The sequence below is a fragment of the Diceros bicornis genome, chromosome 13, assembly GCF_020826845.1.
Source record: "Diceros bicornis minor isolate mBicDic1 chromosome 13, mDicBic1.mat.cur, whole genome shotgun sequence".
NCBI classification, from domain to species: Eukaryota; Metazoa; Chordata; class Mammalia; order Perissodactyla; family Rhinocerotidae; genus Diceros; species Diceros bicornis.
The window spans coordinates 50,749,840-50,821,534 of NC_080752.1; the positions used below are offsets into that span (position 1 = coordinate 50,749,840).

The 71,695-nt window shown below is 50.2% G+C and overlaps 1 pseudogene; it reads left to right on the forward strand.

Moving 5' to 3' along the window:
* The first annotated feature begins 22,018 nt into the window (after positions 1-22,018).
* On the forward strand, positions 22,019-51,970 carry LOC131412360 (ferritin light chain-like; annotated as a pseudogene).
* The last annotated feature ends 19,725 nt before the right edge of the window (positions 51,971-71,695 follow it).

Consider the following 71,695-nt stretch of genomic DNA (forward strand, 5'->3'; position numbering starts at 1 on the left):
TCCAATAGAAGCATCTTATGTTGTCACAGAAGTGACATCCTGTCACCTGTGCCGTATCGTATTGGTTAGAAGCAACACTTGTTTTGTCAAAGCCAGCAAGGGAGAGAGAGCCTCAGAGCCGGATGGGAAGGATTCGAAGGAGGGGCAGGATGAAGGAGAGAAGGTGAGGTGTGGGGTCAGTGTGGGCCTTTCCACGGCTGCCAGTGGCTGCCATGATAGCCCCGTTGCTCCTCTGCCCCCAAGCGTGGCCCAGGCATGAATGTTTTGTGTTCTCCCCAACCCCACCACATTCCACCTGAGACTCTCCAGAGGCCACGTCACCCAGAAACGAGGCCTCTGGGTGACCCCCAGGGCAAGCCTCAGTGCTCATGCACAGAAACAGCACCTTGGGGGGGCCAGTGTCAGGCTTAGGGTGACTCTGTAAATCAGAGCATTTTGATGCATAAAATCTGGAAACACGAGTCTATGAATTGTAATCGAGCATGACGAAATCTCATCAACAGAAGTAAAGATGAAATTCAAGATGACAGGGTGATGCACAGATGTGTTCCTGCGTTCCCGACCCCCGCACCCCCGGCTCTAGCTCGACGTTCCACCCCCAGATTTATTCTCTGCACGCAACAAATTAACCCTAAGTGCCTCTGATGGCTCAGCTCAGCCACTGCATCCCTTCCCTCCCCTTTCTGTCCCACCAGGAGCCGGCATGTCCTCCTGCCCTACGCCTTCATGGCAGGAGCTGCCTCACCTTTGCTGTTCATTTGGGCATGGACTCTTGGTTGGAAGAGTCTGGAGAAGCCAACTTCTCTAACACCTGCAGACCTGGAGCTAGTAATAGCGGGCACTTATTTACTAAATGGGTCTGTGTGAATGTCATTCCTGCCCTACCTGGAGCCAAACCACCTGAGTATGAATCCCAGCTCTGCCACTTGCTAGCTTTGTAACCTTGGACAAGTGACCTAACCTCTTTGTGCCTCAGTTTCTTCGTCTGTAGAATGGGGATAATCACAGTATCAACTTATGGAGTTGTCGCTAGGATTAAATGAGTTAGCACAGATAAACGCTTGGGCCAGCGCCCAGCACATAGAAAACGCAATAAGTTATTACTGTCTTTTTAAACCTCATGACATGTGAGCCAGCCATCCCTTTGAAGATGGAAGGACTGAAGCTCAGGAAGGTCAAACAGTTTGCCTACAATCACACGGCTCATAAGCAGTAGATCTGAGAATCAAAGTCAGTTGCTTTGATAAAGTTTGTCCTGACCACTAAACTATATTTTTTAGGGTGCTCCCCAGTCCTACGATCTCAGACTGTGGCCTCCAGTTTTCGTCCTGGGTTTGGAGGGACAAGCCTCCCTTGTGAGCCTCTGCTTTCCTCTGAATCCAGGGTGTCTGTGGGATCCAGGAGTCCCCGTGTCCACTGCCCCATTGCCTCTGGACTGAGCACCCACCTCCACCTGCAGCGGAATCGTCTCCAGAGGCTCCTTGCTTCTCCTTCCAGAAGGCCCATTCCACACCAGGTCAGGCTGGCTGCACAGCAGCACCTCCTAATCCTTACCATCACCCCCAAAGGCCTGCATGAGGCTTCCAGGAGCCGAAGAAGAGCTTACAACCACGTTGCCCAAAGTGTGTTCTGCTGAACGTATTTAGAGAAAAATAGGTGTGTGGACAAATCCATTGGGCAGTGCTTGTTAAACCAAGGCAGACAGGTTTCCTCCTTGCAGGCCTTCTCAGAGCCTTTGCTGTGCTAATGAGTAACACAAAATTCCAAGAGGGAGTGGGAGCAGGCAGAGTTTCACACACTTACTTGGCCACAGGCAACTTTCTAGCCACAGCTCACCCTGGTTCCAGCATCTCCTGGCTCCATATCACTCCCATGATTAGGTTATGTTTTATGTAAAAGTGAAGGGATTTTTCAGATGTAATTAAGGTCCCTAATCAGCTGACTGTGAGTGAATCAAAAGGGAGATTATCCTGGGTGGGGCTGACCTAATCAGGTGAGCTCTCAAAAGAAGTTCTAGAGGTCAGAGAGAGAGAGATTCTCCTGCTGACCTTGAATAAGCAGGCTGCCATGAATTACAAGGAACCACATCCTGCCAACAAGAGAACCCCGAAACCCAGATGAGAGCACAGCCCTGGTCAACACCTTCATTGCAGCCTTGTGAGGCCTTATGCAGAGGACCAGCTAGGCTGTGCCTGAATTTCTGACCCACGGAAATTGTGAGATAATAACTGGGTGTTGTTTAAGCTGTCAAGTTTGTGGTAATTTGTAGTATTGCTATGCAGCAATAGAAAACGAATACACAGGCACTCCACTCAATGAAGGTGCAAATATACCTAAACACAACCATATGTACATAGACACACATATATGCAGACATATAAACACACATACTCCTCATTTACAGGTACACCATGCTCACAGACATAAAAACATATTTATATCCACAAACACATATACATGCATAAGCAAATACACATTCTTAGGTGCACACATATACACATCCTTGCATCCATGAACAAAGATATAGGCATGTAAACAATCTACACATCCACATTTACGTGAACACTCAGACACAGTATATGCACATGCACGCACATAATAATAATGATAACAAACATTTATTAAATGCCAGGCACTGGTCTAAGTTCTTCATACATACTAACCCACTTAATCAATAACTTCATAGACATACAGAAACACATACACGATATACGCACACAGACCCACCTACCACCGATTTCTATAAAGGACCACACATACTGCTGTATACTACAGGGGCACAGAGTGAAGACGCGCTCAGCTGGAGCTGTTTCTCAGAGAGGGTTCTGGCGGAGTGTTTTCTCCCCGCTCCCAGTGCCTGGCAAGTGGATAAGTTAAAAGCACCTTTGCTCCTTTTCCGTCCCCAAGGAGGGCCCAGAAGCCACCCTCACGCTGGCTTCAGTCTTTCCACTAGGTGGTGCTAGACTAGCATCTTTGGGTTTGATGGGCAGACTCCTGGCCAGCTCTGGCGAGCAGAGCTTACATCTTGGGTAAGGAGAGACAGACACGAGAAAGAAAAAACTTCTCTTGGCCACGCGTCCCACCTCCATCTGCTCCCTTTTTGTCCAGCATAGCCCAGTATGTTCTTGGAGCCCCAGGACCATTGGTGCCCTCCTCCGATGGGAGCCACGGCTCAGGTGACCATGCTGGCTGGGCCCTGGCCTTGTCTGATGCCCCTCTGAGGACATCCAGACACCTAAGCCCCTGGTCATCTCTCATCTCAAGACTCTATTGATTTATTTAACAAACTCTACGCACCATTTACTATGACCTAGGCACTGTCCTGAGTTCTTACAAATATTGACTCATGGAATCCTCATAACAACCCTAGGAGGTAGGTACTATTATTGTTGTCATTTACAGATGAGGAAACTGAGGCACAGAGAGGTTAGGTAACTTGCCCAAGCTCACACAGCTAGTAAATGGTGAGAAGGAAGGAGAGAGACTAAGGAATCTTCACCCCATTTTAGAGATGGGGAAAGGGTAGCCCAGCACCAAGGCCAGAGAATCAGTGGAGGAGCCTGACCTTGAACTCAGAACTCAAGCCCAGTGCTGGCCTTTTCGTCCTGGACCCTGGGTTGCAGGATGATTAAGGCTGAGGCTGCAGCCCAGTGGGGGGTTGTGACAAGAGCGGGAGAGACCCTTCTTTGCACGCTCCAATGACCCCTCACTAGGGTTTGGAGTCCAGGAAGCAACTTCCTGGCCAAGCTGGGCTCTCTTCGGGATTTTTACGTGGATTCCGCACAAAGGCATAAAAAGTAGTGCCAGTTCCCAGCTGATGCCCAGCCGTGGGCGAGTCTATAGACTCAGACACTGGAACGGGCCTTTTACAAGATACACAACCCATTCTACACTCAATTGCGTCCCATAAATCAGGTTAACCTTTTCAACGCGGCTCGGAGAAAATTAATTACTCATATCGAAGCACATGACCTTTTTCCTGGGCAGGATGAGCAGAGCAGCTCCCAAGTGCCTGGCTCTCTGTTCTCTACACTGCGGCATCCCAGCCCTTAGGAACCCACTCGGTGGCCCACGCATTCAACCAAGAACAGCCCGTTACCTAGGTGCTTCACAGGGGTGACCATGTTGGGCTACTCAATGCCCCTCCTAGTGACCGGGTCCTCTGCTCTGGGCCATTTGGGGCTGATGATGGGGAAGGAGAACCACCCTGATCCTCCTTGCAAGTCCTGGCTTGGCTGGGCAGGAGAAAGGAAGAAAGGAAGGGAAAAGCATTTGAGGATTCGATATTCCCTCCTGGGGAGAGTTTTGCTAGCCTAAGAGAACCCCCACTGGGATCAAATGGTAAGTTTCCGGCTCAGGGAACACCTCCTGGCCTCACCCCACTCTCTGACACCATCCAAGAGCTCATCAACATCTGAATAGTTGACCATCCCACCATCCAAGCAACCAACGAACAATTCATGCTAACAAGCCATCCACCACCCACCTAACCAACCAGTAGACAACCACGCAGAAAGTTTGTGCTGAATTCTCACTTTGTGCAGCCCTGGGGAATGTGGGTGAAAATGAAAACACAGATCCTGCCCTCTAGAGGCTTCCAGTTTAGTTAGGGACACAAGACTTGGAGCAGGAACAAGACAGTGCAGAATTATTTGAGTATGTGAGGACAGACTCTGGATTAATGCTGGAACTTTTTTTTTTCTTGTAGGGATTGGTTAGCTTTCATCTTTTCAGTACCTGTAGTTGTCAGATGCTGGCAGCAGAGGGCAGGCCATTCAGTCACATGCAGTTATTCCTTGACCATTGTCCCAACCACACATGCGTGTCCTGGTACTGAGGACAGGGCAGAGATCCTGAGTTCTGGCTTTGAGGTTGGATAGACTTTCTGTCTGAATCCTGGTTCTGCCACTAATTAGCTGGTGATCCTTGGGCAAATTATCTAACCTTCGAGCCTTCATTTCCTTGCCCAAAAAATGGGTATAATAAGAACTACCTTACAGGGAGGCTGTGAGAATCCAATGAGTTGATGCCTGCAGAGTGGTTAGCACAGTGCCTGGCACACAGTAAGTGCTCAGTAAGTGTCAGCTATGATCATTATTGTCAGCTGCCAGGATGGTTCCTGGCAAACCAGTGAACCCAGTTCATATGGATCTATGAATGCAAGAAGATCTTCTTCCCATTTTTCCATGGTTTGGAGCTCTGGATCCCACTAACAGGATCACCTACCTGGGAAGGAACTGGTGCTATGTGCGTACTGCTATCTGTGGCCTCCAATCTGGGGGATTTCTTAAATGGTGATGTGCAGGAGGGTGGGGCCAGGACAGGCAGAGGTGAGAACGAAGCCAGGAAGAGGTGACATGGCACGCAGGGGCCAGCCTGCACAGTGTGGTGGGAAGGTGGGAGGTGTTCACCTAGAAGGGAGAGGCAGACAGAGGAGGGTGGTGCTGCTGGGGGCAGAGTCCAAGGCTGCCACTAAGCTGGGGCTTGGTGTCTGAGGAGAGTGTGGATCCAATCAGAAACTAAAGGTGTTATTGGGGACTAGGCTCATAATGTGGGCTACCCCCAGGTCCCATCCTCAGCCTCACATGATCTTATGGGCTCCTGTAGCTTCAACATCCCTTACATTTTGATGACTCCTATATGGACGAACCCTCTATGGTAGTCAGCTCAGGCTGCCATGACAAAATACCACAGACTACGTGGCTTAAGCAACAGAAATTTATTTTCTCACAGTTCAGGAGGCTAGAAGGCCAAGATCAAGGTTCTTGCCAATTTGGTTTCTGGTGAAGACTCTCTTCCTGGTTTGCAGACAGCTGCTTGCCAGCTGTATCCTTACATGGCCATTCCTCGGTGCATGCACACAGAGAAAGCCAGCACAGGAGCTCCGTGGTGTCACTTTTTATAATCCTATCAGAGGAGGATTATGACTTCATTTAACCTTAATTACTTCCTTAAAGGTTCATCTTCAAATACAGCCACACTGGGGGTTAGGGCTTCAACATATGAGTTTGGGGCAAGCACAGTTCAGTCCATAACACTCACTGGCATCTGCACTCTTGAGTTCCAGGCCTGCACACCCAGATGCCAACAGGATTCCTTACCTGGCAGACCCTGGACACCTCCCTTACGTGGCCTGGCCCTGAACTTCTTGCCTTAGACCTTTTGTCTGAGAACTGCTGGGCATGCCCAAGGGGTGAGTCTTGGCAGCCATGTTTCTGCATGACTCTGCCCCCAGCCATTGTTGATTGGAGCAGAGGTGGACAACTGACCCAAGCTTGGCCACTCAGATTTTCTCTCTCAAAGTCCTGAAACTGATTCGTGCTGGTCAGTCTGGGCTGGTCTTTGGGCCTGAGGCACTTTAACTCAGGAGTGGCTGGGCAGCCATCTGTGGCTAGTCGTGTGCATGGAGAAGCTGAAAGAGAAGGAAGAGGGGACAGAGAGAAGATGACAGAGAAGGTTCTGGGCTCCCCTCAGCTTTACAGTCCTTTTGAGGTTGGGCTCTGGTTGTGCCCTTGGGCTTCACAAGACACCCCTATATCCTTATAACAGCCTGCTTTTAAAAAATTCCGTGCTCGTCTACTGGGCTCTGTTACTAGCACTCCAAAAACCTTTACCACAGCTGTTAGGATAAGACCTTGCCCTTGTCAACCCCGGGAGGGGAAGGAGGATGAGGGCATGGGGAAGAAAGAGGATAATGGAGACTCAACCAAATGCATGTGCCAGAGTACTTCACAAGGATTATGAGTAGGACAGAGCCCAATGGTCTGTGGGTTGTGTGTCTGTGTGTGTGAGATATGGACACACACACTGCCAGGGAAAGAATGAATGAGAGAGAGGCATAAAGTTGATGGATGACACACACATACGTGCAGCGAGAGAGAATGAGAGTCAAGGGGAGGAGCTGCCATGAATGAGAGGGGCCAGGAAGGAGACCCACAGAAGAGGCTAGGGAGGCCTGCAGAGAACAAAGTGTAAGTTCCCCCATTGCCCATTGGCCTGCTGGGGGTGAGAGGCCTCAGAGACACAGACCTATGCCCATGCTTTTCCGCCTCTGTGGCCACACTGCATGGTTAGGGAGAGGCCCACTTCTGGTCCAGGAAGCTCCCTTCTCTCTGGCTGTCCCCATCTCCCCAACCTGATGCCTGGGCCTGGATGGAGCTGGAGCTGGAGTTGGAGAGAAACCAGAGATCAGGCCCCGACACTGCCTCCTGCCTTGGCCCTGGCCTCCAGCACATGTGCACACATGCACACACACACACACACTGACATACACACAGCCATGCTCTCTCTCGCACACACACACACACACATAGACACACTGACACACACAGACACAGACACACTTATATATGTACAAAAGCACAGAGACACACATATGCAGACATACACCAACACACATAGCTTTGTAGATTCGTGCAAATGTCTAAGAACACTTACAGACACAAGGACACACAATGACTCAGAAACACACAGGCACAGACGTATAAACACACAGACACTCTTACAAATGCAGATAACAGGAATACATATAGACCCCCACAGACAGTCACAGAATATGCAGCTAGACATGCAGCCACTCACCGACATGCAAAGGCAGACACGGGCAGTGCAGATACAGGAACATAAGCACACACATGTACATACAGACACACAGCCCCGTAGCTCCATGCACATGTGCCCCGGGCTGTGGTGGCACTGGCTGGACCCTCAGGTGTTGTTGTCTAGTTGACCCTCTCACTTTAGAATCGAGGAAAGGATAACTCAGGGGGGACAGAGGTGACTGTTCCCCCTGCACCTGCCTCTGAGCATAGGGTCTGTGGTGAGGAGGCTCCTGGGAGCAGAGAGGGGAACTCTTCACATGAGGAATGGGCTGTGATAAGGCTCTTGAGCAGAGCCAGACAGGGGGAGGAAACAGGGCAGGGGCAGGTGGGAGGCAATGGGAAGCCGGTCTCCCGCTCCAGGCTGTAGGTCAGGCTTGGCTTTCACTAGCTTGAATCTGGGCACAGAGAGCAGGGGTCACAGGGGCCTCCTTGGGGCTGTGGCCCTCCCAAGCTTCAGCCTAGACCCGGGAGCCCTTAGCTCAGTCATGGTGTTGTGGCCATGCTTGCGTATGTGTGCAAGTGTGTGTGTCTAAGTGCGTGTGTTTGTGGGTGCATGTAGGCAGGCCCACACGATAGAGGTTCATGTGTGTATGCACGTGTATTAACACACATGTGCACATGCATACAGCCATACACACATGTATATGGTGTGTTGGTATCTGTGCATGGGCACATGCGTGTGCATACGTTTGTGCGTGTGCATGCAGACGTGCATGTGTGTGCACAGTCTGCACTTGTATGTGGATGTGTGGACGTGCGCGCCAGGAGAGTGCTGTGTTCTGGGCTGTCACCACTGCCACTGCCGCTCTGTGTGCCTCAGCCTGGGGCATCTCCAGATGTTGTTCCGACATTCCTCCTTCGCTGCAGAAAATCAAACAAACAAATGAAAAATTAATGTCATTGTTAGCCAGGGCTGGCCCGAGCTGACGAAGCCGCCCAGCTGGAGCAGATGGTGGAGGCTGCAGGGCTCACCTTGGGCCTTGGCTCTGGTGTAGACAGGATCATCAGGAGGCTGGCAGGAGGCAGGCTGCTGTGGGTTCGGGCCTTGACACGACCCCAGTAGGCTGTTGGGGTCTCGGAGCAGTGTCTGTCTCTCCTATTCACCCCCACGCCCCATCCCACGAGTCCCCTAAGTTGTGTGGCCCAGGACAGGAGAGGAGGGGAAAGAGGAGGAAATGCACATGCATTGGGCACCCAGTATATAGTAGGTGCTCATGGAACACTGTTGCCTGAACTTTACATACAAGTCCTCCCAACAACGGCCTCTGACAGATCAGGAAACTGAGGCTCAGAGGAGTTATTTAGGTTGTCCAAGGCCATGTAGCTAGTGAGTTGAGGCGCTGGGATTCAAACCTATCTTGAATGCTCTCTTAAATGCAGCTTCTTCCCACCACCCTGTAACGACTTCTGGAGTGTGATACACACAGTGGTGCATGAAAGACGGCTGCAAAATTTCTACCACTTTTCCTATTGAGAGGTGTGGAGTCTAATTCCCTTCGCCATGAGTCTGGAGAGGCTTAGAGACTTACTTGATCAATAGAATGTGATGGACATAGTGTTCTGGGACTTCCAAGACTAGGCCATAAGAAGCCTGGCAGCTTCCACCCCATAAGGAAACTCTCTGGGAGCTCAGAGCCACCATGCAAGAAGTCTGAGACCCTGTCCTGGTGGCGAGGCCACGCGTAGAGTTGTAGTTGAAAGTGCTGGTGGAGTCCAGCTTTCCTCATCTCTGCCAAGGCACCACACCTGTGAATGAAGCTGTCTTGGACCCTCCAGACCATCCCCATTCTCTGAACTGAATATCACCATTCATGTGAATATCATCAACACCATTCCTGTTCATACTCCGTGGAAAGGGAGAATTACCCAGCTGAGCCCAACCTGGATTTCTGATTCACAAAATTATGAGCGATGATAAAATGAATGTTGTTTTCAGCCGGTAAGTTTTGGGGTACTTTGTTACACAGCAATAGGGAAGCGAAATAGACACACACACTCATGGACACATATTCACATCAGCATACACACACGACACAAACGCCCATGCTTCTGGACACACACTCAGAACAGGAAATTCACACACACACGCACACACACACACTCTCACATGGATGTAGGTCCCTTCTGATCCCAGTTCTTCCAGCACCCCATAGCCATGCCAGGATCCTGTGTGTAATTCAGTTCCTGTCGTCTGGGGTGGGAAGTGCTCAGATTCTGAGAAATGACAATGGCTCCTCATTACCCAGCCAGTTTCAGTGTTTGTGGGGTTTTCTCATTTGAATTCTTCCCGAGAATCAGAGTAATTTTATATGGAAATGCATAAAAAAAGTGTGAGAGCAAATAATTGCCAGTAGTTGTGTAGTAGTTAATAGTTCTGCTGGGCGGGTCCTGTCTACCCTTGGTCATGCCTCCCACATCTGCTCCAGCCTTGAACCTACAGTCTGGGAGCCAGGACGGATGGCACCGGTGGACAGATGGCCAAGGGAGGGGGCAGACTGTGCTAGAAGGGAGTAGAAGGCTTCTGGGGGGCCCTGGGATGAGATTCACATCCAGGAGAGGAGATGGGTTGTCTCAGCCCTGGGGCTCCTCCAGACATCACTCAAAACCGGGCTGTGTGTGTACTAGTGTGCGTGGGTGGGCAGGGGAGCAACTGGGGGAGGTGTGCCCCCCTGTATGTGCCTGTGTCTATGGGTGTGAGACTATGTATGTGGCGCTGTATGCTATGTTTGGCTATGTGTGTGCCAGTGTCTCCATGTGAGTCTGTGACTATGGTTATAGGGGCATGACCACCTGCATGACAATGTATGGCAGTGTGCACATGTGACACCTGCAGTGACTTCACGTGTCTGTGTATGTGCACGTCTATGAGTGTGTGAGCACGTGGGCTGGGGGTGCTGCATTGCTTTATGTGTCTGTGTCTGACCGTGTGGCTCTGTATGCCTGTGTGTGCCTGTGAAAGGGTGTGTGTGTGTGTGTACATGTGCATGTCACCAGGCGCCTGTGTGGGACTGCTGGTGTGTGTTTTGGTGAGAAGCCACACTGGTTGAGGTGGAGTGGTGGAGGTGGAATTCACCTGTAGTTGGAGGTCATTTCTGATGTCAGGCACTGCGGTGTTCAATAACTGTCTTTTGAAACATAACTTTTGAGCATGGGTGATGCAGATACAGCGAGGATCCAGGCAGGCAAAGACTCTGCACTCATGGAGCTGGTAGTCATGTGAGAAGACAGAAAGGGGGCAAATAATTATCCTAGGAATTATATCATCATAAGTTTTGATAGTTGCTATGAAGAAAAAAACCCAAGGCTGTGTGAGACCAACATAAGGGTCCTGATTTAGCCTGGGGATCAAGGTTAAGGGGAGCTTCTTTGGGGAAGTGACAATTAGGCTGAGGTCTAAAGAATGAGTAGGAACTGGCCAGGCAAAAGGGTGTTGGGGATGGGCGTGGGGAGGGCCAGGCAGAGGGAACAGTATGTGCGAAGACTCTGAGTCACAATAGAGCAAGTTCCTCAGAGAAACTTCAAGAAAGCCAGGGGTGGGGGTGCATAAAGGAGGCTGGAAAAGTGGCAGGCATCAGATTTCTGGGGCCTTCTGGGCCATGGTAAAGGCTTTGGATTTTATCCTACAAGCAGTGGAAGGCCAGGGAAAGTTTTGACGTGATCACACCTGCTGTGTTGAGACCTGATTGTCAGGCTGCAAAGAATGGATGTCAAGAAGTTGGAGGGGAGGCTGGTGCAGCGGTCCAGGCAAAGGATGGTGTTGGCTTGGCCCGGCGGATGAGAGTGGTGAAGATGGAAAGAAGGGAAGAGACTCAAGAATTATCTCCAGGTTAGAACTGACCAGCCTTGGTGGTAGGTGGTGCATACGAGAGAGAGCAGCAGAGGGGAGGTGTCCAGGATGACGCCCAGGATTTTGCTTCAAGCTTCAGGCTTGTCGGAAGTGCCAGCGACTGAGATGGTGATGCAGGGGGAGGAGGCACATGCCTGGGGGAGGGTGGACTGAAAGTTCTAATTTGGACATGTTGGGTTTGAGATGCCTGTGAGACACCGAGGTGGAGAAGTCTGGGAGGCAGCTGTGATAAGAGCCTGGAGTTAAGGAGGGTTTAAGCCGGAGACAGGGATTTATGGAGAGTGGAAGCCAGAAGTGGGAGGGAAGCCGGCTGGGGTGAGTAGATCTGGGGAGAGGGGGTGGCTTTCTTTGCCGTGGTCACAAAGTCTACTCTTTAGGGAAAATTGAGCACAGTACTTAAGATTCCAGACTCTGTTTCTGGGTACACACCCAAAGATTTGAAAGCGAGGACTTGAACAGATATTTGTACACCCACGTTCACAGACGCATTATTCACAATAGCCAAAAGGTGGAAACAACCCACATGTCCATCAACAGATGAACGGATAAACAAAACATAGTATATCCACACAACGTAATATCATTCAGCCTCAAAAAGGAAGGAAATTCTGACACATGATACAACATAGTAAAATGTCCTCCAAGTTCATCTAAGTGAAATAAGTCAGACACAAAAGGACAAATACCGTATGATTCCACTCATATGAGGTCCTTAGAATAGTCAAATTCATAGAGATGGAAAATAGAATAGAGACTACCAGGGACTGGGGGTCGGGGGAGGGAATAGGGGTTAGTGTTTAATGGGTAAGGAGCTTCATTTGAGAAGATGAAAAAGCTCTGGTGGTGGTGATGGTTGCACAACAATGTGAATGTACTTAATGCTATTAAATTGTACATTTAAAAATGGTTAAAATGGTAAATTGTATGTTATGTATGTTTTACCACAATTGAAAAAAAGATCATAGACTCTGGAGCCAGCCAGACTACTGGGTTTGAACCCCAGCTCTCTCACTGACAAGCTGTGTGGCTTTGGGCAAGTTGCTGAACCTCTCTGTGACTCGGTCATCTCGTTTGTAAAACTGATATCAGAATAAAAGCTATCCTGAGGGTTGTTGAGGGGATTAAATGAGCTAATATGTGTGATGTGTTAAGAACATAATTTTAAAACACAATAGCTTTGTGCGGCTATTATCTTTATCAGCAGCAGACCAGAACCGGGATGTGGGGGCTCTTGGTCAGGAGCCTGTGAAGCTGGGCCAGCTTGGGGCCGGTGGGATGGACCAGACTTGCCTCTGCTTCTTGTGCCTTGCCCCCGTTGTGCGCCATCACTGGACAGTCAGTGTTGGAGACCACAGGCCACAATTGGGCGGACGTCCCTGGGGCCATGTGGTGGAGCAGAGGGAACCCAAGGGAGAAATTAGAAGGGGAAAGGGAACCTCATGGGAGACAGGAGGGCTTGGTTCAACCCCCTTGAGCTGCTGCTTGCAGAGCCCCCTGCCAGACTAGGGGTTTGGGTGAGCTTCTGTGAAGGGAACTATATTAGGGTTCTCCAAAGAAACAGAGTGTACATCTATCTATCTATCTATCTATGTATCTATCTATCTATCTATCTATCTATCTATCTATCTAATCTATAAAGATATTTATTATAAGGATTTGGCTCATGCAATTATGCAGACTGGTAAGTCTAAATCTGCAGGGCTGGCAGGCTCAAGACCTAGGAGGGCCGATGGTGCATTTTCAGTCTGAAGGCCGTCTGCTGAAGAATTCTCTCTTGCTCTAGGAGGCCGGTCTTTTTGTTCTATTCCAGTCTTCAACTGACTGGATGAGGCCCACCCACATTATGGGGGGCAATCTGCTTTACTCAAGTCCACAGATTTAAATGCTAATCTCATCCCAAAACACCTTCACAGAAATGTCCAGAATGTTTGACCAACTATCTGGGCATCCTGGGGCCCAGCCAAGTTGACACATAAAATTAACCGTCACAGGAACTGATTTCCTCGTGGTCTTGACTGGGGACATGCAGGAATGTTTAGCAGGTCTCCTTGCATCGCTGGCCACTCCTTGATCTATTTCCCACAAAGAACCATGGAGGTCTCTCCAAGTGTCAGTCTGATCATGCCACTCCCCTTTGCTCCGGGGATAAATATCACATACTTATTATTCCTTACAAGGTCCTGCTTAGCTCTCTGCCTGCTTCCCACTTCACCTGCTCACCTCCTTGTATTTCAGCCCTACTTTTTGCTCTCCAGCCATATTGGTCTCCAGTCTGTTATCAGCTCCTTCCTTCCACATGGTCTTTGAAGATGCTGGTTCTCACTTCTTGGGAAGATCTTCATCTCTTATTCAGAAATCTTGATTCCCGTATCCCACAACCTGCCCTCATCCTGCGTCTCTTCTGCATCTGGGCTGTGCCCTGGGCTGGACACTGAGGATGTGAAGGTAGGTTAGACATGGGCCAGGATGAGGCAAAAGGAAAGAGTGAGACAGGGATGAACAAGGCACTGTGGGGGCAGAGCAGAGAACTGTAGGGTAGGGATCATGTCTCATCCCCAACACCACTTCCCCCAAAGGAGGGCTGATTTGGCCAGACTGAGGATGGTGGGTCCTGTGTACTAGCAGGCGGGGTCCTTGTGAGTGAAAGGCCATGCTGTCACTCACCCAGTCCTTGTGGTGGAACTAAAAGCTGAGCCAAGCAGGGTCAGTATTAAGGGGTGGCTTTGGGGGACTTCAGCCCCCCGCAACCTCCATTAGCATTTCTGCTCCAAAATGAAACAAAATTTCATAAAATGAAATAAAAACAATGTGCTTGCTATTCAAATGAGCTTTCAAGACAAGTCCCCCAGCCACCTCTTTCTTTTGGGTTGTCAACTCTAAGCCCATGCATAAATTCTGGAACCAAGACTGGAACCAGGCATTAAGCCTCATTCTCTTTTTAAGCAATTCTTCTAGAGTCTCCACTGCTTTGGGGTTGGCCACTGTTTTAGTTATCTCTTGCTGCATAACAAATGCCCCTAAAACCTGCTGCCCTTAAAACAGCAAACAATTATTATCTCACAGTCTCTGAGGGTCATGAATTTGGGAGTGGCTTAGCTGGTGTGGCTCTGGGCCAAGGTCTCTCACGTGGCTGCAGTCAGGATGACTGGGGCAGCAGTCATCTGAAGGCTTGACTGGGGCTGGAAGATCTGCTTCCAAGATGGCGCACCACATGGCTGTGGGCAAGAGGCCAGAGTTCCTCACTGGCTATTGGTAGGGGGCCTTAGTTCCTCACCCTGTAAGCCTCTCTGTGTTCTCCTTGAGTGTCCTCACGACATGGGAGCTAACTTCTCCTAGAATGAGCCATCCAAGACAGAGAGAGCAAGGGGGAAGCCACGGTACTGTTGGCCTAGTCTCCAAGGTTGTGCAGTGTCACTTTTGCTTCATTCTGTTCATTAGGTGCAAGTCACTAAGCCCAGCCACATTCAAGGGGAGGGGAATTAGGCTCCATCTAATTCCACAGCCACCAATGGTGGTAAGGTTTGGATTTAGGGTTGTGGGCAGGAGTTATGCTCTGGGGACATCAGACACTGACCAGCTAATAGTAAGTGGCAATTTTTCTGTTATTCTTTGGGTGTGTAGCTTAAGGAGGAGGCATAATTAGCAAAACAAACACAGGCATTCCTGGGCCTCCCAGTCAAATGCCACTTACTAAATCAGAACTTCATTTAGAATTCTAATAAGAATGACTAACCCTGCCTGGGTGAGGTGGAGAGAGAGAATGAGGGAGGGCTTCACATAGGGAAGAACACTGTAACGTTGGGTTTTGAAGGATGAATAGAAGTTCTTGAGAAAGACAGTTCATGAGGAAAGTGGAACAAAGCAGAAAAAAGAGGCTTTGAAGTCAGAATGAAATAGGTTCAAATCCTGATTCAGTTACTAGCTATGTGAGCCTTAGCAAGTCACTTGTCCCCTTTGCATCTGTTTCTTTACCTATAAATTAGGGATAACACAACAAATGATGCCCCAGGGTTATCATAGAGATTGGCGATGGTGCATATGAGGTACGTGGCAGACTGTAGGTGTTCAATAAATAAGCAAAAATTCTTGTTTGTGGGCATCCATGCACTTCTGCATTTCAGAAGTCTGAGGCCCGAAAAGGTTCCATTGTGTGTGGAGTGTAGAGGGAAATTCTGCAGGCTCGGTCATGTTCACGGGGCTCTAGTGCTTTCCTGTCTCTTGCCCCAGCTCGGTCCAGTTCACTGCACTCATAGACTCGATCAGCCAATAATAATTAATTATAAATGGAAGAATCTGGGTCCCAGCCAGGCTCAGTCTGAGGCTGGGCTGAGAGAGCAGGTGAGGAGAGAAGGGCCGGGTGAGTCTCCCCGGCCTGCCGTTCCCAAGGCAGCTCCATGGGCAACTGACTTTGCCCAGAGGGAGACGCAGAACTGCAGAGATGAATTTTGTCTGAGGTGCCTTCCTGCCAGCCCCCTGTCACTGGCCCTGTTCACCTGTTCTGCTGGCCCTGGTGACATTAGCATTCTGTAGGCAGCTGTTTCAGTGTAAGAGATCAAGGAATTACATAACTCATGGGCAGGGCCAGTAAACAGAGGGGGAGGTAGGTAGTTGGAGGGGAAATTGCCTGGGTTTGCTGGGCAGGTTCCGTGCTGATTCAGCATCAGCCTCGCTCCCTGGCTTAATGTGACTCCATGGCCTGGCTGGGGGTATGGGGAGCAGACCATGGCTTGGGCTTTTCTTGACAGTCAATTATGGGTCTTAGAGGGACAAGGCAGTAAGAATTGGAAGCTCCGTTCTTTTGGCTTGTTGCTATTCCTGCAACTTTTTTTGTGCCATATTTCATCATTAAACTTACACCTCTTTGAACCCTCCACAGGACTTCATTGTATGTTGTCTTTTTCCTGTGGGACGAAGCAGGAAGTTCATTGGAAAGCGGGCTGGAGACCTGAGTTAGGATCCCAGCTCTCCTTGGGTGACCTCAGGTGCATCACTTCACCTCTCTGTGCCTTAGTTTCCTCATCTGTCAGATGGGGGTGGGGGATGCTGGGCTGCCAGGGCTGGGTGAGTGCAGAAGGGCTAACGGCTGTGGACGAGCTTCAGCCACTGCATGGGGACAGGACATCAAGGTGAGGGCGGGGTCTCGTTCTTGCTGGGATCCTGGGGGCGGGGGTTAATTCTACTTGGTGTGATGGGCCCTGCCTCGTCAAAGGCAGGATCTGGAGTCTTGGGCGTCTCCCCTGGTTCACTGAAGCTCTGTAACTGTATGAGTCCCAGCCAGGCACTTAGAGCAGAGGCTGCAATTAGATGCCTCTAAGGCAGGAGTTCTCCGAGTGCGGTCTCTGGACCAGCAGCAGCATCACCAGGGAGGGTGTTAGAAATGCAGATTCTCAGGCTCCATTCCAACTTTGTGAATCAAACTCAGGGAGTGGGGCTCAGCACCCCGGCTGACCCTGACACTGTTTGGGAATCGCTGCTCTAAGGCACTGCCCCTTCCACACGGTGGCCCCCTTCCACTGTCCCCCCCATCCCAGCTGGAGGCCCCTTGGAGTAGCGGAGGCTGCAAGACCTGCACTGAGTCTCCCTGCCATGGAGAGAACCCTGGAGGGGGCGTCTCTTCCCTCTGACTGCAGCTCAAGACATCCCTGAACCTCACCGATGCCAGGGTATTTGAATAGCTCATTAGCTCTGCTCTGGGCTTCAATCCCTCTTAATTAGTTTTGCAAAAGATATTCATTAAAAAAAAAAACCAAACTCATCACAAATCAACACACAGGGGCTTGCTAAGTTGGTGGATGTGGGTATATAAGAGTGTGTCTCTGTGCTTGTGTGTGCCTGTGAGTGAGAACACATTTGTGAGCATGTAGGTGAATGTGAGTGTGAGTGGGCATGCTTGTGCATGCAGGCTTCAGCGAATGTGCACGTGTGAGAATGTCCGTGAGCGGAGGGGGCCCGTGAGCGAGTGCTGTGTTGTTGTGTACGTGTTCACATGTTCACTTCATCTACAGGAGTCCCCGCCAAGCAGATTATTCCTCCCCTGAAATCATTATTCCTAATGGACCCACACTGCAGGGAAACACACTTTTCAACCCACATCTGTCCTGGTTGTTTTGCTTGCCCAGTGGCCCCAGCTCTGGGTCCAGCGGCAAGGATGGCCCATGAAAGCCCTGCCCTGGCCAGCTGAGCAGTCAGGGGGACAGCAGTGGCCTCACTGCTGGGCCCATCCGTTGGGTCCTGTCTGAGGATTTGAAGAGACTGCTCTGTGTCCCTTTATGCGTGTGCTGTCCCCCGATGCCTGGAGCCTCCGCCCCTCCATGTACCACTTGGTGTTGCTCTGGTCCTCCGGGCTGCTCCTGCTACAGATCCTCAGCCCTCCCTCCCAGGGAGAGTCAGCCAGCATCAGGGCTGCCTGTTGGGCTGGGAGAGAAGGCCAGTTTTGGGGTGAAGGGGCTGGGGGTGTTCCAAGTTGCTTAGGCCTAGAGTCTGGGGGCACTCCCCTTCCCCTCCCACCCGGGGCCTATTCCTCTACTGCATCCCCTGCTGCGAGCGTCCCTGTTTGGAGCCAAGTAAATTTATGGCATAATCCCGCATGGAAATGTGTGGAAATGCTGCCAGTTACCACCATCAAGCCAAGAGAGAGGCTGCGTCCCTGGTGCCCTCCGCGGTCTGCTGTCTGCCGGCTCCCAGCCTTCCAGAAACCACAGGGAGCTAGAAGCCAGCCAGGATGGCCCAGATTGGCGGAGCGGGGCCATTTGTATAAAACCGTTTATTCGTCTCACCTGGCCTTGAAGGTTTGCGGCAGGAACATCTCCTTCACGTTAAACCTGAGCAAACAGGGAAATGTCATTCCCTGAGTCTCAGCAAAGCTGACAGCTGATGTGATTTATCTAACTGAGATCAGTTCATCAAACTTGGGCAGAGCTGAGCCGCTGGAAAGACCAGAGATCTGATACGATCGCGTCCGCATAAAATGCAAAGGCTCGTTGAGATTTTGGAAACACTCTAAGGAGAGTCGCAGTGAAGCCGAGAGGAACGTTGATGGGCCCTGAGGTGGAGCTGGGGGAGCAGGCGGGTGGGGTGGGGGTTCCCGCTCTGGTGAGGCGAGGGCCCAGGAACCGGCAGGAGGAGGATGGAGCCGGGCAGTCGCGGCTCTGGGTCTTGTTGGACTGAGATCAGCACAGGAGTAATGGCGCTTACTGTGTGCAGACCTAAGACTGGCCTCCGGGGGCTTGGGCTGGAGGTGATGTGAGACACGGCCCTGCTCTTGAAAACCTCACAGTCTAATGGGGGAGGCAGACAGAGCTGCGGCAACCTGTAACATAACAGAGTCCATGAGCAGGGTCTATATCAGAGGTTCAAGGTGCTCATACGAGGACAAGGTGGGAGAACGTCATGGTGAAGCACTCAGTTGGGCCTGAGTTCAAACTCTGGTCTTGCCACCTATATACCAGCTGTGTGTCCTTGGGTGAGTCACTTAACCTCTCTGAGCCTCACTTTCCTTACTTGGGGAATGGGTGTAACAATTCCTACTTCTCAAGGAGTTGTGGGGGTTGCTGAGATACTGCATATAAAATATAGCATTGGGCTTGGCATACAGTAAGTGCTCAGTAGTGGAGCTGGCATCCAACTGGGAGGATCTGGGAAGGCTTCTGGGAGGAGGGGAGAAAACCAGTTAGGCCTTGAAGGATGGGAAGGACTTTAGTTGGTGGAAAGGGCAAGAGAATGCCACATATTTATGAAAAGAGAAATCAAGCTGGCTGTCTGCTCATCGCTGTCCCCCACTCCCGGTTCCCCTAGAGGCCAAGGGCTAGAGTGAGGGGGGCTTGTTTCAGCAGAGCAGCTCCCCTCCCCTCCCCCCATCAGGGACCCATCCAGCCCTCCCCTCACTCCATCTTGTTCCCCTCCTCATGAGGATTTATCTGTCCTCCTGAGATGAGCTCAGGAGGGGACAAATTTCCTGCCATCGGTCAGGAGTGGTGGCATTTGTAGGGCAGTGCAAGGGAGGAGGGGGAGGGGACACGTGTGCCTTCCCTCTGGGACTGGAGTGCTCTGTCCTGCCCTCCCCTGGCTGCCCTCCCTTAGTCTGCCTGCTCCTCCGTCTGGTTGGGGCTCCACCCCTCTTAGGATGGAGGAGAAATGGGATTCTGGTTCCTAGAGGGGAGGGAGGAGCCAGGGCTGGGCTGCAGGGAGGAGCTGAGCCTGGGGAGGAGGGGGCAGTACGCTGGGGCCATCAGTCAAAAGCGCACTGAGTTTTGTGTGGGTGGGCCCTCCCAAAGTAGGTCATCCACATTCTGGATTCATTCAACTGTGTGACACTAGGTGATTCAGAACAGGAATGTGGGGTTTGTGGCAGACTCCAGCCTCAATGGGAAACTGTGGCAGCAGCTCAGGGGCCCAGGAGGTGGGGTGGGTGGAGGCTATGACTCAGGCAGTACAGAGGTCCAGGCTTTCCCCAGGCTCAGGGACCCAGGCAGTGGGGTCATTTCAGACCAGGGAAGCACATTCTTGATTTAGATCTCTGGGCTGGCCTCTGGCCTGCAGCTGGCCACTGCTGACAGCCTCCTCCAGGAAGCTTACCTGGATGCAGCCAGGCCACCAAGCCCTCCCTTTGGGCCTGGAGTCACACCTGGATCTGCAGGGCCTCCTCAAGTCCCTGCTTCCTTAGCTGGACACAGAGCTACAATTTATTGAGCACGATTCCATGCCAGGCCCTGGGCCAAGGGCTTGATGTACATTAACTCATTTAATTCCTTATCAACCTAGAGAGACGGGCATGATTCAAATTACCCCAGGTTTTTAGGAAGTGGGTTCCGAGAGGCTGGATCATTGCTCAAGGTCTTGTTTCAAACGCCACGTCCTCAGAGAATCCTTCCCTGACCACCCATTTTATTCTTTTCCTCCCCCACCCCCACCCGGGGTCTTCTCCATCTTATCACTTGATTTTGTTGTCTCCTTGTTTATTGCCTGCCTCCCCCACTACAGTGTAAGCTCCAGGAGAGCAGAAGCCTTGTCTGGCTTCTTCCCCTCTGTGTCTCCAGGCCTAGCTCAGTGTCTAGAACTATGCTTTGAACAATCAATATTTGTTGAGTAAATAAAGAATGAATGAATGAATGCATGAGTGCCCCATGGCAGTAATAGCAGAGCAAGGACTCCATCCAGGAACCAGGTTCAAAAAACACTCCCTGCTGGCAGCCCCGCACCAGCACCGCCTGTCGCTGTCAAAGGGAAGCAGCCTATAGAGGGAGGGGTCGTTACATGCGGTGGGCGCCTCGAGTCTGGGGTCCCAGCAGACCCGTCTCAGCCCGATTGCAGCTCTGGAATGAACAGCATGAAGTGAAAGACACTACAATTCAGCCCAGTCCCTCTCGTGGTGAGTGGATAGAGATAGACACCAGTTTTGAGTTGCTGGGGCAGAGGCGGGAGGCTGGGGGAGGAGTGGCGACTTTCTTTGCACTGGTGAACTGGGCCCCTCACCTTTTCCAGGCCGGGAGAGCCAGATGTGGACAGATCTGCCACCTAAAGCGAGCACAGTGGGGGCGGGCTGGGGGCGCTGCAGGGCTGTGTGCTGCTCCCTGAGCTCAGATGTTTATTAGGATTTGGGGCTGGGGAGGTTGTCTATTTGTCTGGGAATGACAGGGCCGGGGAGAAGGGCTTCGGGAGATGAGTGGCAGGAGAGATAAGCCTGATGTGTGACTTTCTGACTCTTGGTTGGTTTGAAAATAAGTACTGGGCCCAGATACAGGATTGACAGGGGGATCAGAGTTTGCTTTCTGCCTTCTGACTTTGAAAAGGACCCAAGAGTCAGGAGACTGGGTCCTAGTGCTGGAGGAGGGGGTGGCCGTGCCACGGGTCACCTTGGCCAGGCTGCTGGGGAGGGTCGGGTTCCCAGGCTGGTGTGTATTGGGATCAGCCCCAGGGACTCTGAGTTTCTGGGCTTGCCTTGGTTCCTGTTCTGGGAAGAAGCCTAGTGTTTGGAGCTTGCAGACAAAGGACCGCGGACGCATTGGACGTCTTCCGTGAGCATCTGCAGATCCTCTGATCGGTGCAGACACTTCAACAGGCTCCTTTGTTCTTCGGCTGGTCGGTTGGGTCAATGGGAGGCGTTAGCAGGGAGGAGAATGGGGTCATGGCTTATCCCTCCTCTCACCCTTCCCTCTGCTCCTTCCATGTCATGTGGTTGGGGATTGCTTACGACCCTCTATGAGGCCACAGCTCCTGCCATGCAGCCCTCTTCCTACAATTACCTTCAGGTTCCCTCCCCTTACCCTTGCAGGCCTGGGGCTCCTATAACGCCCCTTGTTGATTTCCCTACATCCTGCCCACACCCTGTACATAGCCCCTTTATTAATTTCTGTTTTGTTTGAATGTGTCATCTCTTTCCTGCTGGGCTCTGGACAGACACACCAGCCTTGATCACAAGAGGGTGCTCCCAAGTGCCCCTGACGGCCCTGCGGATCTGTCTCTTGCTTCAATAGTGCTTAGAAGGAACAGGCCCGGGACTCCCCCTACTCCAGCCTCTGATCCCCCTCCAACCTTATCTCCATTTGCAACCTCTGGGATCAACTTCTCAGCCATGCCCTGCTTCTGGGACCAGCCAACACCATTTTTTGTGCTTAGCTCCTTATTGACAACAAACTGTGAACTCCCAGATTTGTCAGAATTCTTCCACAGCCTGGTCAACCAGCATATGTGGGCTTCCTACACCTACCTCTCCCTGGGCTTCTATTCTGACCGCCATGATGTGGCTGTGGCTGTGAAGGGCGTGGGCCGCTTCTTCCTCAAGTTGGCTAACGAGAAGCCTGAGGGCGTGGAGCATCTTTTGAAGATGCAAAACCAGTGTGGTGGCCGCGCCCTCTTCCAGGACGTGCAGAAGCTGCCCATGAGGAGTGGGGTAAAACCCTGGACACCATGAGAGCGTCAGTGGCCCTGGAAAAGAACCTCAACCAGGCCCTTTGGGATCAGCCCCTCATCTCCGTGACTTCCTTGAGAGCCATTCCTAGATGAGGAGGTGAAACCCATCAAGATGGGCGACCACCTGACCAACCTCCAGCAGGGCTGGGTGGGTGTCTCTTTGAAGACTCACATGACTCAAGCTGTGGACCAAATGGAAACAATAAAGCTTTTTGCAGAAACAAAACAAAAACAAAAATGGTGCTCCCGTGGATATTCCCCAAAGTGGCCGTCAGCATAGGGATCCTGGAAAGGGGCTTACTGTCTGGGTTTCCAAAGGCTGCTTTCCTGTCTCTGCAAGTTGGCCCAAGCTTGGGGCAGAAGGAGAGCCTCACCACTGGGGGTCAGAGGACATGGGTGGCAGACTCTACCTTTCCCTTCTTTCTGCTCAGGACCTCAGGTTTCTCACCTGTAAAATGGGGTAATGATAACCGTGGTGACCACTAGGTGCCAGGCACTGAATTAACGGTGTGTATGCAGGGTCTCACGAGCTTTCCCAGAAGCCCTGTGAGATGCTGTCTCTTAGAATCCCTATTTGACAGATGGGGAAACAGCCTCAGGGGTGAAGTTCACAGTCTGAATATGGTAGCCTGGGATTCAAACCCTGGTCTCTCTGTGCTCTTAATCCCTGTGCCTTCTCTGCCCACCTTCTTGGGGCGTTTGAGACCAAGTCGGGCCCAGTGGTCAGCTCTGCAGTGGGGCCTTGGAATCAGCAAAGGGTAGTTTTCATGGTGCCTGCTGCTCAGCATGGGGACAGGCCTGGGTTGGGGCTGCCTTTCTCCCCTTTCCTTCCCTGTCACTCCAAGGAGAACTAGGCAGAAGGAGATTTGAAGAACATCACAGGCCCCCACTTTCCCCTACTTCTTACCTGGGCACAGGTGCTATTTTTTCTTGCTTTGCCCTGTAAGAGATCCATTGCCTTCATGGCCCCAGTTGATGATCTACCTGTATCCACATGGGTGTCCTGCAACTTTGCAGTCCCTCCTTCTGTGGCTCTGGGCTTGGCCATGTGACTGGCTTTGGGCAATGGGACAGTAGCCAACTTGGTGTAAGCAGTTTGAGAAAGTATTCTTTTGGACCCCTCCCGCTACCGTGAGAGCGATCCAGAGCCAGCCTCCTGGGAGATGAGAGACCAGGCGGAGCGGGGCTGAGCCATCTCAGGCGAGGCCTCCCTAGACCAGCCAGTGTCCAACAGATCTGCCAAAGATACAGTCGCCAGGTGAGATCAGCCAAGCCAGACTCGTGAGAAATGATAAATGGTTTTTTTTTTTTGAGACTTTCAACTTCCGGGACTCTGGAAGTTTCTCTCTTTGAGGTGTCTCTTTCTCCACCAGTGCCAGGCCACATCTGGGCTTTCGGGTCTGGGAGGTAGGACGGGGTAGGAGGGTTTCTACTTATATCCAGTGCAGGGACAATGTTCTCTGTCTCCCTGGGACCCTCATCCCTGGGCATCTCAGCATCTTTTTCCTGAAGGCTTCCCCTGGTTCCCCAAGTCCCTGGGCTGACCGTGGATGGGGTCCTCTTTCTGGCTGAAAGAAAGAAGCACAGGAGACATGGAGCCCAAAGCAATAGGGCCCAGGGACTTCCCACTGCCACCCCCCACCCCCACCCCACTGGAAAAGAGAGAAGAGTTTTTACACCCCAGGGCACTGAGGCGCCCAATGTCCTTGGGTGTCAAACTAAGGTTGCTCCCAGCTTGTTTCCCTTCCCCTTCCAAGCAGGTCATTCTCAGCCCTGGATGTTGCAGATTGGAACCCAGCACAACCTCATTTCAAGGCTGGGAGCACCATCTCATTGTCCATGGGGGGACTTTGGGGACAAGCTACAGGCAGATCTCAGCCCTCAGAAAGCACTGGACTAGAGGTTTCTGGAAGGTGGGGACCATGTCTAATCCATCTCTGTATCCCACGCCCTGCACAGCTGGGCACATGCATTTTACTGCCACTGCCATGGGCAGCCTCAGCTGGTTCAGCAAACGGCCCTCCAACCGTTTTCTCTCTTTGCCCCTCTCTGCCCGGCATCCTTATCCAGGCCATTGCTATTCCTACAGCTCTGAGCAGCTGGCTCCTGTCTCCAGGAAAAAGCACGGGAGTCCTCTTCTGTCCCCCAGGGACCCCCTCTGTCCCTGGCTCCCTTCTTCGTGGATCCTGTTGGGCTTTGCCAGAGCTCCTGCCCATCTTGGGACCTCTCCCTGCTGCAAGTGACCATGCAGGCCCCAGGATGCTGGACAGGGCTGCCCAGGGTTTGTCTTTCTAAAGCTTTCCAAAGCCATCCATGGCAGCCCCACTTTCATTGCAATTACTTCTGGCCCACCTCTAACAGACAGAGGGGTCACTTTCATTTAAAAATTTAATTCAATTTAATATTTGAGTAGGTAATAAATTCTCATGGTTCAAGGGTGTCTACAGAAAAGATCCCCGCTCCCACCCCATCCCCAGCGCCCCCCTCCCTCCACGGAGGCAGTGTGCCCAGTTGCTCGTATGTCCTTCCTGGGACAGTTTAGGCATATACAGGCAAATATATGGATAGACATACGCATTTTTTATGAAATATACTGTCCCCCTCTTTCGTCCACAAATAGTCCCATGTGATCCTCAGGGTTCTGTGCTTCGTTTTGTCACTTTACACTGTATCTTGGAGATCATCCTGTACCGAAACAGAAAGAGCCTCTTCATTCTTGTTTTTTTTGAGATATAATTCATATACCATAAAATTCACCCTTTTAAAGTGTCGAGTCAGTGATTTTTAATATATTCACAAAGTTGTGCAACCGTCACCACTATCTAATTCTGGAACAGTTCCATGACCCCAAAAAGAAACCCCATACCCATTGGCAGTCACTCCCCAATTTCTTCTCCCCCTAGCCTCTCACAACCACATAAAGACCGCCTATTTTCTGTCTTTATGGAATTTGCCGATTCTGGACATTTATTATAAATGGAATCACATGATAGGTGGCCTTTTGTGTCTGGATTCTTTCACTTAGCATCATGTTTTCAAGGTCCGTCCATGTCATAGCATGCGTCACTTCTTCATTCCTTTTTATTGCTAAACAATATTCTGTTGTACAGATATACCATGTTTTGTTTATCTATTCATCGGTTGATGGATGTTTGGGTCGTTTCTACTTTTTCGCTATGATGAATGGTGCTTCTGTGAACACTTGTGTACACGTTGTTGTGTGGACGTAGGTCTTCAATTCTCCCAGGTACGTACTTAGGAGTGGAACTGCTGAGCCTCTCTTCATTCTTATTAATGGCCCACTAGTATCTCATTGTATGCATGTACCACACTTTATTTAAGCAATTACCTGTTGATGGATGTTTAGTCCCCCACTTTTTTCCTTACTATTTCAAGCAATGATATAAGCAATAATTTTATTCATTCACCAATTCACACATGTCCATTTAGTTCCCAGAAGTGTAATTGCTGTGCCAAAGGGCATATGCATTTGTAATTTTGATAGATGTTGCTAAATTGCCTGCCCGCCCACAGAGATTGCACCAGCAGCCATGTATGAGATGCCAATTTCCTCTCAACCTCACCCACACAGCGAGTTAGCAAGCTTTTTGATCTTCGCCAATCTGATCTGTAAAGGTATACCAGGTCGTTTTATTTTGCGTTTTTCTTATTACCCGTGAGGTTGAGTGTCTTTTCAAATGTCAAGAATTGTCTCTATTTCCTTTGCTGTGAGCTCTCTTCACATCTGTTGCCCATTTTTCTATTGTTATTGGTCTTTTTCCTACTGATTTGTAAGAGCTTTCTATACAAGTGGGAAATTAATGCTTTGTCTGTGATAAGCACCAGGTATTTCTCTAGTCTGCTGTTTGTTTTGTGACGTTGCTAATAGTGATTTCTGCCATGAAGAGGTTTTCTATTTTTACATAGCCAAATTTATCAGTGTTTTCCTTTTTGGCTTCCGGGTGTCTTGTCAAAGGCCTTTCCTACATTTAGATTATTTTTAAAAATTCCCTCATTGTTTCTTCTAGGCCACTTATTATCTCATTCAAAAATATTTAAGTCTTTGATCCATCTGGAATTTACTTTGGGATAGGTGTGAGGTATGGATTTAATTTAATATTTCCTCAATGGCTTCCCAGCTGTCCCAATAATATTGCTGAATAGTTCATCTCCTCAAAGACTTAAATGCTACCTTTATCATAGACTAAGTGCTCAGGTTTTTGGATTATTTTTGTGCTTCTATTCTGTTCCATTGATGTGGTTGTCTACTCCTAAGGCACTGCCATATTACTCTAATTACTGCAGTTCTAGAATGTATTTGACTATCTGATGGGGCTAGCCTCCCCTCTTTACTCTTCTTTTCAGAATTTTCATGGCTATTTTGCATGCTTATTTTTCCATAGGAACTTCAGAGTAGTCTCATTTCATTAAAAATTATCAGTGGCATTTTCATTGAAATAAGTAAATGTTATAGATTAACTATGGGAAAACTGAAATAGCTTTATGATGTCAATTCTTCCTATCCATGAACATGGTATGCCTTTCCATTTGTTTGAGTCATCTTTTGGGTCCGTCAGTAGCATTTTAGGGTTTTCTTTATAAATGTTTTGTGCACACTTTTAGGCATTTTATTTTTTTATTGTAATTGTAAATATCGTATGTTCTTCCATTATATGCCCCGCTGGTTCTCATTTTTAAGCATGAAGGCCATTGATATTTGCATATTAATTTTCTAACTGGACATATTATTTAATTTCTTTATTGTTGACAATAGTTTTTCAGAGAATCAATAGATTCTCTTTGTTGTACCAGGTATACATACATATCTTCTGCAAACATCACAGAGTGTACTTACTCAAACCTAGATGGTACAGCCTACTACACACCTAGGCTATATGGTACTAACCTTCTGGGACCGTTGTCGTATATGTGGTCCGTCGTTGACTGAAACGTCGTTATGTGGCTCGTGACTGTAGTGAAGATATTGGATGTCCTGGTCTTCTTCCTGACTCTAATCAGAATGCTTTTAGAATTTCCTCTTTTGTGATTAAGATGGGTATAGTTTATCATGGTAAGGAGTAGCTGTTTGTTCTTATTTCATTAAGAATTTAAAAAAATTAATAATGGTTGCTGATTTATAGAGATAATTTATGCTGAAATTCTCTAATGTGGTAAATTATGTAAATAGATGTGCTGACACTAACCACCACTTGATCATGATATATTGTTCTTTTTCTGTGTTGCCAGATTCTGTATGCTATTCTTTTATTCAGAATGGTTGTGGAGAAATTCATAAGTGAGATTGATCTGTCATTTTCTGTGTTCTTCCAGTTGGGTATTGGTATTAATACTAGTGCTCTGCTCACTTCATAAAAGTAATCGAGAAGTTTCCTTCTTTTTCTACATCCTGGAACAGTTTAAATAGCACTGGAGAGACCTATCCCTTAAAGATTTGGTAGAATTTGAGGGGGCCAACCTCAGCCTGCTGCTGGAACCTGGGAAGAGGGTCTTGGTGACGCAGATGGTTCTGTACCTCTGCAGTTGGTCCAGCAGAAGCATCTCAGTGGTGCTGAGCATAGGCCTCAGAGATGCAGACTCCCAGGTCCTCTGGGTGGGACCCTCCCTCCCACCATCCTAGATGTCCATGCTGGACACGCCTGTAAGATTTGGGAGATGCATAGATCCTGAGGAAAGTCTTAGAAGATGCCAGCACCTCTTTGACAGCCAAACTACATCTTAAGCATAGACATGCATAGTGGGTTTGCTTGAAGTGATCAGACTTTGCTGGACCTTATTGATTTAAAGTACTGTTTCTAGATAGTGTGAAAGAATGATTTTTTAAAACTGGTATATCGGGAATCAAAGTAGAAGTTTTAGGAATGCAAAAGAACTCATCTTGCAAATAGGGAGTGATTAAGTAAGTTTCATCGCCCATCTGGCACCCTTTTTCTGGTGACCTCAGTTTTGGTAAGGAGACAGTTTTGTTTAGTTATGGCAAGTCCATGCAAGCAAAACCGAGTCATAACCCATGAGAAATGCGGACAGGACTTCTATCTGGATAAGGTCCTATAGGTCCTTTTGAAATAAAGATAAACATTTCTAAGTGAACAACAAAAAAAGTCACAGCAAAGTGGGGCGGGCAGAGAGGCCCCAGGGCGAAGAGGGCTGGATTTGGAAGGATTTCTTTGGGCTGGGCTTGGAGAGGTGTTGGCTGCTGAGGTTGGGCTGGGCTCCAGGCACCCCCTCCCTCTCCTCCGTCTCTCTCAGAGCCTGCCAGACAGGAGTACACATGTCGGGGTGTGTTGTCTGTGTGTCTGGGTAGCTGGGCCTGCCCCTAACCCACCCTCCATGACACTGGTTTGCTGTTCTCTGTTTTGGGTCTCCAGTGGCCGTGGCACTTCTGCTGGCCCCTGGTCACTTCACCCTCCGCTGTAGCACCCTGTGTCCAGTGGCCAGCAGTGGACGGGCAGCCTCCAATGATTCCTGTGTGTCGGCCAAGGACGCTGCTTCCCGACATCCGATAAACACCACTTTATAAGCTGCAGGGACTTCTCCCACCCCATCCCCTCCATCCTGCTCCCAGCCCTTCAGGCGTGCTGGCACACTTTAATTTCCAGCCTGGTATTTCTCCCCGCCCGTGACAACCTCAGGTGGAAGCAATTTCACCGTCTTGTAACTCACCGGGTCATTATAATTAGTATCCGGGCACCCAGGGCGAGGGCAGGAGGAGGGAAACAGCTGATCCAGCCAGGCGGAGAGCAGCCTTGGTGGGCTGGGGCACCCCTTTCTCTTGCTTCAGCTTGTAACTCATCTTTTCTCAGGGCTCTGATTCCACTACACCTCCTCCCCTCTCTGTGTGTAGGGTGGGAGGCGGGTGGGGAGTCAGGAATTGTTAAGCCTGGCTCCTGAGTTTACACAGAGGAGTCTCTGAGTGAGACCTGAGTGAGGGGCCCGAGAGCCTGTATCAGAGGCCAGGATGGGGTGAGGGCCCTGGAGGGAGAGGAGGTACAGTACCCGCCATATCCCCCTGTCCTAAGGACCTGGGATCCTAGCACGCCGCCTCTCCCTGCCTCTGGGTCCCTGCAGCCTCAGAGTCAGAGCCCAGCAGAGCTGGTGACAGACCTGGGTACAGCCCCAGGCACAGTCAGGAGTGGGTGTGACGTCAAGAGAAGCAGCTAGGTGAGGGAAGAGGACTTATCAGGGTGCAGAATTTCTCATCATGTTAGTGGGGGCTTTTTGGTTGCAAGCAATGGAAATAGACTTAAACCAGAAAGGGAGTTTATGGTCAGGGCATTGGACCATCTCAAAGTTAACAAGAGGAGCACTAGCAGCTTTGGGAAGTCAGGACCAGGGCAGGCCCAAGGACCCTGGCAGTCGGAAGAGGTGGGTCTTCCCTCCAGGGAGCAGCTCATGTGCTCATTAGCTCATGCAGCTAACGTGACTCAGGTCCACAACTCCCAGTCTCTGTGTTTCCAAGTTAAAAATTCCTGATTCCCCATAGAGGCTCATCCATTCATCCATTTGTTGGTTGGTTCATTTGTTCAATAAATATTTATTGAACCCCTCCTGGGTGGCAGGCAGAATTCCAGGCACTGAGGAGACAGCAGCGATCAAACGCGACAAAAGTACTTCTCTTGCCTCTTGCACTGTGGTGGGCACAGGATCTGAATGTCTCTGTTTGGGTTTCGGTGTCCTCCCTAAGCCAATCAGCTGTGGCCAAGTGGAGTTTGTGAGCCAGGAGGCCACCCCAAATGGTTCTCCTGCGATGACCAAATAGCCCTTTAAGACACACATCAGCTCTTGATGACATTGCAGAAATCAGGCAGCGGGCTTAAAAGACGCAAGGCTTCATGGAACTTGTTCTTACACCCTAGGTAGCAAGCCTTTGCTCTGGGCAGACTGGGCGTTCTCAAGGAGCATTCTGTCCATGCCGCACCCCCAGGATCTCAGATCCTCCCCTTCTAGCAGGAGGGGCAGGGGGCTGCAGAAGGGCCACCGGCACCTACAGCTTTCTCTGTGCACCAGACCTGACTCAGCCGGGGGCTGTGGGTGAGGGTCCGGCCTCTCCTCTTTTCTTCTCTTCTGCCCCTGCCCTGGCCGGAAGCTTCCATGGACAGGGACCAGGCTTGCTTCTTCTGGGATCCACCATGGCAGGAGCCAGCCCGGGGCTCAGGGAAGTCTTGTGAGGGCTGTGACATGTCTGGCCCCCACACCCCATCTCTGAGCACCCCACACTCCCTAGGGACCGAGTCTGTCCTGTTCACTGCCGCTCCCTCCATTCCACACTCAGCTCAGGAAAAAAGCTCACGAGACCCCCTCACTTCCCTTCCTCTTCCAACCCCCTGGATTTTCTGGCCTGAGCCCTGGGACACCTAGCCGTGCCCGCTCTCAGCAGAAAGTGCCCGGATGCCTGTGCGGGCTCCCCAGGAAATTCCCAAATCAATCACTCAGGGCTTCCCACTTTAGACCTAATTCGTAAGGTCCTGGGTGGCCACCCCTCCTGGGTCACAGCCTTATAAGGGGACTGCTTATAATAATACCATTATTCTCCTTAGCCGGGGGCAGGCTGAGCCCTCAGTGAAGCGGGCCTGCCATTAGAACCCTGCAGAAACAAAGTAATAGCCTGCGCAGAAAGCCATTTGTAATGTTGCTATAATTCCCATGATTCATTAAACAGGAATGGAAAATGATAACATTTCCCCTGGAAAAAAAACTCCTCCTGGAGTCGCATGCTGAGTTCACTTGGCTCAACTATTTTATTGACTAAGCATCTTGTTGTGCTGATGTGAAGAGCACGTAGGCCCAGCGCCATTTAGTTTGATATCAGCTGAGGTGGAAGCGGGGGTGGGGTGGGAGGGGGTGTCCTGCCGGGGCTGGGGCTTGACCTTGGAAATGGAGCAGCTGCCCCCACTTGGGTGGTCCAGGCCAGCATCTCCTGCAGGCCTGGGGTCCTCTGGGGCTGAGGGTCCATTTGACCAAGGCCTGTCCTGCATCCCCCTTCTGGGAGGGGGGCAGTGTGGAAGGGCTTGTTCTGCCCGTGCCTGAGCCCTGAGCTGGCATCGCTCAGCCCTGTGGGGTGCCCACTTAGGGCCTTTCCCCAGCCCTCCTGACACGTGATCTGTGACCCCCAGACGCTTGCCCATCTCCCCTCTCCCTTTATATGATCTCAGACCGCTCACCTCTCAGTCCCCCAGTTAGGAACTGGGTGACACCTTCCTTCCCTCACACACCGGTCAGCTACCAGGCCACCACCAGGAGTCTCCAGCAGAGGCCTCCACCACCACTGCCCGAGTTCAGGCCTCACCATCTCCTGCCCACTCAGCCATGCCATGGTCGGCTACCCGGCTGTGTCCCTGTCTCCAGCCTCCTCCTCCCCAGTGAAGCCTCCACAGTGTGATGGTTCTAAAAAATAACTCAGACCCTCTTTACTCTCTTGCTCAGAACTTTCCAGGCTCCCCATTGCTTATGGGATTAATCCAGAATGCCATTGTGTGGCACTCGGGGCCCTTCCCAAGCTGGGCTCTGCCTGCCTTTCCAGCTCTACCTCCAGCTACCCGCGCCGTGCGGTCCAGGTTTTAGCATCCTTGCGATTATGTGGAGTCTCTGGGCCACAGCCTGTGTGTTCGTGCCTGGCCTATGCTGTCCCCTCAGCCTGAAATGCCCTTGCCTTTCTTCATTCCTCGAGGAGTCCTGACTTCCTCCTCCAGCAAGCTGCTCCTGCGTCTTCCCCAGCGTGGCTCACGGTGTCCCACCCTCCGGGCTGTTCAACCCCAAACCTTGGAGTCATCCTGGTCTCCTCCCTTTCTCTCATTCCCTACGTCCCCGTGTCTGATCTGTCACCAAATCCTGTTGCCTCTGACTTCAAAATACAGCAAGAATCTGACCATTTCCCACCACCCACTTCCCCTGGGGGCTTGCCTGCATTATTGGTTATTGTGGTAGCCTCGTTACAGGTCTCCTCGCCTCTGTCCTTCCTCGCCCCGTTCCCATTCTGTTCTCCACGAGGCTCAGCATGTTGCTCTTCTGCTGAAAAACCCTTCACTGGCTTCTCATTTCACTCAGAGAGAGAGCTGCTGCCCCCACCACAGCCTCAAAGATCTCACACAATCTGGTCCCCCGTGACCTCTCTGACCTCACCACCTACTGCTTACTCGGCTTTAGTTGTAGTGGCTTCCTTGCTATTTCTTGGCCATGCCAAGCACATTCCTGCCTCAGGGCCTTTGCACTTGCTGTTCCCTCTATTCTGCACCACCCCCCAGTTGTCTGCAATGTCACTTTCTCAGTGACGCCTTTCCTGAACTTCTTCTTTAAAGTTGCAAGCTTCCTCTTCCTCTGGCACTTCCTTGTCCCTCCTTTCCACTTTTTCTCCATAGCGTGCATCACCAACACACTGTATATTTTATTTTATTATTTTAGGTTTTTTTTAATTTTAATTTTTTAGTTTGTTTCCCTCCACCAGACTACAAGCCCCATGAGGACAGGGACTTTTTGGGGGGTCTTTTTTGTTTATTTCTATATCCCCAAAACTGTGCTTGCATGCAGTAGACAGGCAAAAAAACATCTGTTGATTGAATGAGTGATGACGACTTCCTACTGACTCAGTTTTCCCTGACCCCCTCCTGGCCCATCCAGACTGAAGAGGTCACCCACTCCTCTGAGTTCCCGTAGCACCTCGTTCTGCCCTCTGTTAGAGCTATGGGGCATTTATTGTGTTTGTTTTGAGCTTGGTTTCCCGCAAATGGAGAACTCTGTGAGGACAGGGCTGTGTCTATTTATGTCTAGGTTTGAGCCCCCAGCACGGGCTTGGCCTGTAGCAGGTTTTCTCAGTACACACTTAAGGAACTGATTTTTATCACTTTGGCCCTTCTCACCAGTCCTACCCAGCCCAGCAGAGCCAGGACTGTCCCCATGAAGACACTGAGGCCTGGAGGGGAGGAGACTTGCTCAGGGTCAGTGGCAGGGCCAGGAGCAAACCCTCGGTCTCTCAGGTGATGGGGAGCAGGACCCACAGGGACTGGTCCTGGCCCCTGCTGCCTATGGGACAGAGCTCCCACGGCCTCCAACAGAGCCTGGCACATTCCAGCCGTCAGACCACTGCGGGCCCAGCCATTGGGGCCATAGTGTTCCCAACAATGTCCTGACTCAGAAACTGCTTTGAAATTCTCACAACCCACTCTGCCGAGTGATCTTCCAGAAATGGAACTGAGCAGAAGCTCTCGAGGGATGAGTTGGCCCAGAGTTGCCTCCTCACACCTGCTCTAGTGTGAGCTGAGGCCTGCTCACCTGGCGTGGGGCGCAGGACTCAGAAGTGGGACTCCAGGCCTTGCTGCCCACAGGAGCAGCGATGGTGGACAGTCACCCCTCCTCTGTTGTCACCACTCCCAACACCCTTGTGCTGGACTCTGTGTCAGCACTGCCCGGAGAACACCCGGGACCCAGCGTCCTGACCCTTGTCTCAGCCGTGAGCCCTGGGCATGTGTGCAGGGCCCAGGTTCTCCCAGCAGAGCCAAGCATGCCCTGGCTAGGTGCTTAGAAAATGTTTGATGAATTTGCAAGAATAGAAGCTGGTCTTCTCCCAGTGTTGGAGTGAGCCCTTCTTTGTGATCCTGCAGGGAAAGTTGTTTAGCTGCTCCTTGAATACTTCCTGTGACGGGGAGGTCACTACCTAATCAAGTTCCAGATCTAACTTTGGGTTTTCTAGAAGCAGACCCTGAGACAAGGATTCAAGTGCAGCTAGCTTACTGGGGAGGTGACCTGGGAAACACTGTAGGGGAGAGGGAAAGTGAGACAGCAAAGGGGAGGAAGCCAGTACAGAATGTGACATGAACAAGCTGCCACCATGGGCAACTAGAGTGTAATTCTGCCGCAGACAGCAGATCCTGGAGTTACCCCCGTCAAGGAGGGAAGAAGCTGGGTGTTTATTCACCACCTCCCATCAGTCATTGGCTGTCACTGACTTGGGGCACTTCCAGCCTGTCCTGTGTACGCTCTGAGCGTCCTCCCGCAATCAGAAAGAGTCACAGGTGTGGGCAGTGAGCTGGGGGCTGTGGCGGGACTCTTGCAGAATAGGTGCCTTCTGACTTTTACATTTCTTCTCAGGGCACTGGTACCCCCGGAGCTGTGCATCACTCATTCCCTCATTTTCTCCTCCCCACCCCATAGCATTGATTCTTTCACCAGCGCTCCTCTCCCTTCTCTCTGGCCTGCTTCCCCACGCCGGCCCGGTTTGCGGTCACCGCTCACTCAGATCCAGCTCCCAGCAGTGCTCTTGCCTCCTGTCTCAGCTCACTCCTGTCTGTCTCTTTCCCTTCACAGCCGCCAGCCTGAGCTTCCTAAACTCCCCTGTCACTGCGCTTTCCACACTGCACATGCGTTGTTATGTGCTGACGTGACCTGCTGTCCAGTGGGTGTTCTGTGTGTGGAGACGGTGAGCTCAGGGGATGAGATCTGGGTACCCGCCCCAGACATCTAGTAGGTACTTGGTAAATGTTGGTTGAACTGAACTGATTATGAGCTCAATCACATCCCTCCCCTGCTCGACAACCCTCACTTGTCCCTCCAATGTCTTGAGGGGAGAGCCCAAGCTCCTCAGCTCAACATATAAGGCCCAGCATGAGCTGCGTCTGCTGACTTCTTCAGCTTTGGGTTCTAGAATCTTCTCTCCTACGCCTCCATCTGGTTATGCAGGAGCCTCCAAGAGCTTTGTGCATCTCTTCCTTTCCTTGACTCTAGCATGGTTACAAACTCAAAGCCAGCAGAGGCCAGACTAGAAGGCCATGAGTGAAGCAGGCTGAGTGTAGGGCAGCAGAGAGTGGTGGCAACTGTGGGAAACTACCGAGAGCTTGTGTCCCTCCTATGAGCATTTATGTCCAATTGCTCAGAAAACTTGATGTCTGACCACCCCAAGCAGGATCTGGCCGGAGGAATGCAGCCTGCACCGTGCAGCCCTCTTTGTTTGCAGCGCCCTCCTTCTGCCTTCCCCTAGTGACATCTAGCTCCTCCCTCAGAGTCCAGTTCTGATGTCGCCTCCTCCATGAATTCTGCAAGGATTCTCCCAGCTAGAAGGGCTCTTTGTCTACTCTGTGTGGTGACAACCTTTGGAACTTCTAATAGTATTTGTGTTCCTATCAAAAAAATTGAGCACTTACTCTGTACCAGGCCCCATGCCAGCGCCCTGCTACATACTTTATCTCATTTAATATATATTTTAAAAATTTAACATTTTGTTATTGTTGTTGAGCAACATGACATATCCACGGAATAGTACATAAAATATAAATGTACAATATAACAGTAATTATAAAGCAATCATCCAGGTAAATACTACTCAGGTCAAAAAATAGAATTTATTTCATTGATGAGGTAACACGGGCCCAGAGAGGTTAAGTGATTGACCCCTGGTCACACAGTCATAAGTGGGAGAATTGGAATTTGAACTTGAGACCGTCTGACCCAGGTGCACATTTCTATCACACCACAGCTGCCTCGCCTACTACTTGTGTTGTCAGATTTAGCAAATAAAAATATAGGATTCCCAGTTTATTGTGAATTTCAGATAAACAATGAGTAAGATTTCAGTATAAATATGTCCCAAAAATTTATACTAAAAAGTTATTTCTCACTTATTTAAAATTCAAATTTAACTGGACGTCCTGAATTTTATCTGGCAACTGCTTCTCTTGGTCTTTCTTGTGTGATGGTCATTTGGGCCTGCGTCTCTCTCTCCTCTCTTTTTGGGATGTTTCTACACACAGGGCAGACATTTGCCTTGTTCCGGGCTCAGAAGGTGCTCAGTAAATCCACTTGTATGGGGTGAGTATAAATTGTCACCCTCAGGCAAGACTCTGGGGCCATTTCTGCTGAACTTGGCCCTGCCTCCTTCCTGAGAAGACCTTGGATGCTTTGGAGAAAGGAGATGAAAAGCAGTTGGGCCCTTTCTCTTCCACCCCAACTTCCGCTCCAGCTCTGGCTGCCTGCTCCTGAGATTCAATTCCACCTCGGGAAGACCAGCTGGGATGTCAGGAAGGACCTGGAGTGCCTGAGCTGACTGTGGCCCTTCTGTCTCAGGAGCATGGAGGGTCTGAGAAGTGAAGCGTACTGTTCCCATTTTACAGATGAGGAAACTGAAGTTCAGCAAGGCTAAGTGACTTGCCAGAGGCCACACAGCTGGTTTGTTTGTGTTTATTTATATTCTATAAGGATTTTCACAGCTTGATGGAAGTGGGGTTTAGATCAGGTCTTTCTGACTCCAGTTCTGTCCAGTTCCCTCCCCCACACCAGGACTGAGTATCCCAGCCTTCAGGGCCCTTCCTGGTGAGGGGGCGAGTCTTGGGCAGGTGGAGCTGGTGGTGGGGGTAGAAATAAAGGCCCCCCTTGCAGACATAGGTGGGGAGGGTCTGGGTACACTAGGCTGACACCTCAGTCACCGACACTCCTGGGCAGGCACTCTGGGGGCCATCCTGTCCCTCCCTCTGCTTCAAGGAGGACCGTGTCTGCCAGGAGAGGCAAGGTGCTGGTTAGAGGGTTGGCTCTCCTGCTGTAGGTGATTCAGAGCAGACCCCAGGCTCAGGTTGTCATTGCTTCACTCCTATTTTACCTCATTAGCCAAAAAGCAAGTCATTCATCAGCTGCTGCTGAATGTAGAGCCCGGCCAATTGCAACCAAGGTCTTGTCTCTTGGCTTTCCAGCTCTGCCGGAGCTGAAGACCCTCAGGAGCTTATGTCTCTTTCCCAGGACAGGCTCAGGGCTCCAGGCGTCCACCAGCCCCAGCCCCAATATCAACCTCAGTCTCAGCTCCAAGGTCAGCTCAGTCCAGCTCCACCGCCAGTCACAACCTCAGCTCCGCCCCAGCTCCATCCTAGTCCTAGCCCACCCCAGCCTCAGCCTCAATCCCTCCCCAGCCTCTGGGATCTGAAGGCAACAGAATCTCTGGCCACAGTATCCTCAGGGCCCTGGGCCCAGGCTTTGCTTTCTCTGGGTTCCCTTGAGTACTGACTCCACCGCTCAGCCCCACCAGCCCGGCAGCCATGCCTGCAACAGGAGACTCCTGGGTCATCCCTGAAATGGTCAGTCTGTGAACACTGAGACTGTGTCCAGCCAGCTTTACCAGGGAGCTCTCAGATTCATGATCTTCTCTGGGGGCCGAGGGCCTGGACCTGATCCAGGCATCCTCCTGGTGTGAAGGCTAACCCTCCTCCCCAGTGGTCTGCCCTTTGACACTGCTCTGAGGACGTGTGCCTCAATGGTGTGTGTGTACATATGTGTAAAACTAAATATGTGCTTGTACATGTGCATCTGCACAGGTGTGTCCACGTGTGCCCCTGCCCCTGCACCGCTCAGGGCACACCTGGAGTTGTGTCTGCTCCAGAGCCCTGGCTGTAGAGTGTGTCCAGAGGAGGGGTGACTTGGGTTGGGAGGGGACTCATCGTGTCAAAGGCGTGAGGAAGGGACAGAGGGAAGACACTCAGTACCATGGGCAGCAGCCCAGTGGTCACCAGCCCCAGGTACAGAGGACAACGTTCTCTACCCAGCTTGGGGCCGGGGTCAGGGATGGGGGTGGGTCCTGGATGGACGTCACTGGGGCCTCCCATCCTGGGCTATCCCTGGTAATCAGAGGCTGTGAAAGGAGGCTTTTCAGTTCCCTGAGCCAGAAATGGGCAAACCGCAGAGAGGATGGTTTGCTTATCAGATACAGCTGCTCCAGCTGGAGGCTTCACACCTGAGCAGCTGCTTCTCTCTTTGTCACTGCAAGGCTGGCTGGCCTGACCCAAGGAGGCCTGGACAGGGCTAGGGTCACAGCCCCCTGACCATCCTTAATCCCCAGGAAAAGACAGGACAGGAGTGCCACCCCATCTCCCCTGCTCCCACGGACCCTACAGCTGGCTATGTCCTGCAGCCCCTGCCCCACGGGATCAGCACCTCACTCAACTCACTCAGGTGATAAGTCTGTATTAAGCATTTCTTCTGATTTAGGTATTTTTCTAGGTGCTGGGGAGCACAATATAAAAATCTTTGCATTCCCAGAACCACCCTTCTCGAGGGGGCAGATGGACCACAAACAATAATAAAGTAGAATAGAGAGTACGTGAGATGTGACAAGTTCCATGAGGAAAATGAAGCTGGGACGCTGGATGGGGAATGCTCAGGTTGCGATTTTAATTAGCCTGGTCCAGGGAGGAGACGTATGAGCGAGACCTCAAGGAGGGGAGGAGTGACTTGTGAGGATTCCTGGGGAAGGAGGGGGCCAGGCAGTGCTGGCAGTCTCCCCTGGTTAGGGGGTACGTGGTGAGGGGGGACCCCTCTGTCAGGGCTTGGGTCTGGGGAGGGAGTTATAAAATCAAAGACCTGCAGATTCATCATCTGGCTGCCGTTTACTGAGCCCTGTTACTGGCCAAGTTCCTTTCTAGGTTTCTCCACAGTGTCATCTCAACCATCTCAGATGACCATGGGGGGCTGGCACTAGGATCATTCCCACTGAATTGATGAGGAAACTGAGGCTTGGGGATGTCACATGACTGTTTGAGGTGACACAGACCACGACAGAGCCCTGATTGGAATCTGGACTGGTCAGATCCCAAATCCCACACTCTGAAAACTGCAAAGTCTCTCAAAAATGGAAAAAAAGCTGTTATTTATTAAACCTAGCCCTACTCTGGGGAAATTTGAATTTAGTCCCTTAGGGTTTCCTCTGAAAGGTAGCCCCTAGGTCAGCGCTTTCTGGGTGGTTGCTTCTTCCTGAATTTTCTCTGTCTCTACATTAGGGGTTCTCTGTTTTTGTGGGCCTAGGCACCCTTGGGTGGCTTGGAGTCTCCATGGGGTCATACCAAATTCTGTCTACCATTCTTCCTCCCCTAGGAAGTCTTCCCTGATTGAGCCCTCGACACCTGGTGGCCATCTCTCTCTCCTCAGTCCTGACGTTGAATAGCTCCTTAACCCTGTTTCCCTAATTGCCTCCTATTATGGGCTGAATTGTGTCTCCCCCACACCCCCAATTCATACCTCGAAGTCCCAACCCCCAGGACCTCAGGGTGTGACTGTATTTGGAGACAGGGCCTTTCAGCAGTGGTTAAGGTAAAAAGGGGTCATCTAGCTGGGCTCTAATCTAATCTGATTGGTGTCCTTATAAGAAGAGGAGATTAGGCCAGAGATACACACAGAGGGAAGACCTTGTGAAGACACAGAGGGAAACGGCCATCTACAAGCGAAGGAGAGAGGACTTGAAGAAACCAGCCCTACCGACACCTTGATCTCAGACTTCCAGCCTCCAGAACTGCGAGATAATACATTTCTGTTGAAGCCCCCAGCCTGTGGTACTTTGTTATAGCAGCCCTGGCAAACTAATACACCTCCTTTTCCGTTTTCCAAATCCCTGTTCTGGAGGGGAGAGTAGTGCCTCCTGGACTCTCTCTCCCCTGCCAGGAGCACAGCAAGCCCCCACCTCCTGGTGTTATGTGGCCTGGGCCCCAGGGAATAGAGGTCAAGGTTACCAGCTCACTGCAGCCGGGGCCTTGCTGACATTCCCATCTGCCACCAGCCCAGCCCCTCACAGCAGCATCACTGCCCACCCCCCACTCCAGTGCCGCCACGCCGCCCTTCTGACACACCGGCATTCTGCACCCGTCATTCTGACGTGTCAGCCGTCTGCCTCGCTGACACTTTGCTTCAGCAAATTTCCACTGACACTTGGAACATCGACTTTGACTACAGCTGGGCTCCTCCCTGGCCACGTTCTGCCACATTGCCTTCGTGCCCTGTGGACATTCGTGGCGCTCTGGTACACCGACCCCTCCATATATGGACTTCCCTGTCAGAATGTCAGGGCTGGTCAGCCTTCCCAGTTCACAGGCTAACGAGGGTTCTGTGCATTTATCTCTTGCTCTGTGTGTGGCTAGCCTGGTCCTCCAGCCTGCCCTCCACCCCAAAGCTTCATTCTGCTCATCCTCACCTGTGACCTCCGGGGTTGTCACATAGCCTCTCCCTGATTGGCCCTCCCTCCCCCATGACGTCCTATACTAACTGCTTCTCTTTAACCCAAATACACTACACACACTTCAGGCAGCTCAGCACCTTTTGGGGAAGCCCTTGCCGCATCCCTTGCTGAGTCTACAGAAGACCATGTGAGCTGCCCCCGATACAACTAATCAGAAACGGATGCTTTACCCAAGGGAGGCCTTTCCCTAGGTTGGCCATGAACCCTTGAACTGTTTTTACTCACAACGCTTCTGACACCAAATATGTGGGGTCTTCCAACATCAACAACCAATTATCTGAATCTCCAACACTAGCTGGGTGTCCAACCATTCAGTGCCATTCTGACACTAAATACCCAGAGTTAGTGCAGGACCCCTCAAGTTGAAGGGATCCATCCTACAAGACTGCCCCCCACTTCAGACGCCAGTTGCAAGTTCTGAGCTTCCTGTACTTCTGACTGACTGGCTGTAAATTACGGGTTCCCATGACCCCCCCTCAGGTTTGAAAATTTGCTAGAACAGGTCACAGAACTCAAGAAGGTGCTTTATTTACATTTACTGGTTTATTATAAAGGATACAACTCAGAACAGCCAGATGGAAGAGACGCACAGGGCATGGTATGGGGGAGGGGCTTCGAGCTTCTGTGCCCTCTCAGGATGCATGGGTCTCTCAGCACCTCGATGTGCTTACCAACTCGGAAGCTCTCCAAATCCAGTCATTTAGGGTTTTTTATGGGAGTTTCATTACACAGACATGACTGATTGAATCATTGGCCATTGGTGATTAATTCAATCTCCAGCCTCTCTCTTCTCCCTGGAGAGTGAGAAGTGGGACTTTGCGGGTGGGGCTGAAAGTTTCAATCCTCTAATCAAGCCTTGGTCTTTCAGGCGACCAGCCCCCTCCTGAAGCTATCTAGGGGTCCTAGCCACCAGTCATCTCATTAGCATACAAAAGACACTCTTAATACTCTGGAGATTCCAATGGTTTTAGGAGCCGTGTGCCAGGAATCAGGGACAAAGACCAAATATTTACTTTCTGTTGTATCACACCCATGCACATGTGCAATTTCAGCAAATCTCTTTTTCCCTAATGTAAGGAATGAGTCCATCTGTTGCCACTGAAAGATCCTCAAGAGGCCCCTTTTCCTGGGCTGACTTCCAATATTCCCCTTAGCCTTTTCTTACTCCCTCTACCCTCCCCTGCAACTCTGGAGTCCTGGGTTCTAAACTCAGCTGCTCTACGGACTAGCTGTGTGTTGGACAGGTCCCACTCTCTCTCCCGGTCTCAGTTTCCTCATCTACAAAATAGAAATGGTACTAACAGTACCCACCCCATACGGCTGTTGTGAGAAGTTAATGGGCCATGCATGTAAAGCACTGAGCAAGGACATGGCATAAAGTAGGTACTCAATAACAGGGAGGTGGTTTGGGCTCTGGATCCAGACTTGCACTCCACTGCCTGGGTTTAGATCTAGGTACCACCACTTACTAGCTGTGTGACCTTGGGAAAGTTGCTTAACATCTCTGGGCTTAATGTGAAATGGATATACCAGTGATATTCATCTCCTAGAAGTGCTGTAAGAATTAAATGACTTAAGAGGAAGAGGGCTTAGATCAGTGTCCGGCATAGAGTAAATTCTATACAAGTGTTAGCTATTAGTGGTCATATTATCCTTAGTTACATTAGTGTCATATACACTGTCAGTTATAGTTAATGAGCGTTAGCTACTATTACTCACTATATTTCCTTGTAATGACACCACATCAGTGGAATCCTCCCACTTGTGACGTCAGGGTAACGGCTCTTTGTCAATCCCAGAACCCCCATCCTGCCGTGGTGTCCCACCACGTCGCCCATGCCCCTCTGCCTGGGGGCTCTGCCCATTTTCACTTGGACAATCTCCCTGTGCTTGCCATCTCAGGCCACAAGCTGCTTCCTTAGGAAAGCCTCTCTGAGCTCTTGGTGAGTCAGTCCTTGTTATATGTGCCCGTAAGACCATGTGCCTCTTGTACTAACACTGACAATGATCACTGTTTTACTTCTGTTTATGTGACTCAAGTCTGTCTCCTTCCTTCCCTTGACCATGAACTCCCTGAGATCACTGACCTGTCTGCCTTTTCTGCTCGTCTTTTTACTCCCAGTGCTAATACTTCGTAGATTCCTCATAAATATTGGTTGAACAAAGAAGTGAATGCATGAATGTGTTGGGGAAGAGGGAGAATCCCCCTCCACCCTTTCCCTTAACGTTCTTACAGCTGGCCAAATAATTAAAAGACGGGTTAGCAGGAGAAAATCAAACAAAGTTTAATAACATGTATACATGGGAGAAACTAGGGAAACTGAACACATTTCTCAACACAATGGCAGCAATTCTCATCTTAAATACCATCTTCAGCTAAAGACAAAGGAGGGTGTTGAGGGGGGTGGAAGTTTGGGATTTCAGAGGGGAAGAAGACAATTCACATGGAGAGAGAAATGTGAATGTTTGTCAGACAATTCTTTGCAGGGCCACCTATAGAGGATGTGGCCAGAGAGACAGAAATTATAGTGTTCAAGAGTACGTAGATTTAAGTCATCTCCTTCCGTCCTGATAAGAGTTTCCACAGATAAGGTCATCCCCCCTCTTCCCAGTACACAGAGGGAGATACCTTTACAAACGTAAATATTTGGTAAACAGAACTTTGGTAAGAATGGGCTTAGTGAGGACCCTGCCAGTCTGTCTATACCCAGAGTTAAATTCCTTTAGGCAGTTAGTGGGGGAGGTCAAATGTCCATCAGAGAAAATAATCAAGGTAAAGAGATATATTTCAGGGTGGCCAATTTTGATCTCTCACAAATGAATGAATGAATTAGTGCATGAAGGTCCAGTCTACCTTCTTCCTTCCTTGTCTTCTCCAGCCCCTGGGCTGGCTCCCTCTCCTCGGGGGCTGTATTGGAGCTGGGCTCCTCAGTCCGTTCCTCGATCTCATTCTCTGAGCTCTAGAGCCAGGGAAGCGGGGAGAGGAGCATTGACACGGGGTCTGGGGGACCAGAGGAGCAAGTGGGACTCACAGCTGGACACACAGGCAGGAAGCAGCACCTCCAGGAAGATCCCAGGATCAGTGTTTTCAGCCCCGTGTGCACAGGAGACTTTCTTACCCAAAGGTGGTTCCTCATCGTTCCTTTTATTTCTGGGCTCCCTTCCTACCATCCTCACCCACTTCCTGGCTTAATCTTCTGATTTGAGACACTCTCAAGTATGGCTATGTTTTCCTAGAAGCGTCTCTTGGCCTGTCTGGGGGTGGGAGGAGGCCTCTGGAGGCCCTGGTCCCACCTATCAGTCTTGCATTGAAATTCTGAGCATGGCTGGATGGTCCGCCCATCACCAGCTTGGGAGGTGCTGTGCTTGAGAGGAGTCGATTCCGGAGACCCTGCAACCTCTCCTGCTGATGGACTGGCTCAAGCTCTGACTGCAGTGTCCCTCCAGCTTGTTTGACCTTGGGCTCTGGTCTACGCAGCCACCCACCTCATGGGGCTGAATCCCTGCACAGGGCCTGACATGGGTCAGAGTCATCTTTGTGGAACAGGTACGTTAGAGTCCCAGCTCCGCCGCTGACTTTCTGAACTTTGCAAATTGTGTGACCTCATCAAACCTCTGTTGTTTCACTTCATCTCTTAGTTGGTTATGAGGATTTGTCTAGTAGGAGAGTGTACCAAGGACATTTGTAAATGGTGAATATTCAAGCCATTTGCTTCCAACCTGCCACCTGCCCCCAGGTCCTGTGACACCTTACTGGCCTCCGGGTCACCATCCACCTTCTCCTCCTTCTCTCCTGGGCCTGGCCCAGCCCCCACCCCTGTCCTGGGTCCTGCCTCCTCCATCAGTTGAGCCCCCACACATTAGTGCAGTTCTGGTCTGTTATTTTATGCATAAACACCTACCTTTATGGTTCCTCCCACCATAAAGTCCCCTGAACACAGCACCTCCCTCTTCACACACATGGTTTACCTTCCCTTCAAGGTTGGATTTCTAGAAGGAATAGTCTAGAGGTAGGTGATTCAGATCCTGGCTCTACTTGCAGCTGTATGCCTTGGGCAAGTTCCTATATTTCTCTGTGCCTCAGTTTCCTCATCTGTAAAGCGGGACTCATAATATTTACCTTACAGGGATTTCGGAGGATTAAGTGAGATAATCCACGTTGAGCACAGGGCATAGTCTGGCACATAGTAAGAGCCAATTAAATAATTAGTTGCTATTATTACTGTTATTGTTCTTATATCCCCGTCGCCCATGTTATCTTCCATCAGCTTGACTTCCTTCCCCATCTGAACAAAAACCTTTCAAGGTTGAATCACCTATGACCGTCCAGTGGCCATTCCCCGTCTCTGCTCCCAGGCACTCTGCCAACTTCTCTGTAGTCTTTGACACTGCCGTGGGAATTATCAGAGTGGAAGGCTCCAGAAGTCCTGCAGGGAATGTCAACCTGTGGCTGGTGGGATGCTCATGGGACAGCCTCACAAAGAATGAAGGGCTGATACAGGGCTTATCACGTCCTTGGTGCTCAGTGTTTGTTGAATGAGTATAAGGCCCTGCCAGGAGGGGCTCTGAAAGTGTAAGGAACAGAACTACCACGAGCTCCAACATGTCTGGAAATTCTGCTGGGCTAAGGATCGGCCATTTCAAAGACATTCAAAGGGAGTTTCAACGGGCAGCCCCTTGAGGGCAGGGACCATGTTTTATTAGACTAGCACAGAGTAGTATCCACAATTCTCTGTTGAATGCACAGGAACAGGGGCGAATGTGCCCATGAAACCAGCTCACAGCCCAGTCTGTGCAGCTACGACGAGGAACAGGGGGTTAATGCTTCATGGGGTGCTGTCTCTGCAGTTCTGAGGAGGAATCTTTTTGCTTTTTAGCTCAGGCAGCCTGGCTCCTGCATTGCACAAAGGGCTGGTTTGATCTCTTATTTATTACAGAGAATATTCTCTGTCATGGTGAGTGTACGGAATGGAGTTTCAGGAGCCTGAGTTTTCACTGACTGTGCCAGCCAGCCTGCTGGGGCCCCTGGCACCTCCAATGGCCTCTCTGATACTGCATTCATTCTCTCACTCATTCATTCTTTCACTCATCAGTGTACTGAACACCCATCTCGTGCCAGGGCCTGAGCCAGGGGGAGGAGGGACCACGTAAAGAAACATGGAAACTGTCTGTGGCTCCCAAGAGACCAGGTCCTAATCCCCGGACCCTGTGACTGTCACCTGAGATGGCAAAATCAACTTAGCAGATGTGATTAAGGATCTTGAGATGGGGAGATTATCCAGGTGAGCCCTAAATGCAATCCCAAGTGTCCTCCTAAGATGGAGGCAGAGGGAGATTTGGCACAGAAGAAGAGAAGGTGATGAGAGCCAAGGCTGAAGGCATGCTCTTGCTCTCTGAGGATAGAGGTGGGGGCCACAAGCCGAGGAATCTAGGGGGCCACTAGAAGTTGAAAAAGGCAAGAAAACGGATTCTTCCCTCTGAGGATCCAGAAGGAAACAGCTCTGAGGACACCTTGACTTTAGTCCAGTGAAACTGATTTTGGACTTCTGACCTCCAGAACAGTAAAAGAATAAATTTGTGTTGTTTAAATCACTAAGTTTGTGACAATTTGTTACAGTAGTAACAGCAAACTAATATACTGTCCTAAGGTATTCAACACCTAGGGGAGGAAATGGACACCTTTGCCCAGGGGTGAGTGCCATAATAGGGTACAAAGGGAGGGGGAGGGGTGTAACAGAGGCTGTTACCTGCCCTGTGGGGTGGGGAAGAGGGCCTGGGAGGGCTTCCCTAAGGAGGAGCTGCTTGCTGAGCTAGATCTTGAAGAATGGGTAAGTAATCTCCAGGAGGACATTGGTGGGAGAGGATAGGAATGAAAAACAGCACGTGCCCAGGCGAACCTGGAGTGTGAAATAACAAGGCATATCTGGGGAGCTGTGGAAGTTGGGGAGTGGATGGAAGCTCAGAGCAATAGGAGATGGGGCTGGACAGGTGGCTGGGTCAGCCCCTGGAGGGTCTCCATGTCAGGAAGTCGTGACTTGACCTGTAGGCAATGGGAAGCTAGCATGGTGAGTTGCATTAATGGCCTCGTTCTTCATCCCTCCCTGTACTCATGCCCATTGCTATGTGACTTTGCATATCCTCCCATCCAAAGGAGAGTATATTTTCCTGCCTCTTAATACTATTTCAACTGCGCGTCTTGCTTTGGACAATGGAATGACACAAATTGACCGCATGTCAATTCTGAGCCCGCGTCTCAAGAAGCCTTGCATATTTCTGCTGGTCCCAGGAAAGGATGTGCCCCAGTGAAGTCAGGCCAGAGTTGAGTCCCTAGCTAACCTGCAGACCATGAGTGACCCCAGCCAACCCACAGATGCCTGAGTTACAACAAATGACAATTATTCTAAGCCATCACGTTTTGGGGTAACGCAGCAACAGCTAGTTGAGACACCAATGAAGGGTTCAGAGGAAAAGAGTGACATGGACAGATCTAGATTTCAGAAAAACCTCTTCGGTGCGGTGACACTGGAGGGTGGATTGGAGGAGGTGAGCCTGTAGGTAGTGATCCAGGTGGGAGGTGCTGAGGGCCTTCCGTGAGGCAGAGCAGTAGAAGGAGGAGAGAGACACAAGTGCTATTAAGGAGGAAGATTAGACCACAAAGCTAAGTACAAATTAGGCATAGGGGTGGAGGGAGAGAGGAGATTTGGGTGATGCCAACATTTCTGGCATTGGAAATTGGATTCGAATAGGGTCCACGTATAGATAAAGTGATAAGACAATGGCGAGCTTTGACGTGTTGGCTTGTGGTGCTGTGACCAGGACAAAGTTATAGTTATAGGTCCGGGGCTGGAGTCTGGGCTGAAGACCTAGACTAGGGAAACTTCAGAGAATTAGTGACGGTGAATTAGTGAAAATGGATGAAAGTATTTACAATAAGCAGAAAAAAGGCCAAGTTTTGAACCCTGGAACCACCACCATTTATGTAACGGCTGGAGGGAGTCTGAGAGACGATGGAGGAGAAGTCAGAGAGGAGAGAGGAGAACGAGGGCATTGCTGGGGTCCAGAAACCCCAGGGAGGGGACCCTAGGAGGAGGAGGAGGAAATGCAGTGTCGTGGGCAGAATGTCACGGCTGAGGAAGACCGGAGGCTGTGGAGTGAGCCTAGGATCTGGCCACTGGACGGTCATGAGTCACCTCGGTGAGAGCAGTTTCGGAGGCAGATGGCAGTGGCTGTGATGGGACTGGGAGATGAAGGAGTGGAGAGAGTGAGTAAAGGAAAACCCTTTCAAGACAGCTGATGTAGAGGGGGACAGAGAGAGAGGGCGTGGGACTGGGGCTTTACTTTCTCCCAGGCTGCAGGGCCTGGAACATGATTTGTGGTTGAGGGTTCTGAGCAGGGGAGAGAAAAAGTCTGATTTATTTTTTTAAAAAATCACTCAGGCAACAGCAGGGGTACAGACTCTAGGGTGGTGAGTTATGGGAAGCAAGCAGACCAGTGAGGAGACTGGTTTAACGGTTCAGGAGACAGACGATGGTGGCTTTGAGCAGGGTGGTGGCTGTCTAAGTAGTAAGAAGTGGTCACATTTGGGATATTTATGTGCGTATGACCTTAGGACCAGAAGGACTTGGCTATGGATTACATTGTGTGCCTGTGTGTGTGTGTGTGTGCGTGCGTGCGTGCACAATGACAGGAATGTAACATGACTTCCAGGTTTTTGCCCGAGTAACTGGGAAGGCTGGAGGAGAAGCAGGAACAGGTTTTGTGGAGGGGGAAGGTGTGGAATCATTTTCTTAGAGACGTTGACTTTAAAATACTTGATAGAAATGCCAATGTAGATATCAAGGAAGCCATGGAAAACGTGCATCTGGTGCTCTGGGGAAAGGACTGGGCTGGAGATGCAGATTCAGGAGTCATCCAGAACATGGAGCATTTACATCCCTGTGACCAGGAGAGAGAGTGGAGCTGGAAATACTAGCTCAGCGTTGTCTTCTCTGTTAGACTCTAAAGGCCGTGAAAGCAGAGCCTCATCTGCCCTGTGCGTGGCTGTATGCCAGTGCCTAGAACAGTGCCTGGCATACAGTAGGTGCTGAATAAGTGCTCATCTGAGGAATGAGATAAGTGAGTGTTGTGGGGGTTGGTTAGGTCAAGGAAGTGAGTGGTGTGAGTGTGGTGAGGGCCATCCTGTGGGCGGGAAGTGACGTGCTTACTGTTCAGGAAGGAATGATCACCAGCCCTGTTTGAGTCTCTCTCTGCCGTGCCTTTGTGTCTGCTGTTCCCTCTGCCTGGAATTCCCTGCCACTCCCAGGCCCCAGACCCACAAGGGCAAATCCTGCTTACTCTTCCCTACCAGCCATTACGAATCTCCCGAGCAGCTCTGCCATCCAGCTCCCTTACACTTCTCCACAAAGAAGCTGAGAGACTTCTTGAATCCCCCTGAGTTTCGCTAGGTTGACAGGTTAGTCGACAGAGTGGAAATGTTGGGAGGACCGTGCCGGGCCCTGGTGACCACGAACACGACTTGCCTTCCATGTGTGCACAAACCGGATGTCCTAGGCCCTTGCCAGGTGGAGGTCAAGTTAGAAAAACGCACTTCTTCATTTTGCAAAATGAAGACATTTGGCTTGTCTGGAATTTTCTCTCCTCATCTGTTCTCCAGGATTTCGTGGCTTTCTCATCTTCCTGGATGGAAATTTTTCTGGGGTTTGAGATGCATCTTAACCTCTTTCCTGTTATGTTTCAGTCCCCTTGGCAGTTTTGGCGGCCTTGGCAATCCCGTGCTCTGGCAGGTCCCGTGGGTCTGTGGGGCTCTCTGCCCTGGTCCCTGCCTTCTGCACAAATCGCCTTTAAATCTGGGCTTCCCCTGCCTCCCTAGACACCTTCAGACCTCCTTCTCCTTCTTTACCAGGATCACTCCAGGTCCCGGTTCACTGTAGGTCCCCATTTCTCCCTCTGGGGCCATCTTCCCCTTTGAAGCCCCAGACAGGGGCTTGCATCTCTCTATGAGGAAAATGCTTTAACACTTGCATTTTCCTAGAGGAGGGGCATCTGTCAGCCCAAGTTCTTCTCTTCTCTTGTCTGGCCCACAGGGGCTGGTACAGCCAAGTCCATTTGTGGCTCTCGCTTCTGCTTCCCTGGCAGTGACTTACTGGTCAAAGTCTGTTCAGAAAAGTAATCACTCCTGTCAGTTCTTTAACTGATCTGAGCCTGGGTTTCTTCATTTATACAATGGGAATGATAATCTGCCTGCTAGTGTTGTTCCAAGGGTTAAATGAGATTATATATGTGGATGCTCCCAGCACACTTCCGGATACCTGCAGGCACTGGATGGTGAGCATCTGGCTCCTCCCTTTCATGCCTCTTATTCTCGCCCCCTCTTCCTCTGCCTTCTGGTTATGAAACTGTCGGAAGGAGTTGCCTTAGCTGCGCCCATGCTGCTGGGTGGAGGATGGAAGGTGGATGGCCTCCCTCCTGTGGACAGCCTCAGCTAGCTCATCTTTAGGGGGACCCACCATCTGGGTTTGCCTAGAGCTGAGGGGTCTCTGAGACAGGAGGTCCTTCATGCTAACACCAGAAGCCGGCTCTACCTGCGCTGTCTATCTCTGACCCCATCTGGGATGAGTATGCAGGGCTGGCACGTTGTAAATCTCATGGTTCCAGCCTTGGCCAGGGGCACCAGATCTTGGCTCTGCCAGCCGGGTTGCTGTGTTCCTCTCTGTCTCCCTCCTCGGTCAGGGCCCTTCCATCTCCAGCCCTGGGAATGGTTCAGAGCTGCAGGCCAGGAGCCCCGAAACTCTCAGAGGCACCAGTGTTGGCTCCTTCACACGCACTGGGCCTGCCCTCAGGATGCTGTCACGGGCTCCCTTTTCTACTGGTGAGCTGCTGTCTTGGGAGGAGCCCCTGGGTTTTCCTAGGCTTCCGTGTCGTCGTTGGTAAATTGGGGATATTAATGTCTACCTAGTTGGGGTTTTGGGGGGCTCCAACAAGATAGTGAGCACAAACACTCGTTGCAAAAAGCAAAGTGCTGAGTGCATGGAGGTGTGACTGTGGTTATGATGTGGCCCTTTAGGGAAAGGCCTTTTCCTTACAGCCATTTCCAGGGCATGGATGGGACACAGGAGGGCTCAGTTTTGATGGCAGATGGTGGGGGTAGGATAAGAGTGGGGTGGACCCGTGAGGGCCCTGGGAGGAGGGGCAGGGGGAGTGGGTAGACAAAAGGCCCGCTGTCCCGTCGTCTGGGTCCCGGCTTGTCTCTCCCTGCCTCGCCCGCTCTGCCTGGCTGCATTGATTTACTTGCAAGTTTTTAACGGGTTATAATTGGAAAAGGCCTGGGTGAGATTTGCATATTGATTTGACATTTAAGTATATGATTAAATAAAAGCTGACTGAGGTCATCACTTCACTAAATTGGCTTAATGAGTGTTGATTACCCTGCGCATGTTAATTCCATTCACCCTGATTACTCCATCTATCTTTCTCAGGGATCTATTAGCACCTTTGACTCAATTGTACTTGACGGGACAAGCAGCAGGATAGGGGCCGGTGGGGCGTGGTCCCTGGTCTGTCTGCCTGTCCACCCAGCTGTACACTGAGCCCCAGAGGTTCTAACCCGCGGTAGCTTCTTCTTTCTCTCTCTGTCTCCCACCCTCTTCCTCCTAATCACGGAATCTGATCACTAACTCTTTCTAAACAGGAGTGTCGCCTCTCCGGCGCCAGAGAGAAATCAGGTGCTGCGGGAGGAAGAGGAATGGGGGTGAGCTGTGAGACCGAAGAGAAGTGCCTCCTCTTCCCCCACGTTACACTCTCCCCTTCTGACACATGAGAAATCACAACTTTGTTGTCTGAGTCCTCTGGGGCCACAAGAGCTAGCCTGCTCCTTCTTCCACAGGTAGCACAGCATTTCTGAAGATGGAGCTCCCTACAGCTGGCTTCCATGTCTTCCGTTTGCCCCTCCCGATCTACCTTCACCTGTCTCCAGCCTGCTGTGCCATAGGGACCCATAAACGGGCTCCTTTGCCCCTGGCTTCCTGTTGACTTCAGCCAATGGGGACTCCCGGCAGGAGCCTGGAGGGAGGGAGGGAGGAGAGTGAGGTTGGGGTATTTGTTTCCCTGGCTCCTCCCTGCTGGCTGACCAAAGGGCTCAGTCTCTGTTGGCTGGCCCGCTTCAGGGCTCTCTCTCTGGGTGACTTTGCCACCCCTGCCCGGGCCCTTGGAGCACTGGGGTGGTAACACAGTTCCAGCCTCCCCCAACCAGCCTGAGTGAACTGTGGTTCGCCTACGCTCTGCCCACACCTTGGTAAATAGACCCTTCATAAACTCTCCTTAAATTACCCAATTTGAGTGTGCCATCTGTTTCCTGCTGAGACCCTAACTGAGACAGCAGGCAACATATTTTCCCACTCAAAAATCTGGACACACGATCTGACAGTCCAAGCGCGACTGTAGGACACCGGACCCACCCCATCAGTCCAGCGTTACCGCTCTGCCCGGCACCCTGGGTCCCAGGCACTGGTGGAGAATTCACCCCCTCGGGACCTCCACCATCATGGTCCTACTGCCTCCTCCTGGCAGCCCCTTCTCCTCACTGGCTACACCAGTGAAAGCTCCACTTTCACCTTCCTGGAGCCCTGACCCCACCGACCCCCTCACTCTCAACAGACACAGCTCTAGCTTCATTAGAAAAAGAGGCCATTAGTTGAGAATGTTCCTTCATGCTATGCCCTTTCTCACTAGACACAGTCCATCTTTTGGGGATCAAATTTTCTGAATCCTTCTGTTCAAGGTAAATATCTTCACCTTTGCCCAGTATCCTTTCCCATCCATTTTTTGGGAGCAGGGCTCGCTGTGGTAACTTCCCCGCTATTGTCTCTTTCCCTTCAGTCCAAGAACATGCACAGATTTCTCCCTCAGCCCCTTATCCTCTTCTCATTGTAGGCAAACTTCTTGACCGAGCCGTCTGCACTCGCTTTCTCTGCTTCTTCAGCCCTTCTGTCCCCGTTCCTCCGCATAAGGCTGCTCTTGCCAGCTTACCAATGACCACCAGGATGACAGTTCCAAAGCATCCATCTCAGATTCGGTTCCCCAGACTGAGGGTCACCAAAAGCAAACCACATCTCTCCTTTGCTGGGCCAGCATGAAGATTATCTCCCCAAACTGCCCACTGTGAGAGTCTTTGGACCTCGGAAGCTGGGAAAAGATGTGATGTTGTTCCGACACACCCGCCTGGGCCAGTCAAAATCAACGCCAATCAACAGACATCCCTGCCTGGAGCCCACCTTCATCCCACTAGGTTTTGCCCCCAGCTCCTCATTCTCTTCCTTGCCATTAGAGAATGTCCCCCTCTGGTGTCTAAGAGGCCATACATTCGATTGAATCAGTCCCTTCCTCTCCAACCCAGACAACACACCCTAGTTCTGGCCTCATCATCTGTTACCCGGCCTGTTATTACAGACCCTTCGCAGCTCTCCCTGTCTCCCAATGCTCCGTCCACTCCATCCTCCACTCCAGCAGCCAGAGAGATCGTTCTGAAGCACAAATCTAGTCCTGTTATTATCTCTCTGCTTGAAGCCCTCAGTGGGTCCCCATCACCTACCAGTGCCAGGCCAAACATTTTTAGCATGGCAGAGTGTGGTCCCAGGGAACTCCTATTCATCCTTCAAGGCCCATTCAATGGTCTCCTCAGTGGAGCTGTCCTGACCCCCATCTCCAGCAGAGTTCCCATTCCCTCCTCCTGGCCCACACCACTTTGCTCTTTTCTCTGTTTCTACGTCAGCTTCTCCCACTGTCTGGGAGCCTGAGACCATGCCTAATGCGTCTTTGTAGCCCTAGGGCCCAGGACAAGGCCTGGCAGAGGGAGTCATCCATCCACTTAAAAAATATTTACTTGGGCTTCCTATATGCCCTCCATCATTATGGGATAAGGCACTGAGTACAGCAGAGAGCAAGAACAGACAGAAATTGCTGCCCTCCTGATCTTCCATCCTACGTGGGTGGGGTGGAGGGAGACAGATAATGAACAAACAAAAAGATGGTTCTCAAGAGAGGAGAGTGCTATGCGACTTTCCCTAGGTCACAGCAAATGAGCAGAAAAAGTGGAACTTGAACTCGGTTCTTCGATTCAAGTCTATTGCTCATTCCCCCTCCCCCGGGCCGTTAGGAGACCCCGGTTGTCCACTTCCCTGGAGGATGTGACCTTGGGGACCTCCCCTAGCCTCTGTTTGTCTGTCAGTAAAGGAGGGGAAGTCATGCTTGTCTGCTTCCCTTGGTGATTGGAGTTGGTGGGTGCAGTGGTGTCCCTCGGCCGCCATAATGGATGGCCACAAACTGGGTGACTTAAAGTAACAAACATTTATCTTGTCACAGTTTTGGAGGCTAGCAGTCTGGAATCAAAGTGTCGGCAGAGCCACGCTCCCCCTGAGGGCTCGAGGAAGAATCTTCCCTTGCCTCTCCCCTAGCTTCTGGTTACTCCTGACAACCCTTGGAATTCCTTGGCTTGTAGCTGCGTCACTCCAATCTCTGCCTCGGTCGTCACATGACCTTCTCCCTGTGTGTTTCTGTGTCTCTTTTTTTATGAGGACATCAGTCATATTGGATTAAGGGCCCACCTACTCCAGTATGACCTCATCTGCAAAGACCCTATTTCCAAATAAGGTCGCATGTACTGGTACTAGGGGGTTGGGACTTCTACATGTCTTTTTGGGGGACACCATTCAACCCACTGTGGTTGGTATGAGAAAGGAGAACAGACAGGAAAGGGCTTGGAACTGAAGACAGGGAGGAAACACTAGACCCATCTGGGACTGGGGCCAGGCAAAATCTGTCCTCTTGTTTTGAGGCCTTGAACCTGGGGAGGGGACTAGGGCCTCCGGCTCAGAGCCTGGGGAGGTAGTCCAGGGCTCCCAGCTCAATCCCACTTCACTGGGCTGTAGGTGGGTGACTCAGACACAGGGCTGTCGAGCTTGAGGGTGTCCCAGACACACAATCCTGTGCTTCTGGCATATTTCCCTCACCTTATGGGGCCAAGAAATATAACACTTCTGGAAACTTGGAAAGCCTAGGTTAAAAAAAAAATGACCCGAACCTTTTATTTTTCTTTATGGGGAAAAATTGAAATTTTGGGAAAATTTGAAACATATGCAATACTTATTTTTGTAGCACCCTTTTTATATCTAAAGTCACTCTCTTAATTTAGGAGTGCAAAGGCAACCTTACATAATTTGGTTTGCTCAATAAAATTATCATGTTTGACAAATTCAATAAAAAACTATAGCTTGCTCAGACAATGATGACAAATTTGCTAATTCAGTAAAGTTTTCAGTGTTTTAGACTTTGTTTAAAATGGAACTCTGTCAGCTGAGCTTCAAGTACGAGCTCCTTTAGGGTGAGCAGAAAAAATATCCGTGGATAGGAGGAAGGACTAACACATGGAACAATACAACACATGTTGTATATAATTAAAATGTTATATATAATATAATATTAATAATATTAAACAACAACAGCTATGACTTACTGTATGCTGTACTGTCTCATTTCACTTAATGCTATGAGACAGGGCCCTCCCCATTTTACAGATGAGGAAACTGAGGTTCAGAGAGGTTGAGCCACTCACACAAGGTTCTACAACCAGTAACTGGTTATGGTTTCAGATGCAGTAGGAGCTGAGCCTCAGTTGATTTATCAATAAAGACCTCCTTCTTTCATGACACCGTAAAGCCACCTACACTGGCCAGGCCATAGAGTTTCTGTTTCTTAGATTAGTGTATCTACTGTGTGAGACAGATTTGGGTGTCTTCTGCATTAGGAAGTAATCTGAGAACATGAGGGCACCTTGGGACGCTACAGGATATGGGGCAGGAACAAGGCAAGGGTCTTGGGCCCTGGGGGGCAGTTTGAAGACGTAAGACAAGAGAAGCCAGGCTCAGGTGATGAGCGGGGCCCTAGGGCAGGTACCCATGGGGAAGGCAGCTGGAAGGGAGTGACACAGGAGGTGCCAGCACCCCTGGGCCAGGGGCTGCCTGTGTTGGTCTATACGAAGACAAGGATGATGCTGGAACGTGTGCCAGAGATGAGCTGGGAAGGAGCTATTTTTGCAAGTCCACTGCAAGCTTAGGAGACGCCTGGGCTCTCCAGAGAGATAGAGCCAGGTACAGGAGAAAGTGGAGAGTGGGGTCCCCAGGGAAGCCAGACACGACACCTAGAAAGGGCGCTAAGGAAAGCAGACCAGAGTCCTGAGCACACTTTTGCCCCTGGACATTGTCCAAATCAGCCTCATTTCTGACCCGTCACTGTCAGCAGTTTCTGTTCCTGGACCTTTATTATTTCATTTCCTAGCATCTCCAGTGGCTTCTAAGGACAGTGGGTCTCCAGGATCCCTGCCTCCTCTTCACCTAGATTTTCCTGCCCTCTTGCCTGGCAGTGACCGGCAGAGCTGACTTTTCCTGGGCTGCCTGCACCCGCCCCGGCCTCACGACTCCCCTTCCACGTTCTCTCCACCCTCCATCACCCAGTTCTCTGGCCCCAGGCGGCCCTTCCTCCAGGAGGAGGAGGAAGCCGGTTTCCTGGGCGACGACTGGTGGGAAATGGGAGAGAGGGGGAGGAGGCTGGTATTCCTGCTGGTGAGGGCTTAGAGGAAGCATATGCCATCCCGCCTGCCCTGTGAATTATTCAGCGGCCGTGAGAACGACTCTCCCCAAACCTTCCTGCTGTTTCCTCTCCAGCAAGACGTCTCTGCTTCTATCTTGGGGGCTTAAACCCCTGTCCTGGGCCTCTATCCTCAGGATGTTTGTCTCTGGGTATCTTTGAATCTCTCCCCGCTTATGTATTGTTATTTATTCTTTGGCTCTCTCCTTTGAGCCCCTATCTGGCTGTTTCCTTGGGACCAACTACCACGCCAAGTGCACAGATGTGGAAACTGATACTCAGGCAGGTGAAATAACCTCTCCAAGATCATACAGTTACAAGTGAGAGTCAGAATTTCAACTTGGGTCTGGCTCCAGAGCCCGTGTTCTTGGGTCTCGAAATGGTGTTTGGAGCGATGGAGAAGATTCTCTGCAGAGTCTGCCCTGAGGCTGCCTTGGGGGCCGCCAGAGGGTGTCGGATGGAGCAGGTGTGGCCAGTGCAGGGGTTGTCCATCTCAACTGTGGACCGTGCTGCCTGAATCCAGAGCTGCCCGCCCATCTGCCCAGGCACCTGGTTCCAGGGCCCCCAGAGAGGGGTGCAGCCACCTACTGCAGGCGTGGCCAGAGCAGAGGCTCCTTAGGGGTCTTCTGGTCTGGCCACCTCATCCTCCAGAGGAGCAGAGGCAAGCCCAGGGCCAGATTTAGATGCCTGACGAGGAGCCCGCAGACCCCTCTCCCCTGCACCCTGGCAGTTCTGAGGAGAGGAACCCCTTCTCTAAGTGGGGGATCCCAGTATGAGAATAAAGGCTGCTCAAGGAGGGAACAGAAAGGCTTAGAGAGGCCCCAGGGAGACCTGGGGAAAAAGTCCAAGAGCTGTGACCCGAGATGGCAGCAGCTGTGCAGGCCCAGTGGCAGGGCTCTGTCGGCCCCTGATGCCAGCAGCAGTGCTTCAGCGTCCAAATGTGGACCCCAGTGGCCTGGCTCCCCGTGAGGGCTCCAAGGGCTGTGACGCCTCAGGGACAGGGGTTCTGAGGTGTGGGCAGATGCGTCATGCTCGGAGGCCAGGAAGAGGCTGCCCTTTCTCCGGCTCACTCAGTTCAACCCAAACACACGCTGGAATCTTCCTTCTGGTTGGTGGGGCTCCTGTAACCAGGGAGACGCCTGTGAGCTACATGCTGGAGGCTCCAGCGGGACAAGGCTCCTGGGTTTACCGTGCCCCCTGCTCCGAGTTCCTTACATGGTTGGTGCTATAACTTCATCTCCTGTTATGCTCCCATGCTCTTGGGACTCATCCAGAGTTGCCAGTGGGGAAGTTTTCCTGCTGTTGGACCCACTTCAGGGATCAAGTCAGGAGAGGTCATCTGCACTGAAATAAAAAATCGAACCCCCACGTGAGAATAAGATTTGGGTGTGTTAGTAGCATCCACAGGAAGACATTTCCAGGCCCCCCAAGACTGTGCCCTTTGCCAGGGTTCGGCTGTGACCAGGTTTGGATCTACTGCCGGCTGAGGGAAGGTGCGGAGGTTGGATGCTCTGAGCAGAGGAGTTCGCTTGCTCAGGTATGTCATCTGCTCTCTTTAACACGGTGGCTGCGGGGCCCGCCATTTATCTATGTGCCGAGCCCAGGCCCGTGTTTTGAATGATTGAGGTCAGTAGGAACTTGCTTTCCTCCACCTTCCACTTGCCCTGGCCTTGCTGAGAACATTTTCCTGCTCCTCCCGGGAGGTCCTCCTTGTGTCTCTCCTCCTCCCTCTGGCTCCTCAGCGGTCCTCTTTGAGATGCAATTCCCTTACACTCGCTCTGAGGTCTCCTTGCTGTTCTCTTCCTTCCTGCACCTGGGCGCAGGGAAGGGAGCCGTTCTTGGTTTGGGGTGGCTTCTTTGCCTCTGATTTCTTCCAGTCACTAAGATTCCCTGGCCTCCAAGAACCCCCGACTACCAACCATGAAGCAGTCATGCCCCCCTCCTCCCCCCAAGTATAGGGCTTATCCCATGTTAGATCAGGAAACTGATGCCTTCCCCTTTTCCTGTCTCTTGTACACATTCCCCATTTGAAACTGTTCATGAGTTCCTGGTCTCATGCTGCAGTTTGGATGGCTGCCACTAGGGGGACTGCGGGGTCCGGGCTAGAGTCAGCCTGAACAAAAGGCCCCTCCATGGTAGAGGATAATTGTGGACATTCAATGTTTTCCCAATTCTATGCATTGCAATAACAAAACAAAAGAAAACAAAACCAATGCTGTATGTGTGTGTGTGTATACATAAAATGTGTATGTGCAGTAGAATTTATTATATAACATAGCATAACAACTAACTCATCTCTAATGACTACATGTAGTGATAGCTAATTTAGAGCACGATGTAGAAATAGCCAAACATTTAGGTAAATCAGGCATCCTCATTAGCCCTTAACTGCTAATAATTAAGCTTAATTTTTCTTCGACTCTTCCCTTTTCTCATTCTCAAGGCAATTTAATTTTGGCTTCTCTGAGTCTCGTCTGAGCCCCTGAGACCTCTGGTCAGCTAGCGGAGGTGTTAAACCCCACACCTTTGCTTTCTGCGGCTTTAACTGCCCCGGTGGAAGAAGCTTATCTGTGATTGCTTTCTGCAAATCCCCGGGAGGCCTCTGGTCTCCTTTGTCTGTGCTCCCAGCCTCGACATCTTCCCCTTTCACGGTGAAAACCAGACGAGAGTGGGATCACGCCACACGTGTGCTACGTTTTCCTGAGGCTGTCTTTTTTCCAATTAAGAAAAGCATTTCCTCACCCTGATCCCTTCTCCTGGCCAAACTTCTCAATATTTGCAGATGGGTCTTGTCTAAAATCTCAGCCTGCTTCTGATGCTCGAGGTCATCCGTTAACCTCCCATCTTTGTAGCGCTTTGGCTCATGTAACCTCTTCTCGGTGGAACACTGCTCCCTGTTACCAAGGTTTAAAGTTAGGGCAATTCCAAATTATCTCAGACTTAGCTTTTTGAAACATGGTGAAAACTGTATAATGACAGTTTAAAATGAAAATGTGTGCTTTCCGCACAGGGAGATGTGCCACAGGGGGTCCCTGATCTGATAGAGGATGTGCTGTAGTCTATGGGGTCTTGGGACTATGGAGGATGCGGGCCATACGCCCCCACTCCCTTCTGCCCCAGGCACCAAACCACACAAGCTGCTCTTGTTGCTTTCTGCCCTGAACCTGGCGACCTCTAGGTCCCAGGTCAGAAGGAAAGTAGGGAAGGGGTCAGGAGCAAGAGAGGAGAGCAAGAGGAACAGAGGCCCCAAACTCAGTTCAAGTCAGTTTAGTTCAGTATTCACCAGGCTTAGTACAAAGTGGTGGAAATTCAGAGCATAACCAGCCATGTAACTTGTGGGGTGCAGTGCAAAATGAAAATCTGTGGTCCCTTGTTCAAAGATCATTAAAAATTTCAAGATGGTGACAATAGAGCATTAAAGCAAATGCAGGCGAGAGAGGGGTTGGACACATCCTAAGGTGGCTGGGTGTCTTGGGGAATACAGTGGTAAAAACACGGCAAGGAGAGCCTGAGGCAAGGACCTGGGTGCAGGGATTTATTTGGGGGACGATCCCAGGGAGCAGGGGTGGGAGAGCAGGGAGACTGAGGCAGGGAGGGAGGAGAAGCCAAAGGAGGAGTAAGTTATCAAGGTTGCTTCTGGGGGTGATAGGAGCATGACCCCACCAAACGTCCTGCGAATGCCCCGGAATCCTCCGCCTCAAAGACTGAGAGCTGAGGCATTTCTCCACCAGCTCCCATCCCCATTGGTTGAAGGGTGCCCCTGGGGACACTTGCTTTTCTGAGTTGAGCTTTCCCTACAACCAAGTGAGCCCTCAATCTCCTGGAATGTTTGAGAAGGTCCTGGGGCAGAAGTGGAAAGATGCCTGGAATGCCCCTTTGAGGTAGGACTTGTCCGTGCCAGCTGGATCTGAGCTTATGGAGACCCATCCACCACAGGCGTGGCTGCAATCAGAAGTGGGCTGAGTGGAGGTGACACTGAGCTAGTGGAGGTGACACTCGGCTGAGAGGCATCTGCTGCAAAGACTTTTGAGCCGGGGAGGGTCACAGTCCCTCTGAATATTGGAGACTTCTCTCTGGCAGCTGGTAAGGACTGGGCCAGAGACAACCCCAGGAAGAGGGGGCAGGGGCTTCCTTCTTTGAACCTCCAAGCCCCTCGAAGGCCATGTCCCTCCCCTCCCCTGCTCTAATAATTAGTTCCAGACCCTTATCCTTGTGGGTTATTTCCTCCGCTGCCACAGCAATCAGGGGCCAGGCCCGGGCTTGGGCTCATTAGATCTCTGGGGCCAGTGGCCGGTGGGCTGGGTTGTCTGAAGTCGCTGCCTAAGCAGCCTGGCACCTTCCCATTTGTCACCGGCATTAGCACACACACAATGACCTGCCCAGAGTTCAGGAGAACGGGTCCCGGATGGCCAATGTGGATTTCCAATTTAGAATTTCCGTCCATTTACCAGGGAATCACCCCTAAAGAACACCACTTACGGAGCTGACAAAGGCCAAATTAGATTTCAGATTCCGCTGCTGTGTGTCGGTGACAGGCCGAGGATAATGAAATAGTGGGGCGGAAACTGCCAACACCGCGTTTGCAGGTGGACGCAATGGCTCGTCCTCTCTCCCACGGCCCCTCTGGGGCTTATTTCTCTGCAACAGCCGCTGCCACTGGCTCCGTGGACTTTCTTAGCTGTCTCCTTCTGTGCCTCCCTTGGCCGGTGTCTGTCACTCTGCATCCTAGGCATCTTCCCTTTGTCCCCTCACCCTTCTGTCTCTCTGCCTTTGTTTCTCTTCTTGTTTGTCCTTGTCCCTAACTCTTAGATCTCCTTCTTGGGGGTTCTGCCTCATTCTCTGTCCACTTTTGGTGGTCGTCTCATTCAGCTGAGGGAGGCCTTTATTCTACGTGATCAGAGGGCTGTGGCAGGGATGATGCCACATGTTCACCAAATCTTGTTCTATTCCCTCCCTGGGCAAATTGGAAGATCTTAAAAGGGATAATGTTAAGTTGAGGCTCAAAAGATGAACAGAAGCCAGCCACGGGATGAATGGGAGAGGGTGGGAGAGAGCATCCTAGGTGGAGGGAACAGCTGGGATAAAGGCTTTAAGGTGACAACAGCTGGACCTGGGCACTGACAGAGGCTGAGATGACTGCATTTGGTAGACAGAATTATTGGTCCCAACTCCTCACTCCGCTGTAGTTGTATTATACATCCACACACTGCTGTGGCCTTGTGGGGCAGGAGCCCATTTCTCTACTGTTTTAATCTAGGGATTGGTCATGTAACTTGCTTTGGCCAATGGGATGCTAGTAGACATGATACAAGTAGAGGCTTGAATTGTGCTTGTGTGACTGGGCTTGTGCTCTGCCATTGCTAAGAGAAGGACATACCCCAGAATGCCCGAGAAGAATAAGAGACACGTAGAGGAGACCTGAACTCAATTCATGGCCTGGAGCCAAGTTCAGCCAAGCCCAGACTAGATCAGTAAAACTCCAGCTAACTCACAGATGTGTTGTTGTAGGCCACTGAGTTTGGGGCTGGTTTGTTACACAGCACTAACTGATTGTGGTGCTAACTGATACACTGAAGCAGAGTGAGTGATAGGGATGGTGGGATGGGATGGAGCTGGAGAGGTGGGTAAGGCCAATTTATGCAACAACTGTCAGGCATGGTAGGGAGTTTGGATGGGAAGCCTTTGAAGGGTTTTGCTTTATAGGTATAGGGTGTAGATAGGGGCTATTGATCCCATTGTATAGATGAGAGAAAATATGGCCCAGAGAATTTAAGCAAGTTGACCAACGTCACAGAGATAGTAAAATGTCAGAGTGGTATCAGACCCCAGATCTCTCTGAGCCACTAAATGGTTGTCTGAATTCCTCCCCTTTGGGTCAAGTCCATTTACCTGAGTTTTGCAGTGTGATGTTCTTTGATCCTGTCTCCAAGGTCTTTGGTGTTGCCTACTTCTCCTTCCCTCCCTCCTACCCTTCCCTCCACACTCCACGTGGCCACAGGCCCTTCTGCTCTTCTCTGTCCTCATGGTTGCTTGTAGTCCACCAGCACCGCCCCACCTCCCCCCTGGCCCAGACCCCCAGGCGGCCGTTCTCTCCCGATCTCCCCACCTCTCTGGTCTCCTGGCCCCATGACACCACTGGCCAGCACAGCCCCCAGCCCTGAGCAGGTCCACACCCTCTGTCTCCCCTCCCACTCCTGTCAGCCAAGTGATGCTGAGGATAATTACAGAGTTTGACTCACAGGTCAGAAAAAAGAGCAAGGGGCTTGGCATCTAACTGTCTTAAGTTCAAATTCCAGCTCTGCTGCGTAGCAGCTGTGTTACCTTGGACAAGTCACTCAATTTCTCTGAGCCTCAGTTACTTTGTTTCTACATAAAGGATAATGAGGCCTTTCTTGCTGGGCTCTTATGAGAGTGAAATAACTTACATGGAGGCAGTCAACAAATAGGAGCTATCGTAGTTTGTTGTGGGTATTGAGACTGGTTTCCAGCGTCATCTGGGCCCTTGTTGCTCTGTCTTACTGTCACATGCCCCCAGCTGCTCACCAAACCTTTCCGCCCTCCTCCCAACTCTATTCTCCTTCTATCACCGTCACACTCTGCAGACAACCTCAACTTGACCTGTGCTGTGCAGGTCAAGGTCATCAGACGTGGGCTCCCTCTATTTCCCTCCATTCGCCCTCAGTGTTCTCACCCCCACCCTATCTCAGAGGGAAGGGTCCACCTCTTGGTCAGGCCCCCCACCGTCTCCGTGAGTGCCTTGGATCATATTCCCTCCAACCGGCTCTAAGATCTGCCTCCATCAATTAGCTCCTTAATCCTGTATTCCTTCATCCACTTGGTCGTTCATTCAACATCTCCACCTCTTTCTCCAGCTCTGGATTAAGCCCTCAGCTGACACATTTGCTCAAGCTTTTGGCAACTGGAAAGCCCTTTAAGTGTCTCCTAAGGAATTGTCCCATTTCTCACCTTCCCTTCACAGCAACACTCTTAAAAGGCTCGTTCGCATTTTCTGCTTCCTCTCCTTCGCACTCTCCTCACCTACTCCGTTCTGGCTTCTGTCTCCACCTAAGCCACTCTTGCCAAAGCCACCAGTGATTCACTTACCAAATCCAATGACACAGCTCAGTCCTTATCTTACTAGATCTCTTGGCAGCAGCCGACACTGTCAATTCTTTTGCTTTCGGCAAATTCTCTCTTCCCCTCTGTTGAAACATCTCCTTTTTCCAGGTTCTCCCCTCCTCTCTCATCAGCCCCTTTCTCTGGTTCCTGCAGCTTCCCTCAGGGATCAGTCCTAGGCCTCCTTTCGTCTCCTTCTAGAAGTGGCATCTAACCACACAACATTAACTACTGTGTGACCTCTATATTGTCTTCCAAATCTATGTCTTCAGCCCAGACTGAGCTTCTGTGCCCCGGGCCCCTCCAGCCAACTTCCCACTGGGCACCTCATGGGTGCCCAACCTCATCCTCTTGCCTTCTCCAAATCTCTTCTGCCATTTGTGCGCTGCGCATAGGTCAGCGGTGCATTCCATCATATCCCCTGGGTCAGAATCTCACCTGCCCCTCCAACATGTTGCCAAGTCCTATCAAGTTGACCTACCCAAGAGACCTGGCTGAGACCCTACCTCCCCCTCCTAGACCTCCCAGGAACCTCTTCTGACTCTCTAGAGAGAAAGAGCCTCTGTTTATGCATGTACGGTTCTCTGTACTTGTCATGGGCAGCATTAATCACACTTGGAATTAAGTGAATCATCATATATTTAGCTGTTTAGTCTATCTTCCTGCCAGACCGTGGGGGCAGGGGCTGTTTCTGTCCTGGTTGTCTCTGTATCCCCAGTACCTGGCATGGTGACTGGTGTATGTTAGGAGCTCAATAAATACACGTGGAGGGCATGGGCAGCAGTGGGGAGGGGTTCTACATTGGGGAGGGTATTTAGCGCCTACGTAGGAAAGTGCAACATAGAGCCAGGAGCAGACCCTGAACCCCTTTGCCCATACCCCTCCCCCCAAAGCCTCTGAAAACTGCGGCTACTGAGCCTTTTGTTCTATTGACAGGAGGCGAAGCAGCTACAAGCTCCTTAATCACCTCTCCACAAACATGGGGAAGCCTCATTAATCCCGGTGAACGGATGATCTATTGTTTCCAGCTCAGGTCTCTGGCGGACTGGCCTTCCTCTGCAGAGAAACCCCCTGAGCAGGAGCCGTCCTCCCCCTTCCCTCCTGAGGTTGACCTACCAAGACTTGGAATGGTACCCCTGGTGAGGCTCTTGGCCCAGGTGAGACCTGGACGAAGACCAGGATCAATCCTCCATGGATGGCCACTGCTCACCTACCAGATGGACAAAACTGAACCATTTAATAATATCTGGTGGCTGCCGCAGGGGAGATGGGCACTCACATGCACTGTTGGCAGAGGTAGATGTGTGCGTGTGTGTGTGTGTGTGTGTGTGTGTGTGCGCGTGCAGTCTGGTAGCCTGAGTGGTTAAGTTCATCAACTCTGGAGCCAGACTGAGTTAAAGTCCCAAGGTCAGCACTTGGCAGCTGTGTGAGCTTGGACAAGTCACTGATGGTCTCTTCATGCCTCAGTTTCCTCTTGTAAAGCAGGGATAGTAGCAGTACCTCCTCGTAGGGTTATTGTGAGAACAGATAATTTAATGTATGTAAAGGCTTGGTTTAGGTCATCTTCTATCTGAATCAAAACACTTCAGAAGCCTTGCTCCTTCTTCCCATCCCAAACCAGGGGCCAGAGTGTTGCTATGGAAACCACAGGGCGGAGGAGCATGGCTCTCATTGGCTCCTCTTTGGTCAGTGTTTGGGGCATCCTTAGATGTGAGACTCAAATCTCCCCAGCTCTGCCCCACTGTGTAGCCACATCTTCTGCCCTCATGGCTGGAATTAGAGGCCAGGATCTTTGGATTCTTATCTTGATTTTGTTTCTGACGTGTGTAAAACTGGGCAATTTGTTTTTCCTTTGGGCCTCAGTTTCTCCACCTGCACAGTGAAGGAGTTGGCCTAGAAGAGAAATGAATTTTATTTCATGTGCCACTTTAGGTCAATTGGTGGTAGCTGGAGATGTAGATTGAGAAGGGTTCTGAAGCTGTGTCCAGGCTCCGTAGGAAAGAGTGTCTGTGATTGATTAGTGATGTCTGGAATGGATATCGGATGGAGGAGTGGTGCTCTGTGTGTCTTGTATTTACCATTCCTAAGCTAGATGCTTGATTTGCAAGGGAGCCACCTTCTTGATCTAAAGCTGTTCAGTGCTATGAGTGTTCAAAATGAGGCTCATTAACAATCCAGACATAATCTAGGCATTAGTCCCAGGAAGCCCTAGTCACCATGCTGCAATATTATTTGGGTTTGAGGGGGATGGGGTCTTCTAAAGCTCTGTCCCACTTACTCATAAATATAAGTGGTGGTCACCATGAAAGGAAGAGAGACTTCAGTTCTGGGGAATGGAGCCCATAAAGGGGATGGAAAGCCTGTGAGGGGGGCAATGACCTGCCTTGGGAGGGGGTCAGGGCAGCAAGCATCATTGGATTCCGTGGAGCAGGCAGGCCTGGGAGAGTTACCTGCGAGTTTTAAGGCCTGGATCAGAGGGGGAGTAGGCAGTGAGACCAAGGGAGCCGACCTTACAGGTATGCCTAGGGCCGGCTCTGCTCAGAGCAGGGCCGGTGGTGGGGCTGGGTCATAGGAGGCCTCTCTGAGAACTTCTTCCTGTAGACTCCAGCTCAAGGCCCTGGCCCTACTGGCCTCATTCCTAACAGAACTCACTCCTGAACTTAGGAATTGGGCAGGAAGCAAAGGCCAAGAGGACTTGGCAGGGGTTGGGGCTGCAGCCTTGAGATTGGAAGCTCTGAGAGTAGAGGGGAATTTTCTGGAGCCTCCTTGGAAGCCTGAGGTCATTACAGGTTGCAAGGTTGGAGGAGGTGAGTAAGGGGCTCGGTTCTTGGTGGTGGCAGTTTTGTTGGAGGACATCTGTCATTTCCCAGCCTGCAGGCAATTTTAGAATCAATAAAGTTCATAAGCACAGAGCTCATCAACAATTAAGCTCATGTAACCATCTCTCTCTTTATAAATTCATTGAACATTAGGAGAATGAATTTCATTGTTCTTTAAATTTATTGTCTTCTAACTCAATCAAAGTTCTTTTAGTAACTTAATTGTTTCTGAATTCAGGAACTCCTAATTCAACAGAAGTGTCAGAAAATGAAGTTGATAGTTTAAAAAACTTTATTCTACACCCAGCAAGTGCCTTTTCATATCTTTAGAGAATGAGCCATTTTCTGCACTTAGGCCCTAAACATACAAGTACAGTGCAAGAGTTATATAGCTGCTGTCACAAATAGCTACAGTAGTCAGGCAGACTTGGGTACAAAGTTCCTCCCCGAGCTACACTGCCACATACTGGTTGTGTACCTTGGGCAATTAACTTAACCTCTTGCACCTCAGTTTCCTCATCTGTAAAATGGGTGTAATAATATCTGCCTTGCTGGGCTATTGTATGATTTAGTGAGGTAATTGTACTTAAAGCATGCAGCTGAAGAGGGCCTGACACAGAGAAGTTGCTTAACAAATGGTAGCTATTATTATTTTATTGGAGTAAATGCAAATTCATAGTAATATTTAGTTGCAGTAAAGCATGACTTCTGTAATAAATGCAGTAACATCTAGATACAATAACATAAATACAGTAACACGTAGATAGAGTAATACAATTACAGTCCTACACACAGTAACAGAATTAGTTACATAGATATAGTAACATATAGAAGTAGTAACGTAATTGCAGTGACACGCAGTCACAATTACGTATACACATAATAACTTTTAGCTACATTAAGGTAGATAAATAACAAATAAAGTAACAGAATTACAGTATCGAGATATAGTATCACACAGCCACAGCAATAAATATGTTACAGTAATATATAGATACATTAAGTTAGATACAGTAAAAATAGCTACCAAAGTCATAATTGGAGTGACATTCCCTATACGGGATAGATAACTATAGTAATACATGGATCCTATAACATGGTTGCAATTTCTTATAGGAATTGTAATGTGTACGTACAATAATATGTAGACAAAGTAATACACAGTTACGAATCTGCAGAAACACTGATATAGACAGGCAATGTTGCATCCTGCATTGTCTCTGCAGTTGGAATTCTTATTCTTTTTGGGTCATAGCTTTTCTGAGAATCTTATAAAAGCTATGGACACTCTTCTTAGGAAAAAAACCTCTAAATCTTCCCAAATGCATTTGTAAGTGGGAAAATTCTGTACCCATGCAGCCCTAGCCCTAGTCTGATATTTAATGATTAGGTGTCCCCAATTCAAATACTTGAGAATCAGAGCAAGAAGACATAATCTCTCGAGAGATCAGACTTCAGTCCACAGGCAGGCATAATCCAGGCTGATGCCTCAGTCCTCTTCCTGCTTTCTGGACTATGATTTGATTCGGCATTTAGATGGTCCAGACTTCCGTCCTGCTGGAGCAAACAGAGACCTATCTCTCTTTCTCTCTGATCATAGTTTTGACGTCCAGCTACTCTTGTTTACTAATCTCACCTCTGCTGAGGAGATCAACTTTGTCTGAGCAAAAGTCTCCTTTGGCCAACATCCTGTAAAGCCCAAGAGGTCATTTCCGAGTAGCCCAAATACAAGCTGCTTGGTTCTTTTGTACGGGGATGTTGGCAGCTCCTGCAACCTGGCTGGTGTATGGGACAGCAGTGGAAGAGAAGTAACTACTTAGGGGAAGATCTTGTCCATTGGAGCCAGACAGACAGAGTTTTTCATAATCACACTTCCCTGGACCAGTTGGGGGACTCAAGTCCTGACTTGCTGTACCAGTTAGCTATTGCTGCGTAACAAAATATTCCGAAACTTTGTTTAAAACAATACACATTTATTATTGCTCATGAGCTTACAGGTCAAGTGTATGGGTCTTCTGATCTGGGCCAGGCCTGGCTGATTTTGGCTGGACATGCTCATGTATCTATGGTCAATTGGCTAGTCTAGGATGGCCTTTGTTGGGGGAACTGGCCCAAATAGGGGGCTCTTTCCATGTGTCTTTCACATCCCTCCAGCAGTCTTGTTCACATGGCAGCATCAGGATTCTGATATAAATTGAGTAAGGGAGAGAGACAGAGAGAGAGGGAGAGAGAGAGGGAGAGAGAGAGAGAGAGAGAGAGAGAGAGAGAGAGAGAGAGAGAGAGAGATGGTATGCAAGCTTTTTGAGGTCTAAGCTTAAAACTTGTTCAATTTCACTTCTGCTACATTCTATTCATCAAAACAAGTTACAAGGCCAGCCCAGGCGCATGGAGTGAGAAAACAGACTCCACTTCTTGATGGAGGGAGCTGCAAAGTCACATTGCAAGGGTATTGATATTGAGAGGAGTAGAGGATGGGGGCATTTTTGTAATCACTCAACCACACTCACTTTTCAGGGGTCATTGCTGGGGCCTCTCTCAAGCCCTCCTTTGGATCCTTGAGCAGAGCCAAAGCTGCATCTTGGGGGAGATTTCCAACCCTGCATGCATGACGCCTGGCTCTGTGTGGGCAGGAGGGCACGTTGTCTGGCCCCGAACCTCATAACCCCCCACCTCCCTTGGCTGATTGGCCCAGGGTTACCCCATTCCGACGAGTGACCTAGTGACCTGTGCCTTGCAGGCTTTCCCCCAAACAATGAGCTGGGCCACATTTCTCTACTGGGAGTTTGAAATCTGGACCCAGGGGTCTTGGAATAGTCAATGGTGAGTGGAAGCTGAGGGATCAGAATGGAGAGCCAGGACTTGGGGAGAGAGCAGAGCAGATTCTCAGAGAAGTGCGGAGACGAGAGAGGCCACGTGAGCCCAGAGGGAGGTGGAGAGAGGGGTGACCGGTTCCTGTGCCCTCCTGCTTCCCCAAAACTTGGGTGACGTTTGTTTTCTGTCCTTGAATCCAGTGAAACCTCTGTTTCCTTATAATATACTCCTCATTTTTGCTTGAGAAAGTCTGATGGGGGTTCTATTCTTTGCAACCCAACACTGTTGATTATAGGACCCCCTTTGGGAGAGAAGGCAGGCCAGACAGCTTCCAGGGCCAACCTGGAGACCACCCAGCAGGGACCCCCAGCTCATAGGTATACTTCCACTGATGCCAGAGCATCTGCCCTCCTGAGTCACACTGAGAGCTCAGCCTTGAAAGGACTAGCTCTCTATATCCAGCTTCTGCCCCAAGTCAGAGAGACAACTGATACCTGAGAGAGAGGATGAGAGCGTCACTGACATTTGCTTCTGAACATGCTAGAAGCTCCATCTTAGGGAGACAGCCACATAACTCACTCGCCACAAAGAGGATTTCCCTAAACTCAGTTTGAACGTTTTGCTTTTTACCTTTGTATAGGGCTGATTGAGAAACAGACACCTGAAAAGAAATTCTACACTTTCTTTTAAACTCTCATTGAAAGCATTGCCCATTAAATATCCTCTATATAAAAGATAGGTCTGATCAATTCCTTGAAGAATTCACTGATAGATAAAAGTTACGAAGAACATTTTATGAGAGAGACTTCTAAGACACAGTCTTTTCTCTTTTTGCCATGGTTGCCAGGAAGCCCACACGCAAATTTACCACTCAATCACTTGCAGAGAATTCCTGATGGTTTCCCATGTCTCTCCGTCTGAAAACATTCTCTGGCTGTGGGAATGTGCTTCGCAACTTTCAATCAATGAAGGATGTGAGTTGATTAATTAGAAACCAACTATATACATGTATTATATAACCAACTACATCTCTATATATTTCCTATTGCTGTTGTAATACATTACCACAAATTTAATGTTTTAAAACAACACAAATTTATTATTTTACAATTCTAGAGGTCATAAATCTGAAATGAGTCTTAAAGGCTAAAATTAAGCTGTTGTCAGAGCTGTATCCCTTCTGGAGGCTCTAGGGGAAAATCTGTTTTCTTGCCTTTTCCAGCTTCTAGAAGCTACCTGCTTTCCTTGGCTCATGGCCCCTTCCTTCACCTTCAAAGTCAGTAATGCAGTATCTTCCAATTCCTCTCTCTGACTCTGACCCGCCTGCCTCCCTCTCATAAGAACACTTGTGATTAAATTGGGCCCACCGACATAATGCAGAATAATCTCCCCATCTCAAGATCCTTAACTTACCTACATCTGCAAAGTCCCTTTTGCTATATAAGGTAACGCATTCACAGGTTCTGGGGATTAGGGTGTGGACATCATTGAGGGGCCATTATTCAGTTTACCACAATAAATATATCTCAGCTTCCCTGCCCCATTGATGGGACAATTCTGAGGTGTGTGCTACAGCCTCACAGAAGACCCCCAGGAAGACTGAATCCAGCTGCCCACAGCAGTGGGCTCCATCTTTATTGGTTCTCTTCCTTTCTTGTGTTCCCACTTCCTCACATGTTCCCTGGGATCACCTCTCAAATAAACTCCTTGCACCAAAGCCTTGTCTCAGGGTCTGTTTGGAGGAAACTCCAACTGAATCAGGGACCGTATGAGCCTAGATTTATTGGTATCATTGCTTCACCCTCCTTCTTTGCAGTCCTCTGAATTTTCTATTTTTAGCAGTTGTATTATTTTTAAAAACCCAGCATAATGTAGAAAAAGAACAGGAGCTTTGGAGCTAGAAAGACATAGGTTCAAATGTTACCTCAATTTCTTATGAATTGTGTGTTTCAAAGCATTACACTCTGAAGTGTCTTCTGAATCATGCAAAATACAGTGCCCTCTGACCCAGTTAGTGCAGTACTAGAGCAAAGTGCATTTCATGTTCCTCTGAGTTCTTTAAAATTGATAATCCATGTGTATACTCTATACTGTGCAGGACATTTGCATCACCAGAGCATTTATTTCATGATCAGTTGGGATACCAGAGATCTACTGATGTGTGTATGTTGTTTAATGAGAACCCCTAGTTTTGCGTTATTGAAGCCCATGTTTTCCCATATTTAAAATTATCAGAGCATCTGTGCTAGGCCTCTGAGAGACTTGCTGGGTAGGGTGTGGCCCTCATTACACGCTGACTGGGCAGGGTGGGGAGGATCTGGTCTTTAGAGTGTGTGCCTCTCATCACAGGGCTCCATAGGCCCCATCCATGTCCTGATGAGGGCTTAGAACCAAGGAACAGCTGTCTCCAAAGTGGGGTTTTCAAGACAATCCTTTGGAAGTGGGAAGAAAATATTAGAACTGCAATTTATGTTGATTTTTCTGCTTAAAAATAAGAGACAAGTTGATCTTTACTAACAGTTAATATATGGATTGACACTGGTGTCCTGTTACGTGTCAAGTGGTCATGGGGCATGGAGGGGCCAAGGTATACCGAGGGAGGAGGGGGGTTCCACAGGCAACAGGGTTAATGGCAGTGCCTGCCCTCATTTGTCACTTCTGGCTATGTATTTCCAGTTTATATGTGGCCGGTTAAGGGATCTATGGATTATGTAGTTTGGTTTGACTTTAAGTAAACTTTTAATCGAAGTGTAATTTATACATAGAAAAAGTGTACAAATTATAAGGATACGGATCAATGGATTTTTATGAAGTGAGCACATCCAATTAACCAGCACCCAGATTAAGAAACATAAAGTTGCCAGTACACCAGAGGCCACTTTTATGCCCCCTTCCTGTCATTACCTACCCCTTGGTAACAGCTTTACTGATTTTTAGCACCACGTATTAGTTTTGCATGTTTTTGAAC